The 72,089-nt window shown below is 42.3% G+C and overlaps 2 protein-coding genes across 2 annotated transcripts; one reads left to right on the forward strand and one right to left on the reverse strand.

The window, feature by feature from the left end:
* Nucleotides 1-24,990: 24,990 nt before the first annotated feature.
* Nucleotides 24,991-36,853, reverse strand: LOC143270152 (uncharacterized). The gene is made up of 6 exons (XM_076559025.1): nucleotides 36,662-36,853; nucleotides 32,057-32,123; nucleotides 30,573-30,659; nucleotides 28,503-28,589; nucleotides 25,750-26,343; nucleotides 24,991-25,158 (listed from the first exon to the last, which is right to left on the reverse strand). Exons 1-5 carry the CDS (start codon nucleotides 36,817-36,819, stop codon nucleotides 25,951-25,953), a joined length of 792 nt encoding a protein of 263 aa, XP_076415140.1. The 5' UTR covers nucleotides 36,820-36,853; the 3' UTR covers nucleotides 24,991-25,158; nucleotides 25,750-25,950.
* A 254-nt stretch (nucleotides 36,854-37,107) lies between these two features.
* LOC143270295 (uncharacterized) lies at nucleotides 37,108-56,082 on the forward strand. The gene is made up of 6 exons (XM_076559695.1): nucleotides 37,108-37,209; nucleotides 37,857-37,966; nucleotides 42,027-42,145; nucleotides 44,177-44,275; nucleotides 51,129-51,679; nucleotides 52,123-56,082. Exon 6 carries the CDS (start codon nucleotides 54,913-54,915, stop codon nucleotides 56,080-56,082), a length of 1,170 nt encoding a protein of 389 aa, XP_076415810.1. The 5' UTR covers nucleotides 37,108-37,209; nucleotides 37,857-37,966; nucleotides 42,027-42,145; nucleotides 44,177-44,275; nucleotides 51,129-51,679; nucleotides 52,123-54,912.
* Nucleotides 56,083-72,089: the final 16,007 nt, after the last annotated feature.

Genomic DNA, 72,089 nt, shown 5'->3' on the forward strand with positions numbered 1-72,089 from the left:
CCTTGCTCACATTCCAACCTGTTTTCCATGTGCTAGAGGGGAGCCCTCCTTTGGCCCTTTGCTGCTACTGCCCTCTCCCCATCCTTCAACTCCCTATTCTCAGCCTCCAGAGCTCTCTTCCCCCAGCTCTGCAACCCTGCCTATCACTTTCTGATGCCTGGAGGAGGGCCTGGGTGTGGACTGACCCATCACCAGGTTCCTGCTGCCTGTGGATCCACTGTCAACATGGATGGCACTGTACTCTATGAGGCCTTGGCAGCCATCTTTTTTGCTCAAGTCAACTACTATGAGCTCAACCTGGGCCAGATTACCACAATCAGGTGAGACGATGAATATCAACTGAATAGGACAGGCTGGGTGAACAAGGTCTACTGACAAATTTCCTGTTTATAGTTGCATCTCATTCCTAACTAAGATATAAAATTATGTATATGCAAATATCAAAAAATCTGAAAAACAGCAAAGCAACATGTGCAATATTTCTGATTTCCAGTATTTTGGATGAAGGATGTAGGATGCTCCACAGCATTTGTATCCATGGGGGATTTTTTACTCATCCATGTTGCTTATTGTCTGCCTATCATACAAGAATGAAAATGTAAACTCTGTGAAGGAAAGTATTTTCTTCGTTGGAAATTTCTTCCATAGACACATCCTGACTTAAGATGGTTTGACTAATGATCTTTCTTTCCCTCCCTTCCTCCCTCCCTCCCTCCCTCCCTCTCTCCCTCTCTCCCTTTCTCCCTCCCCCTCTCTCTCTGACCTAGCTAATTGGGACTGTAGGCATGTGCCATCATTCCTGGTAATGGAATAATATTTTGGCTTATAAGGATGTGAGTGTGATACATGGTCAGTAGAAACTACACTTCACATTTTTTTTCTATTTTGTATGTGTCTCCCTGAGTCTGTGTTCACCTCTTGTGTGAAGGTGTTTTCTAAGATGAGAAGAGGGCTTCAAGTTCCCTGGAACTGGAGTTATAGGCAGCTGCCTGATACGGGTTCCAGGAATAGAGCTTGGGTCCTCTGCAAGAGCTGTAAGTGCTCCTAGCTGCTGAACTATCTCCAGCCACTTGGTTTAAAAGAGCTTAAAAATTACATTTGTGCCTGTGCACCTGCACGTGTGTGTGCTCGTGTGTGTGTGTGTGTGTGTGTGTGTGTGTGTGTGTGTGTGTGTGTGTGTGTCACAGTGCACATGTGGAGGTCTGAAGACCACTCACAGGATTCAGTTTTCCTCTTCTGCTATGCGGGTCCTGGGGACTGAACTCAGTTTGTCAGACTTGGCAGCACAGCATCTTTACCCACTGAGCCATTTCTCAGGGCCCTACACTTCTTTTTCGAATGGAATCTTTTCCTCCACTAGTGATGTGGTGGTTTGTTTTAATTGTACATTTGGCAGAATCTGGAATCACATGAGGAGATAATCTCAAGAAGGGCCCATTGTCCTTTGGGTATGTTTGTTGGAGATCAACGTGGGAAGGTTCAGCCTAAAAGTGGGCAGTACTTCTTCCCTTGATTTGGTTCCCGAGTTGTTTAAAAGTTGAGAGAGACCAGACCCATAGGTATGCACACATTTTCTCTGCCCTTGACTGCGGATGTGTTGTGGCTAACGGCTTCAAGTTCCTTCCTTGACTTCTCTACAATGATGGACTATAACCTGGAATTGTGAGCTAAAATAAAACCCTTTCTCCCAAAGTTTCTTCTGGGCACATTTTTTTTAAATCTGAGTAACAGAGGAGAAGCCTAGACAGGCACTGTCCTTGGCTCTTTTCTGTCACAATGAGAAGATAGGCATGTGTCTGCCATTCTCCTGATGAGGCAGGATAGGCTCTGAGTTCATGTCAAGGTATAAAGCTCATGAATGGAGTCTTCTCCCTTGAAGTCCCATTCTTCAATTCCAGTCTGAGTATTTGCTCAACCACCATTCTGATAGAGTTGTCCTCTGTGCTAATCATCTCCCCTTGTTCTGTGTGTATGGCTATAGAAGCTAGAAAGGGGTTTCCTCAACTACTGAGGAGAGAGCTGGCATCTCGAGGGCACTACTGCCTTTGCTGGGAAACTCAGGGGCCTTCACAATACATATTACATTTTTTGGGGGGTAATTGGAGTTAATTCTGGAGTTTTAACATAGGCCACCTGTGACCCCATAGATTCTACTTTCAATTTCATATTAATTTGCGGGACTAGAAGTGGAAACAAGGATTTATACCTGCTAGACAGGTATTCTACCATTGACATAGATCGTTAGCTTTTTAATTTTTAAAAAAGATTACCTGAGCAAGAAATGGTCTTCCGTGAGCCAGAGAGATGGCTCAGGAGTTAAGAGAACTTGCTGCACTTACAGAGGACCTAGTTTTGTTCCCACTACTTACATAACTGATGTTTATCACCCCAATTCCAGGAGACCCAATGCTCTTTTATGGACTCCATGACCACCAGGCACACATGCAGTATACAACATACATGCAGGTAAACATTTATACATATGAGAATAAAAAAACAAAACAAACAACTTAAATCAAGAAAGAAAAAGGCTTCAAAACCAAGAGGGGCCAGAATGTCCTGGCCTTCAACGTAGTGAGCTCTATGTGCCTTTTTTTTCCCTTTTATTTTATTTTACAATACAATTCAGTTCTACATATCAGCCACGGATTCTCTTGTTCTCCCCCTTCCTGCATCCCTCTCCTTCCCCCCAGCCCATCCCCTATTCCCACCTCCTCCAGGGCAAATCCTCCCCAGAGCCCCCAGGACTGAGATCAACCTGGTAGACTCAGTCCAGACAGGTCCAGTCCCCTCCTCCCAGACTGAGCCAAGTGTCCCTGCATAAGCCCTAGGTTTCAAACAGCCAACTCATGCAATGAGCACAGGACCCAGTACCACTGCCTGGATGCCTGCCAAACAGACCAAGCTAATCAACTGTCTCACCTATTCAGAGGGCCTGATCAGTTGGGGGCCCCTCAGCCTTTGGTTCATAGTTCATGTGTTTCCATTCATTTGGCTATTTGTCCCTGTGCTCTATCCAACCTTGGATTCAACAATTCTCACTCATATAAACCCTCCTCTTTCTCACTAATTAGAATCCCGGAACTCCACGAGGGGCCTAGCCATGGATCTCTGCATCCAGATCCGTCAGTCATTGGATGGGGTTTCTGGCACGACTATTAGGGTATTTGGCCATCCCATCACCAGAGTAGGTCAGTTCCGGCTGTCTCTCAACCATTGCCAGCAGTCTATTGTGGGGGTATCTTTGTGGATTTCTTTGGGCCTCTCTAGCACTTTGTTTCTTCCTATTCTCATGTGGTCTTCATTTACCATGGTCTCTTACTCCTTGTTTTCCCTCTCTGTTCTTGATTCAGGTGGGATCTCGCATTCCTACAGGCTCTCTTTCCCTTGACACTTTCCCTTCATCACTCCCACTCATGTCCAGGTTGTTCATTTAGATCTCAGCCATTTCTCTGTCATTGGGTGATTCTCGTGTCTTTCTTAGGGCCCTGTTTTCCAGGTAGCCTCCCTGGTGATGTAAGCAGCAGTCCAGTCATCCTTGTTCCACATTTAGGATCCTCCTATGAGTGAGTACATACCATATTTGTCTTTCTGAGTCTGGGTTACCTCACTCAGGATGATTTTTTCTAGATCCATCAATTTGCCTGCAAACCTCAGGATGTCATTGTTTTTCTCTGCTGAGTAGTATTCCATTGTGTATATGTGCCACAATTTATTTATCCATTCTTTAGTTGAAGTACACCTAGGTTATGTCCAGGTTCTGGCTATTACAAACAATGCTGATATGAAAATAGATGAGCAGGTGCTCTTGTGGTATGATTGAGCATTTCTTGGGTATATGCCCAAGAGTGGTATAGCTGGATCTTGGGGGAGATTGATTCCCAATTTTCTAAGAAAGTGCCATATTGATTTCCAAAGTGGTTGTACAAGCTTGCATTCCCACCAGCAGTGTAGGAGAGTTCCACTAGTTCCACATCCTCTCCAACATAAGGTGTCTTCAGTGTTTTTGATCTTAGCCATTCTGACAGGCGTAAGGTGGTATCTCAGAGTTGTTTTGATTTGCATTTCTCTGATGATTAGGGATGTTGAGCATTTCTTTAAATGTCTTTCAGCCATTTGAGATTCCTCTGTTGAGAATTCTCTGTTTAGTTCTATAGACCATTTCTTAATTGGACTGTTGGTTGTTTGGATGCCTAATTTCTTGAGTTCCTTATATATTCTGGATATCAGTGCTCTGTCAGATGTGGGGTTGGTTAAGACCTTTTCCCATTCTGTAGGCTGTTGCTTTGCTTTGTTGACCGTATCCTTTGCTCTACAAAAGCTTCTCAGTTTCATGAGGTCCCATTGCTTGCTTGTTTCTTTCATTGTCTGTTCTACTGGTGTTATATTTAGGAAGTGATCTCCTATGCCAATGTGTTCAAGACTACTTCCTACTTTGTCTTCTAGCAGTTTCAGAGCAGCTGGATTTATGTTGAGGTCCTTGATCCACTTGGACTTAAGTTTTGTGCACGGTGACAGATATGGATCTATTTGCAGCCTTCTACACGTTGATATCCTGTTATGCCAGCACCATTTGTTGAAGATGCTTTCTTTGTTCCATTGTACACTTTTGGCTTCTTTGTCAAAAATTATATGTTCATAGGTGTGCGGATTAATGTCAGGGTCTTCAATTCGATTCCATTGGTCCACATGTAGGTGTTTGTGCCAATACCAAGCTGTTTTTATTACTGTAGCTCTATAGTAGAGCTCGAAGTCAGGGATCGTGATGCCTCCAGAGGTTCTTTTATTGTACAGGATTATTTTGGCTATCCTGGGTTTTTTGTTTTTCCATATGAAGTTGAGTATTATTTTTTCCAGGTCTGTGAAGAATTGTGTTGATATTTTCATTGGGATTGCATTGAATCTGTAGATTTCTTTTGGTAAAATTGCCATTTTTACTAGGTTGGTCCTGCCTATCCATGAGCATGGGAGATCTTTCCCTTTTCTGACATCTTCTTCAATTTCTTTTTTCAGGGACTTAAAGTTCTTGTCATATAGGTCCTTCACTTGCTTGGTTAGTGTTACCCCAAGGTATTTTATGTCATTTGTGGCTATTGTAAAGGGTGATGTTTCCCTGATTTCCTTCTCATCTTCTTTGTCCATTTTTTATAGGAGGGATATTGATTTTTTTGAGTTGATCTTGTATCTTGCTATGTTGCTGAAGGTGTTTATAAGCTGTATCAGTTCCTTGGTGGAATTTTTGGCGTCACCTAAGTATACTATCATGTCATCTGCAAATAGGGAAAGCTTGACTTCTTCCTTTCCAATTTGTATCCCCTTAATCTCCTTATGTTGTCTTATTGCTCTGGCTAGAACTTCAAGAATTATATTGAATAAGTATGGGGAAAGCAGAGAGACATGACTCGTTCCTGAATTTAGTGGAATTGTGTTGAGTTTCTCTCCATTTGTCTATGGTCATACCACCCTGAATGCACCCTATCTCATCTGTATTTGCCTTCTTAATAAACAACTCTCCTTTTCCAGCCGCAGCTTTCTTGAATGACAGCTGATAAAAGTTGTGTGTATTTGAAGATGTGTTTCATGATGATTTGCTACCTGTGCACTCTGCAGATGATCAAAACAGTCAGGCTGATTATTTTATTTGTCTCCTATGGTTTCCTTCCTTCCCCCACACCCTCTTCTGCTGCCTGTGTATCCTCTCTCCTCTTATTTTCTCATCTCCTCCTTATTTTCCCCTCCCTTCCTCTCTCCTCTCTCCTTTCTTCCCTTCCTTCTCTTTTTCTCTCTCTGTCAGTCCTCCTCTTCTCCTCTCCCTTTCTCGGTTCTCTTTCTCTTTGCTGATAGTGAGAAGAGACTTCAGGTTTATTCTCTTTGAAATACAAACACAGCATCATTAGCCACACCCTCCACACCATACATTAGATTTCCGGAAGCCATTCATGTGGTATCTAGACATCTTGTACCCTTTGAGAGACATTTCCCCAACTCCCAGCCCATCTGCCCAGCATCACGGTTTCTTCTTTTTGCTTCTGTGACTTCAACTTTTTAAATTTAGTTTCACATCCAAAGTGAGTTCATGGAATATTTTTCTTTCTGTGTTGGCTTGGGAATTTAACTTAAGGTGCCCTTCCCTTCCTGATCTTCCAAATTTCTGTTCTCTCTTTCCTCCTGAATTCCCGCAACATCACAGCCACAACTGCTAGTGTAGGAGCACCTGGCATCCCCCAGGCAGGACTGGTCACCATGGTGATTGTGTTCACATCCATCAGCCTGCCCACAGACGACATCATGCTGATCATAGCTGTGGATTGGTTCCTGTGAGTGTGACTTGGCTTTGACCCTGGGCTCTTCTCATAACTTTTATGAAGGATTCTGCAAGGACATGGTTGTAGAATTTGAGGGGTTTAGGGAGGCATTGGGATGGTCTGTTAGTGATGGCTTTGGACTCCAAGCCCATAGATTTATTATCTTTGGGACATAGAGTGAGTAGAATTCTGAAACGGTGGTCTCCATCTATCAGCCCCTCCCCCACTCCTTGTCAGACCATTTCATACAAAAATCATACAAAAGTGTTCAAATATTTTTTAACTCAAAAATTTTAAACGGTTTTTTCCTTAGTGAAATCTTACTTCTGAAGAATTTTAGAAGTGAAAGGAAAACACAAGTTACCTGCTGCGTTAAATAGTGAAGAATTTTGACTTATACGATCACCTGTGATGATGGACAAAAGAATTTTGGTGGATTTTTGCACTGAACCCTATGAATGCATATGTTCTCTCTCATCTCTCCTTCCTGTCTTTCTTCTGTTCTTTTTCACTAATTAAATTTGTTCTTTGACAGGTCAGGCATGTATGCAATGCTTTCTGGTTACTTTGCACACTCTCTAACTCCTTCCCACCCGGTCAGCTTTCCTCCCTACAACTCTGCTCCCCACATTCATGTCTTCTGTTTGTGATCCACTGAACACAGCAGAGCCATTTGTGTGTCTTGCTGTGAGACTGTGCCATGGAGCTTAGTAGGCTTGTGGGAGGGCGCACACCTGAAGACAGTGATTTCTAATCTATAAGCAGGGAGGAGCCACCCCTACCCTGTTCCTCCCCCTCCTCTCTTGCTTTCTTTCCTTCCTCCCTTTGTTTCCTTCCTTCTCCTCCCTCTGTCCTTTTCTTCTCTTCCATTCTCCCTCCCTTTTCTCCACCTGTCTCATTCCCTCCCTTCTTTTCTCCCTCCCTGCCTCCCTCCCTCCCTTCTTTCCTGCCTTCCTTCCTTCCTTCACTCCCTCCCTCCTCCCTCCTCCCCCTCTCCCTCTTTCTTTTTTCCTTCTTTCTTTCTCTCCTCTCTCTTTCTTCCTCTTTATACTTCCTACATCACTACCTCCTTTCACCATTTTTCCCTCTCTCATTTCTTTTCTTATAACATGGAATTTACATAAAATGCTAATTTTCATTCCAATGTAGGTACTGTGAGCAAGACTAAGTCCCATTTGTACAGAAGGACTAAAGTTCCATTTGAACAATCCCAGCCTGCTCCACACCTACATAGATTCATGTCAAACAGTCTGTATCAAACAGTCATATCTAATAGTCTGCACCAGACACTTGTACCTAATAAGCCTACACCAGATGCTCATGTTAAATACTCTGCATCAGATGCTCATGTTTAATACACTGCGTCAGATGCTCATGTTTAATAATCAGTGTCAGATGCTCATGTTTAATAATCTGCAACAGATGCTTATGGTGATATTTTATTTGTACTGAAATGTGATTTTATTTGTATGTTAATAAATAAAGTTGCCCAAGAGTCAGAGCTATTAGAGCCATAGCAAAAGCCGGGCAGTAGTGGCACACACCTTTAATCCCAGCACTTGGTAGGCAGAGCTAGGTAGATCTCTGTGTGTTCAAGGATACAGCCAGCATTGGAGACACATGCCTTTCATCTCAATACCAACCATAGAAGACCTGGATTTCTGTACAGACAGGCAGTGACTAGGAGGTCATGTGGTTGGGTTTACAACCAATGAGAAGGCAGAACAAAAACTCTATAAAAAAAAGACAGACATAGGAAGTAGGTCTCTTTTGGAGAGGTAGGACCACTGCAAGAGGAAGGGTAAGGTTTTTAGCTCTTAGCTCTGACCTCTTGACTTTCTTCTTTGCATTGGTTCTGTGTTTCTTATTTAATAAGACTGTTGGTTACATCTACAGATGCTCATGTTTAATACTTTGCATTAGATGCACATGTATAACAGTCTGAATCAGATCCGAATGTCTAACACTCTAGATCAGATTCTAATCTCTAACCATCTACATCAGGCTCTCATATCTAATCATTTTTAGGTTAGTCATATTTAGAAACAAGAGTCACAAATTAAAGAAGAGTTCTGAGGATATAAGGAATGATGTTGTTAGGAAGGAAATCTGAGGAAGAGCAGGGCCTGTTCTAGATCATGTGGTTGTGAATTAGCCTGGAAGCCCTTCTAGTCTACTCTGGGTTCTTGAAGGAGCCTTTCACCCCCTCCCATTAATCTATTTTTCCTCCACCAGTGACTGGCTGCATACTATGACCAATGTACTGGGAGACTCAATTGAAGTGGCCGTCATTGAGCATTTGTACCAACAGGAGCTGGAGCTGAACAAGGCTGAGCTGACCCTTCCCAGCCTGGGGAAGCCCTACAAGTCACTCATGGCACAAGAAAAGGGGGCATCAAGGGGTCGGGGAGGTAATGAGAGTGTCATGTGAGAAGCTTCCAGCTCCGCCCAGGGAGGAGGGAAGGGACTGGGAGGGGGGTCTTGGGGACAATTTGTTGCCTGACTGTGGGCTGAACATACATGTTCTGAGTGATTTCTCGAGGGGCTGCTGAGATAAAAGAGAAGGAATGAAAGGTCTCCAAGGTGTACTCATCACTGTTGCATTTGTGTGCTTCAAATGCAAGAACAACCTAAGGGAGGGAAGAATTACTTGGGATATGGTTCTAAAGGGCTTTAGTTCTCTATAGTGGGAAGGCATGGAAGAGCAGAGCAGCTCACTTCATGGTGGTCAGTAAACAGAGACATGAGAAATGGGGAGTTACTAGGATGGGACACAGCTCTCCAAGACACACTACTTGTGACTACTTCCTTCAACTATCCCCTGCCTCCTCCTTTTGACCACTTTCCAATACAGCCGTCATAGTAGGAACCGTCAAGGGACTGATGCATTCATTAGGTTAGGGTCCTCATGATGGAATTATCTCTGAAAATGCGCTCACAGACACACAGAGGTGTGCTGTATACATTTTCTAGGCACTTGTTTCAGTCCAGTCAAGTTGACAAAGACAGTCTGTTATCACAAAGGTCTCTCTCTGTCCATTTCTGAGTATGGTGAGAACTTGAAGGATGGTGTGAGGATTTGGAATTAGGGGAAGGGAAATCTTCAAATTCAATAAGAAAGATCAACTGACATTCTTTTGTTGTGTGTTCAAGACAGGGTTTCTCCATGTAGTTCTAGTGCCTGTCCTGGATCTTGCTCTGTGGACCAGGCTTGCCCCGAACTCACAGAGATCTGTCTGGCTCTGCCTCCAGAGTGTTGGGATTAAAGGCGTGAACCACCACCACCTGGCTCAACTCACATTCTTTGTGTTCTCCAGGAGAGGTTGAACTGACAAGAAAAATACCTATTATTTCTTGTGATTAAGTGATTTGTGGCTTTTGTGTTGAGGTCCCAAAGACCACCTTCAGATTTAATGATTCTTAATAAGACACACAAAACTCCAGAAAGCCATTCTCCTCTCAGATATGGTTCATTATGTGAAGGGCACTGATTGAAATGAACAAAGGCAAACTCGTTGGGACTGGGCTGTGCCAGACCAGATGTGCTCTCAGCTTTTGAGCCCTTGCTCCAGCTACTATTTTTTTAAAGATTTAAAAAATTTCATTCTTCAAGAATTTTGTATATTTATTCAATGTATCTTGAACATAACCACTCTCTACTCCCCTTCCAATCCTTCTTAGAACTACCCCTACAAAACCCCTTCTCAAGTTCTTGTCCTCTTTTCGCATCCCACTCTGTCCAATCAATGCTTTCTTGGGTGCATTGATTTGGGATGTTCCACTGGATCATAGTCAACCTGCCAGGTGCCAATTTCCTGAAAAACACTGACCTCCCATGTCAGCAGCCTTCAGATGCTAGGCTTTTCAGCTAGGGATGAGGCCACGAGTCTCTCTTCCATATATGCTGGAATTTGACTGGATTGATGTTGTACAGGTATTGTGCAAACAACCACAATGCCTTTCAGCCATTTGAAATACTTCTATTGAGAATTTCTGTTTAGCTCTGTAGCCCATTTTTAAATTAGATTATTTGATATTTTGCTGGCTAGTTTCTTGAGTTCTGTATATATTTTGGAGATCAGCCCTCTGTCAGATGTGGGGTTGGTATAGATCTTTTCCCATTCTGTAGGTGCCTTTTATCTTATTGTCTATGTCCTTTGCCTTACAGAAGCTTCTCAGTTTCAGGAAGTCCTATTTATTAATTGTTGCTCTCAGTGTCTGTGCTACTGGTGTTATATTTAGGAAGTTGTCTGTAGCAGAATCTTAAAGGGTCTTATTAATAAAAAACAAACTTGAGGCCAGTTATTGGGTGAATGCTGGATGCCAGAGAAGCAGAACAAGTCACAGCTACCTCACTTCACCAATTTCTCAGCTGATCCTGTTTCTTCAGACTGGAAGCCTGTCAGTCCTCATCCCGAATGAATCTCAGCTGAACTGCTGCTAGAAGCCTAAAAGCTAAACCAGCCAAATGTGTATAGTTTCTGGTCCTCGAGCCTTATATATCTTTCTGTTTTCTGCCATCACTCCCTGGAATAAAGATGTGTGTCACCATGCCTGGCTGTGTCCAATGTGGCCTTGAACTCACAGAAATCCAGAGGGATTTCTGATTCTGGAATGTTAGGGGTAAAGGCATGTGCTACCATTGCCTATCCTCTATTTTTAATATTGTTGCTGTCCTGTCCTCTGACCACAGATAAGTTTATTAGCGTGCACAATATTTTGGGGAATACAGTACCACCACATTTGTCTCCGGTGCCAATGCATTCCCACTTTCTCTTCTATCAGGTTCAGAGTAAATGGATTTATGTTGAGGTCTTTGATCTACTTGGACTTGAATTTTGTGTATGGTGACAGATATGGATCTATTTATAATCTTCTATATGTTGATATCCAGTTTTGGGTGGGATTTGATTGTGTGTGGGGGGATTAGTCACTTTTCATCTGATTGGATTTTTTTGTTTGTTTTGATTACTGGTTTTTTGATGTAGGAATTTTAAAGTTTTAAAAAGAAAGAGAAAAACATGACTATGAATGGATAGGGAGGTGGAGATGGCCAAAGAAAAGTAAGAGGATGTGCAAAACATTTCATATGAAAAAGTAATTAATAAAAATATTTAAGTTGTGATTATGTTCTCTCATGATTCACCTTTAAATTTTCCTCCAAATAAACTTCCTCTTCCACTGCATAATGTTAATTTTTTATATATTGTACTAATCTGTCAATTTTTTATTCTCTATATTTCCACTGAGATTCAGTTGTAATGCAATATATTAATTCTTTGAGAATGCCATCTAGTATATTTTCATCATAACCACTCCCAGACCCTACCAAATCCAGCTTCTACCTCTCCTGTCTTCTCCCCAAGTCTGTGTCCTCTGTTTCTTAAATAGGATACAAGGCAACAATTGTACTACCCTTACACTCATAGTTGTAGGGTGTGATGTTTTGAATGAGAATAGCCCCAATTGGCTCATGTATTTACATTCTTGCTCATCAGGAAGTATAACTCTTCAAGAAGGATTAGAAGGCATAGCCATGTTGACATAGTATTGACCTTATTGGAAGAAGTGTGTTATTTCTGGTAGGTCTTGAGACTTCAAATGCTATGCCAGGGCCAGTATTTCTGTCTCTCTGTTTGTCTGTCTCTCTCTGTCTCTGTTTGTCTTTCTTTCTCTCTCTGTCTCTCTCCCCACCCTCCCACACATATATCTATCTCTTTCATCCTCCCCAACTCCCAATGCCTGTGGATCTGGATGTAAAGCTATCCACTACAGTTCCAATGCCATGTCTGTCTGCTTTCTGCCATGATGAACATGGACTAACCCTCTAAAACTCTAAGCAATCTCCTAATTAAATGATTTCTTTTATAAGAATTGCCTTAGTTATAGTGTCTCTTTATTGCAATAGAATAGTAACTAAGGCAGAAGTTGGTACCAGGAGAGGGTATTGCTATGTTAAGTCTCATCATGCTGTGAGGGGACCCTGCAAGCATCATGGCAGACAGAGAAAAGAACTGCAGAGAGATGAGAATGAAAACTTGGCTCAGGTTGACTTAATCAGTTTTGATCAAACTTTGGAGTCTAATGCCAGGTGGTTTATTGCCTGCATGTTTAAACAGCACAATTTGGGGACAAAATATTTTCCCAATGTAATACTATCCCTGGTGTATAATGAGGCATAATTACATTGAAACTCAACTTAAAGTAAATGTCATTTCATCCAAGAAGACGAGTTCCAGAGATAGGCTACCTGTATTAGCTTAAGGTCTAGGGAAGGATCTGGCCTGTTCTTGGTCATAAAGATAATGTTGAAGTCATTTGCGCTATTAGGTATCTCAGGTCCTGGTTGTAGAAGCTTGATATGGATTGGACCAATAGATAATGCAGACCACTAGGCTGTTAATTGCCTCCAATTCCCAGATTTCTGGATGGAAGAACTGGAATCAATCCTGTCTTTTGAGAGGACAATCCTGTGGGCTTAACATTCCTGGTTACCCTAGAGATCTGTGGGTGCAAAAACCTTCAGTGTTACTTGTTGGAAGAATATGAAAGACTTTGGGATTTCAGAGTACAAAAACAGTTCAGTTCTTTAAATGGGGCTTAATGGGCCATTCTAGTAAGAGCATGGAAGACAGAAGTGCTAAGGGCAATTTTGACTGTGGTGTCCAAACTCCAAAGTTTAGGAGGAAAATATTATAGGCTATCCTAGAGACCATTCTTGGGATACTTTGCTAAAGAATGTGGCTGCTTTTTGTCCTTGTCCTAAGTAACAGATTTTCTGCCCCCTCCCCATAATAGGTTTCTCTGCCAACATAGAAAGTCAGATCAAGCCAAATTGGAAAAGTATAACATGTTTACTTGAGCAAAGCAACATCTGGGCAAGTTCTCCAGTTCCAGACATTGAGGCCAGAGGAAGCACATCTACATACAAAAGCAGGGAAACTTTATAGGTTGTAGGCACGGGGTGATGACATGTCTGCCACAAATGGAATTTGTGCCTAAGTGTGGCAGGGACTTTGGGCACTTTATTTGTTAGAGACTCAATGAGGGGGTAGAGTTTGAAGGGGGAGAGAGAGAGACAGAGAGAGGAGGGGCAGAGAGAGACACAGAGAGAGACAGAGAGAGAGATAGAGAGGGAACTTTCCAGATCATATGGTTATTAGTTATCATTCTAATGTAGATCCACAATTAAAAAGTAGCAAACAGGATAAGGAGAAATACAAAATGTACCATTTGAGGAGAAAAGAAGTACCAGAAAATGTAATGTTGGGGCCAATTCTTGTGCTCATGGAGATTAAAAGTTAAAAGTAAAGCACAGTGTTAAATGGATGAAAGGCAGTGGTAACCTCAGGGCAAGACGTTATTCAGCTAATCCTGAAACCTGTGAAAGGAAAAGGACTGAGGGCTTTCCTAGACCTAAACAAGAGAAAGCTTATGCAAATTGAATTCAAGGAAAAGGCAATATTTCAGCCCCAGCAAGCAGAAGAACCTGGAAGCGTTAGCCATGAGGATTTGGCTTTCAAATCGAGAAGGATACAAAAAGGGGGTTATAGACTCTTCTTCTGTGGTTAAGTGATGGGCCAACCTGACTTCATCTTAAGATTAAAAGCCATCTTGTAGCAAGGTCAAAATAAGCTCATTCTTGTGTTGTGGGGTGGTCTTTCTGTATGCTGTGAATATGTGTTGCTACCATTGGTTAACAAAGAAGCTGCTATGTCTTATGGCAAGGCAGCATAGTGCTGTGGATATCCCTCTGTATAAATAAACACTGATTGGCGAGTAGCTAGACAGAACGTATAGGCAGGACTAACAGAGAGGAGAATTGAAGAAACAAGAAGGGAAGGGAGAGACTGCCTGGAACCCCCTCCAGGACAAGAAAAATATCTGGTACTAATAAGCCATGAGCCACGTGGCAAAGGATAGATTAATAGAAATGGCTAAATATAAGAGTAAGGGCTAAAGAATGATAGGCCTAAGCTAATGGCCAAGCAGTTTAAATAATGTAAGAGTCTGTGTGTATATTTTATACGTGGGCTCTGGAACTGGCTGGATTTGATGGGAGCTGGAGAGAAATTCTCAAGCTACAAATGGTGCCCAATGGGTTGGCAAGAGTTTCCACCTAAAACCTGAGTAAAAAGATTCCAAAACAGAGCTAAAAACTGTTTCTAGTTGTCTCTTTCAAGTTAGAGGCAACCTGCGTGTTTGAGCTACTATCTACTATCGCGGGTTCCTGGTGTGCACTCTCCACCTGCAGTATGGTGGGAATGAGGCCTCTGCAAGTGGCACATTAAGCTGCGTGGTAGATTTAGCCTTTGCTAGTACAAAACAAAAAGAGGTTTCTGGGCTACACACTGCTTTGATAGAAGCATAGACCCACTATTTCTGAGAGTTGATGGCTCTCAGAGCTGGTGGAAAATGTACCATCCCCATGTTGGGAAGCTGAATTGGGCAGAGCAAGCAGCAATAATGCTGTTTCAGTCTTAGAATGCTGCAGTTTCAAGCAATAGGTTCACCATAAGACTGATGTAGGTAGGCTTGAAAGAGTGAGAAGAAGGATTATACAGAGTTACATAAACAAATAGTTTAAAAAATAGTCTTTAAAGAAACAGAAAAGGTAATAAGCCACATAAAGCTGACTATCACACAGAGAATCTGGATTATGTTGTCTTTGATATTGGTAACTAAAGAAAAACATTTGATTGTAAAAGCTGTTGATTTATGCCAAAATGTATACTTTAATGGTACCTTGAATTCAAAATTTGGATGTAAGGATATGTTGCATTGGAAAGGAGTATCTGCTTTTGTATCCACAGAAAGCCAGAGGCTATGAATTTGTTTCAGATTAAGATATAACAGCTTTGACCAGCCAAGATTGCCTGAATTTTCTCTGATGACACCATGGCCCAGATGATCCAACATCCAGAACCATTTCAAGGCAACTGGCTCAGATGATACACCCTCATGGACTACCCATAATGCTAAAATTTTCTGCTGTGGGATGTTCTGTATGGCAAATGTGTTGCTCTGATTGGTTAGTAAATAAAACACTGATTGTCCTGTAGTCAGGCAGGAGGAAGTATAGGTGGGACAAGGAGGAGAAGAATTCTGGGAAGTGGAAGGCTGAGTCAGAGACACTGCCAGCCGCCACCATGACAAGCCGCATGTGAAGATGCTGGTAAACCACGAGCCATGTAGCAAGCATAGATTTATAGAAATGGGTTAAGATATAAGAACAGTTAGCAAGAAGCCTGCCACGGCCATACAGTTTGTAAGCAATATAAGTCTCTGTGTTTACTTGGTTGGGTCTGAGCGGCTGTGGGACTGGCGGGTGAGAGAGATTTGTCCTGACTGTGGGCCAGGCAGGAAAACTCTAGCTACAATTTACTACAACTCTAGCAGGAAGTAGTAAGAGAAGCAACGTCCCCATATTCTCAAATATACCATGACCCCTTTGGAGATGGAATTGGCTCATTCCTTCTCTAAACCCAAACATATTTCTAAAATAAAAGGTTAAAAGATTATTTTGTCCCATATCAGAAGAGCCCTCTGGTGTGGGACAGGAAAAAACCAATATTTTTATTTAAATCAGGTTTATTATAAATGTGATCTCTTTCTAAAGAAGAAAAGGAGATATGATATAGATATGATAGGATGAAAGGGTAAATTAATGAACCTAATTTTAAAGAGCAACTTGTTTGAAATGTTTTACATTGGTATAGATTTTAGTTCATTGATAAAATTTTAAAGTTAATTTTGTTATACTGTATATATATTTCTATTCTCGTTTGAGGTATTATGTTTATGTAACTCATTTAGGTAGTAATGGATAGTTTAGACAAACAGATTAATAGTTAGTCATCTATGATAATCATACTTGTAGCCATGTTAGCTAAGTCTTCTAGGTATACATAGATATATTTCAGAGAGACAGGTAATCTTCAAATACGTCAAAGACCTACAGAATATGGTATTTAAATTTTTTTTTTAAATGTTCACTTTCTGGAGAGTGAGACATGTCTGCTCCTGACAGCACAAGATTTACTTCAGAGAGGAGGATGAGGATTGAAAACACTCCATATGGAATTTATATTCACCTTGGCAAAAATAGCCATTTGGGCAAGAAACTGTTCTTGCCTGGACTGCTTGATCGACTGGACCTACAGGACCCATAGAAAGATGACCACTGAACTTTGCTTGACAAAATGGTCCTTCAGGTGCCTGCTTCACAGAGAAAACTCCTAGAAATTTTACAGGACACTGAAAAAAATTACCAAGAGCCTCTAGACCTGTGGACTAAATACAGATGCCCCAACTTAACAAAGGAACATGAGGTGACTGTCCAGGCTGTCAGCTGTCTCTGTCTACCCTGCAAGACTCCTGAAAGTTGCTTGCATCCTCCCATCTCTCAGGTAATATTATATCCTTCTGAGGTCTTTGATATAGTTGAAGCTAGAGAGTTACACATTTCCTTAATTATGATAAAAGATAAGTTAGATATAAAACCTTAACCTCACAAATATATGATAGGTAGAATATTTTCTTTAATATTGTAACTGCAATTCTTGCTTGATAAGTGTTTTGTTATTTGCAATTTTACTATGTTAATGTCAAAAATTTCCTTTTTGAAAATGAAGAAAAGGGGAAGTGCGGTGGATATCACTCTGTATAAATAAAAAGTGATTGGCTAGTAGCCAGACAGAAAGTATAGGCAGGACTAACAGAGAGGAGAATTGAGGAAACAGGAAGGGAAGGAAGAGACTGCCTGGAGCCCCCTCCAGGACCAGAAAAATATATGGTACTAATAAGCCACAAAGCACGCGGCAAAGTATAGATTAATAGAAATGGGCTAAATATAAGAATAAGAGCTAGACAATGATAGGCCTGAGCTAATGGCCAAGCAGTTCAAATAATGAAAGAGTCTGTGTGTTTATTTTATAAGTGGGCTCAGGGACTGACGGGACTTGCTGGGAGCTGGAGAGAAATTCTCCATCTACATCATGGAGCCAGATGGGGAATCCAAGCAGAAAGACAAGGAGAAGAAAAGTGGAGTCAGAGGGATGATGAGCACTGCCAGGGGAGCAAGATGTAATGGAACAGAGGTAATGCCACAAAGACACATGGCAAACAGCTTAATTTGAATGGGTTGAGCTAAGTTGTAAGAGTTAGCTAGCAAGAAGCCTGAGCCATAGGCCATTTGATTTGTAATTAATATTAAGCCTCTGACTGGTTATTTGGGTATTGAGGGGCAGGAAAGATTATTCTGTTTACAAATGGCACCTACTATCTGTCGTGAATTCACACAGACCTGAGAAAGCTTAAAATAGATTCTGAATACACAAAAACAAAGCCACACTGGGCTTCCTAGTCTTACAATCTCATGCCATCAGCAGCTCAGAAATGGACCTGTCCACCAGCTGCCATAGGCTAAGCAGCATGGTGGATTTTTACAGTCTCTCCCACAGGTCATGATAGAGAGAGGATTCTCCTAGCCTCTCCCTGTGGGCTTGAGAGCACAGCTGCAGACTTAAGGACACAGCTCTACACATACTGCTTCCCAGAATTGGGGAGGTAAGCTTAACTCATTGTCGTGCCTTGTTGAAAAGATGAATGGGGCAGAACCAGCAGTCAAAGATGTGCAGCTTAGCAATTTAAAAACTCTTCCAGTAAGGAAAGAATTAAAGGTGCAAAATAAAACAGATTCAGATGGGAAAATCCTCTAAGTAGGTAACAGTGTGTTTAAAAATATAGGTAAGCTTGGGAGAGAAAAAAAAACGGTAGAAAAAGTCCTTTGAAACATTTTTTAAAAAAGCCATGTAAAGATGGAAATTATACAGAGAGTCTGCATACTGTATAATATTGCATTGTCTTTGGGATTTTTTAACTGCAAAGAGTCATTTGATTGTAGAGGTTACAAAGTTAAACCAATAGGTGTATTTTAAAGGTATCTTGACTTAAAAATTTGGGTCTAAGGATATGTTGCTTTGGAAAAGAGCTCTGCTTTTGTTTCCACAGAAGATGAGGAGCTGTGAATTTTTTCCAAGTTAATATGGTTCCATAAGGGAAGACTCCTTGAGAGGTCTTCAGATGATTCAATATCCAGAACAGCTTCAGGGCAACTGGCTGAGATGATGAAGACTCACAGACTATTCCACTCAGGACTTGACTATAATTCTAAATTGTCTCAGGAGCCACATAATGTTACCAGTGGCCCCAATCAGCAGGATGTAGTATAGAAAACTATGGCCAAATTACAAAACTATGCCCAAATATTACAAAAATTGTAAATATTTATTTTCATTTAAGGGGAGTTGGTTACAAACTGTTATTGGTCATAGGTAAAAAAAAAGACTAAACAAAGGAGTTAAATTGAGAGATCTCTTTCTAAAAGGAGAAGAGAGGATATGATAGAGAAATGATAAAAGAGTAGATTATTGAATCTACTTTAATCCAAAAAACCCAGAACTATTCTTAGATATTTTTCATTAGTATGAATTTTGGCTTATTGATGTAAATTTAATGTTAGTTTTGTTATATTATATGTATATTTCTAGTCTTGCTTAAGGTTATGATTTTAGAGTTCATTTAAAAATATAATGTATAGTTAAGAAATATAAATTAATAGTCATATATAATAATCAAACTTATATTCATGTTAGTTAGGTTTGATAGATATGCAAACATATTTCAATCACACAGGTAATCTTCAAATACTTCAAAACTTACAAAACATGGCATTTAAATTATTTTAAGAACTTAGACTTTTGAGGACAGTGAGACATGTCTGTTCTTGGCAGCATCAATTACTTCAAAGAGGATGATGGTCATTGTTAAGAAACTCATTATGGAGTTTGCTTATAATATGGAAAAGATTGGGGCAAGAAACTGCTCTTGCCTGAAGTGCTTGAGAGTATATTGTATAAACTGCACATGCAGGACCCATAGGAAAGTGACCACTGAACTTTGCCAAAACAAGGAGGGATGATCCTCCAGGACCATGCTTTGCAGAAGAAACTGTGAGACATTCTGCAGAACACAGGAAAGTGACTGATGAACTTTGCAATTAGGCAGACAAGTCCTTGAAATTTCCTGCTTCACTGAAAAATATGCCAGAGACTCTTAGGCCTGTGGGCTGAAGATACATTCCCCAATGATACAGAGGAACTTTGGGTGACTGTCCAGACAGCCAGATATCTCTGTTATTTCTAGAATTTTGGAACTTGCTTACAATATACTTCCCATTTACTCAGATAATATTATATTCTTCTGAGGTCTTTGAGGGAGTTTTTAAAGACTAGATAGTTATAATAACAGTTTTCCTTGTTTTGGATAAAAGGAAAATTAGATATGAAACTTTACACTCACAAATATAGGATAAATGATGCCAGGGTAGCAAGATGTAACGGAACACAGGTAATGCCACAATGACACATGGCAAACAGCTCAATTAGAATGGGTTGAGTTAAGTTGTAAGAGTTAGCTAGCAAGAAGCCTGAGCCATAGGCCATTTGGTTTGTAATTAATATAAGCCTCTGTGTGTTTACTTAGGACCTAGTGGATGCAAGACTGGGCAGAACACAGGAAAACTTCAGGCTACATTCCTGTCTTCTGTAAAACTTGAAATTGACCAGGTTTTGACACATTTTCTGAAATGTATCATTTTCCACACCTTGTACCCTGTTCCAGTCAATCCTGGTATACTCCCCCCACTGCCTCTCAGACATTATGAGGCACCCCTCTCTCATTCTCTTTGGACAATCACAGGTCCAAATCTTTCACTTACTGTTTCTAGACACCCCCCCCAGTTATATTGACCTTCATCCTTGCCCTAAACGCTGCAAGCCTCCTTTCTGTCACTTCTTCCTTTGGTACTTCCTCTCACTCCTGCTCAGAGGCTGTAGAGGTCTTATGTTTATCCTGGCCTGGTCTCTTACACCAACCCCTTGCAAACACCCAACTTACCATCTTTGTTGAGGGAAGCTCTCTTATAGACAGATCAAGAAACCACCAGTCAGCATATGCAGTGATCACTTCCACTAAAACATTTGAAGTGACCCACCAAGGGTCAATGGGCTAACATATATACTGACTCTAAATATGCCTTTTTAATAGCCCATGCCCATCTGTCCTTTGGAGGGAAAGTGTCTTCCTCACTACCAAGGGCACTCCCATAGTTAATGGTCCCCTTATTGCCAAGCTAACTGGAGAAGTAGCCATAATTCACTGCAGGGGAAACCAGTCCTCTAAGGACCCAGTGGCCTTAGTCAATGCCAAGGCAAACTCATTAGCCTACCGACAGGCCTCCAGCACCTCTGGATCAACAGAATATATTTTGTTTTTGGTACTCTCCTACCAGCCCTGTTATCAACCAGAGGAGACTGACAAACTCCTGAAAATTGGGGTCATGCAGACAAAGGATGGATGGTTTTACTTCAATAACTGCCTCATCCTCCCTCAGGAGCTGGCATTGTCCATCATTTCAGACATTCACCAGACTTTATATGTAGGCCCAAAACTTTGTTCCATTTCTTAGAGCCCCTCTTTGACCCCACCCATCTTTAAGCTTGTATTTCACAGGTTCATTCCTCCTGCCAGACTTTTGGCACGGCCAACCTGCAGGGGTCTTCCAGACACATCATTGTCTACAGCAACTTTGAGGACACCAATGAAGTGACAACTGGCAGATTGATTTCAGCCAAACGCCATTATCTCCTAACTCTAGTTGAGATCTTCACAGGATGGATAGAAGCCTTCTTCACATCCAGGGAAACAGCTGATGTGGTAGCTCAAGTACTCCTGGAACACATCATCCCTTGAATTGGCGTGCCAAGACCATACAAATGGACAATAGGCCAGCCTTCTCTTCCAGGGTCATGGAGCTCATGTTGTAAGCTCTCAACATTTCCTGGAACATCCGCATCCCCTATTATCCACAATCCTCATGAAATGTGGAGGGGGCCCATGGATTCACCAAATAACCCCTCACCAAGCTCTCCAATGAACTCAGGTTATCTTGGCTTTGACAAGGGCATCTCCTCATTGCCTTTACCTTCCTCTGAGCCACCCCATGCTCTACTACAGGTCTAAGCCCTTCTGAACTCCTTTTATGGAAGATCCATCCTCCCCAATCACCGACCTTCCAGCCCAAACTCCTTCACTGGCTGGGTACCTCCCTTACCTTGTCCTTCTAAGGTCCCTTCCCATTCACATGCTGGTAGCTATCTCCTTGCCCCCATACCAATAGATCTAACTGCCCCTGAGCCTGCCCCATGCACCCTGGGGGAACCAAGTACTCCTCAAACTCCTAGCACTTAAGTCTCTTGAGACCAGGTGGACAAAATCCTACACTGTGATCCTCAGCATCCATTTGATTGCCAGGCTCCTAGGACAACAAAGCTGGTACCATCTCTTCAGGCTCAAGCAGCCACCTATGCAGGATACATGATCTGTTCAGCAGTGGGGACTCTCCACCCTCCAGTTTCCCAAGATGTCCAATTGAAGGGTGTATCTGTTCTTCTGCCTTGTGCATTCTACTTTGTCAGTACAACCAAGATTTTTTCTGGCAGTCACAGTGCAGGTGTTAATAATCTATTTTTTCCTTGCAACTTGCCTTCTCTGCTCCCTCAAGAAACAGATGCCTGGGGGCTCCAGAATGGCAGTAAACCAGATGCTTCTTTCCCCACACCTCCCACTGACTGTGAGCCCTACTGTGTACTCAAACTGATCGCTAAACCCACTTTTAAGAGAACGATGTAACAATCACCTTTACTTTCCTGGGACTTCCCACATAATCAACTTTTACAACCTAAACTAATACTTAACTGCAATCCTATTATGTTCTCTTCTATGGCCCAATCCAGAACAATTCATGTGTGTCATTTGCGGGATATAGCAAACATAGAGGTTGAAAACACTCTTCTTCAATGAATATCCACCCAAACTATTGAACACAGCAGCATTGCTGGGTAAACATTGGAGTTTAAAATACTGTTTGTTGTCTGGGTGATTTGCTGTCAGTTGAAGTTATTGGCTTAATCCCTTGTAAGATCCATGATTTCTGTAAAGTATCCCACTCCTTCCCAATGTGATTCTTCCTGGGAAGTCAATAAAAGAGAGCACAACAAAAGGGGCACTCACATTCACACACAGGGACAGCCACAGGGACAGATGGACACAGACATAGGGCAGGCACAGACTCAGATTAAAAAAAAAAAACAGAGACAGCAACAGACAGATTTCTTCACACAGGCACAGACTGAGAGTCATGCACCAGACAGATGGGAGAAGATAGGGAGCATGAAGTAGAAAATCCAAACCTGGACTTGCTCTTGGTTGAAGGACTCCAAGTAGAAGTGCTTTTATTTCTTTCCTTAATGCAGCCCTGATACAGTATTGTGACTCTGAGTTAATGGCTGATGTGTTGATTCCACACAATAGGCTCCATTGTTTTGTCAAAACTACATGGCATCAAGCTGCCTTCTAAATATTCAGGCTTGTACCTGTCCATTAGGACACCTATCATCCCTCATCAGAGACATTTATTTATGAAATGGGCTGTGGTGAATGCGCAGACTCACACCTGGCCAAACTTTAGAGAATGCATAACTATGAATTGCTCAGACCTCAACAGGATGTCTGAATCACTCCCTCCAAGGCTCAGGGACTACTTTGGAAGACAGAGGCAGAGGTTGTAGATGATTACTGTAAAAGTGTGTCCAGGACACCTACATACACAGTGAGGAACTCATAAGCCCCACCCCTCAGTGAGGGATTTTGTGCAGTTAATGTGTGCTGGGGATGGGATGTCATAAAATTTCTTGTATAACATTAGAGGGACCAGCCTTAATATTATATACCCCAGGGGCTCAGGAGAGAGAACTATGAATGGCAAGGGTTATTTTTGAAAACAGAATCGTAGCACACAGAGCTCTTAGTCCAGTCTTTTATTCTTCCATATCTTCTCCTTGGTCTTCCTGTGCCCTGGGAGTCCCAGTATATATACACTTACAGGCAATAATCTTTTGGCACTGCAAAGCCAGGCTTCCAGGGTCAAATGGAGGGGTGATAAGAATCACATAGAGGGGCAGTAATTGTTAATAATCATTAGCAACCCAAAAAGAAAGTGACTAATGGGGAAATGAATTAACTAAGGGCTTAATTCAGGTAATGTCTAAGAAGAGGGATTTAATGTGCTCAATTATAATCTTAAACATGATTGGTAGAAAATATAAAGAATCTATAAGTTGCTAGGTCAAAGGGAGAAAATAAAACTGTCTTCTTTTTTCCTGTAGCTCCTATCTGTCCAAGCTATCTGCTGTTTTATTTTTTTTCTGCAGGGCAGGGGAAAGTATGCTTGGTTGCTAGGCAACCTGTGATTCCTCTGGTGATAGTTAAAGGGAGATCTGGAATTAGAGGTAAGTTTTGGGAAAGGAGGAAGTTAAGCTTAATTGGCACATCTGCCAGGCCTTCACATATGGGTAGTCTGGATGCTTAAGTCTGTTCTTAGAGAGTACAGAGGTATCTCTGATAAGGTACTTTCCTCCATCTGTGGATGGACCTGGCCAGATGTTGCCAGTGATGATAATTACAGACAGGCTTAAACTGGGGTTCTGGCTGTGCATAGCTGTCAGTGCATGAGGTTATCTAAATATTCCTTTAGGAGAGGGGAAATGGTGCCCAATAAATGATGGAAAAGCTACAATAGCACACAAGAAACTCATAGCAGGAAAAGGCTGATAATCAAAAGCCAAATATTACCATGGCTCCTTGAGCCTCTCGAAGGCCCTTGGCTTCTTCCAGGTATTAGCTTTGTCATCATCAGCTGAAATCCTCCTTTGTATATTTTTGCAGCTTGTAGCATCAAATTAAAGGAAAAGGAAATGCAGGTAAGCAACCACACTTGAACTCTATGGATGTTAAGGACAATATGGCATTTTGGTGGTGTTTACTTGTGTTTGAGCAGTTTGAGTATGTAAACATCAACAAGGCTGATTTGTGACTTGCAAAATCCACTAAAATTCATTGATGCCTGTTATGTCCAAAGAAAACTGCAATTCCCAAAACTCCAAGGGCAGGCTCAGATATCCGGAAATGGGCTCAACCTGGACTTGAGGAGGATTTCTGGAAGGTAGATAGAAGTCAACATTCCTCAAAAACTTGTGAATCTCTACCCAAAGGTGTCATTTCCCTTATGACTGGCAGTAGAGAAAATGGCTGCCTGTGGTGCATATTACCATAATGAGGCCCATGCTAGCCTCCAGGCTGCTTCAGGGTCACAAGTACTTGTTATGCATTTCAAAGTCTATGCTAGTGTCCTAGGTCCTCTCCCCTCCTCCCCACCCTAAACTCCCTCTAGTTCAGAAGCATCCCTTCTCACACCTTCTCAGTCTCTTTATAAATCTCTCTCTTTGTGTCTCTCTCTCCTCCTGTCTCCATGTTCCTCTCCCTCTCTCTGTCTCCTCCTCTGTCTCATTCTCTCTCTCTCTCTGCCTCTCTGGCTGTTTCTGCTTCTATCATTAGCCAGGTCCAGTTGGCTGACTATGTTCAGCCAACATCTCCTTCTGCTTTGAACATTCCAGATCACTCTATCTGTTCAAACTCTGGTATCTATAATAAAAATCCTTCCCCTTAAACATATCACTGAGAGGTCAGGTGATCAGTTTGTACAATACCAAGAAACAGCTTAAAATATTTGCATAATGCATTTTAATGGGAAAATATTTCAAACATATACAGAATTCAATATATTCTATGTCTTCTGCCAGAAAATAGTTAACCATGTCTATTTTTTATAAAATCTTCCTGACAGATTGTCATTTGTTGTGTTCTTTCAGAGAATTATCAGCTTCGGTAGCAACTAAAAAGAAAAGAAAGAACTATCAGTTGCATCATCAAGAACATCACTGGTGACATACATCTCAGGATCAGGAGTAGCAGTGGCATCATCAGTAGAATCTTATGGAGTGACATTAGTATCATTGTGTTTGAGAAGGTGTGAGAATGTGGAGCCTCATTTTGTTGGTTCTATTCTCAGATGTTGCTTCTTCTGAAATATTTGTTTCTAAGAAGATGCTATACTCATAAGTCACAATGTATGCACACAGAAAAATAGAAACTAATATTTAACAGTTATATATCTCTGCTTAGCCATTCAGAAAAACACAAGGTTCACATTAGGAGTGAAAGAAATTCCCTTGTTCCAGAATAGGAGACAACTGTGAACCTACCAGCTTTACTTGGGCACTTTCGTTGGACTAAACTGTTATTTTTATGTGATATATTTTTAATATTATTGGGAAAAAAAGAATCAAATTTTTTCTGGTGCTAGGAAATGCCTAAAAGTTCTATATAAAGCAAGAAATTTATTAATCTTACATACTAGTGCCCAAAAAATTAGATTTCTACTACAAAAATCTTCATCTATTTTAAACCATTTCTGTGGTCTCACCTAGTCCAACGTTTTGGTTCCTGTAATCTCTCAAATTACTTCGTCTGTGGAATATTATATTGCTTATGTGTCTTATCATCATCATAATCGAAACCAGGAACCACATTGCTGGAGTTATCAGGAGCAGCAGCATGTCTTCTGCCAGAGGAGGAATAGATTTAATAGAGGTGTTCATTGTATAGCTGGTGTGGTCAGCTGTATTTACAGAACCAAAAATTTTGTTGCTACCCTGTGTAGGTTCTGGAGTGTCACATGGCACATGAACAAGAGAAGATTCCCGATCAGTAGTGAATCTACTACACTTGTGTTCTGCTCTAAGACACGCTTCAAGAACTGGGTCAGTGTTTGAAAAGGGTCCATGGTGTCATTAGTGTGGTGACCAAGAGCAGGCTCAGGGTCAGTATATGGTCTCCCCCTTGCATGCCCAGTGCAAATACCTAAAGTAATTGTGGGATCCAGAACAGTGTCCTGGGCTGAATGCACACCTTTTTTATTATCAACCGGGTCAACTCCTTCTCCATCCCATGTAGGTGGTAAATGGACCAAATTGTGCCGAACGGTAATATGGGGATCACAAGGTGCCTTCTTTTCAACCTTTAAGGAAAATGTGAGACGTTAGTTTTCATTAACATTTTCACTGATTTTATTCATTTTAAGACTTATCTGTTAATGTCAGGGTCTTGATTTATAGCCCCCAAATGTCTCTTTTCTCAGTCTAATTTTATCACAACAGCCATTGATATTCAGTACTTTCTGCTTCCTTTCTGTTTGAGTAAAAGGCCCAGAGTTTTGAGAAATTTAAAAGGGGACCTGCTCAGCTTTACGCCTTCTTTCCTTCTTTTCTTTACTACCTGACACTGTCATTCTCTGTATAATGGGAAGTTGTAAAAGGAAAAGGACAAAATGTGCCTTTCCTGTCTGTATGACTGGGATTTTGCATTCTGGCCAGATTAAGAAAATGTGACAATGAGGAGCTTTTGGAACAAAAGGAACCTCTCTCTTCTGCACTGCATTAATGCTTTCCCCACAACCTTTCACAATTGCCATTAGGTTCCTTGGACAGTAGAACAGTGAGGGTGATTTTGAAATGCATGAGCAGAGGGGAGCTGTGGAGCTGCATGTTAGGATTCTGGGGGATGCCTTCCAAGTTCTTACTCCTTAACTATGACTATTGTCATACATGGAGGATAGCTATAATGGCCTGCCCCAGCACCTCTCTGGAGGCTTGAGTGAGAACAGCCCCCATGGGCTCATATATTTGAATGCTTGGCCACCAGTTGGTGGAACTATCTGGGGAAGGATTAGGAGGTGTGGCCTTTTCAGAGGAGTTGTGTCATTATTGTTTCACCTTGAGGTTTCAGAAGACTTGTGCTATTTTCAGGGAGCTCTCTGTTTCTTGTGTGAGTCAGTGTAGCTCTCAGCTGCTGCTTCAGCACCATGCCTGCCTGCCTGAATTATGATGGTGATGGAACTGTATGCATCCCATTGGAACCATAAGCCCCACTCCAAACAAACCCTTCCTTCTAGAAGTTACCTTGGGCATGGCAATAGAAAGTAATAGAACTAACATCTAATTACATTATGAGTGACATGAACAAAGCCTGAAGGATACATTGGAGTCACTGAAGGGGTGTTACCCAGAGTAATATGGCAAAAACAGATGAAGTAATTCTATAATGTTAGCTTAGATAGCATACAAAGAAGACCAGATAATTTAATAAGGTACATTTATGAAATATGAGTTTTGAAAATGTATTTGATGATGCTTGGCAGATGGAAAACCTCACTGAATTTTATTCCACAACAAATAATGACTCCAGGTCTGTGTCATTCATGACATGTCAGTGACATGCCTAACTTAGCAGTCTCATTGTTTATACTAAGGACATATTGGTCTTTGCTTATGAACAGGTGCATAAGAAACATATTGATTCTGGGGTCTGGAAAGATGACTCAGCAGGGTTTACGAGCTTTTGCTGGGGCAGAGGCTCTGGCTTTGATTCACAGAACCAATATCTTGGCTGAGAACCTTCTGGAACTGCAGTGCCAGGGGATCCAAAGCGCCCCTGATTGTCTGTGGGCAGACCACAGAGTGCACAGAAAGAATTCATTCAAAACATGTCCACCCCTAATATAAATCCACTGAAATCATACAAGAGTGTTTGGTAGGTTCCTGTTGACATTATCTACTGCATGATTCTCTAACGTTTACTCTCTTTATTTGTGTGTGGTTTCTTTTCTGATTCAAAGAGCTCCCTTTCTGATGTTTGTCTCCATAGTCTAATTTACTATCACATACCCATGAAAAGAGTGGTTCTCAACAGGTGGTTAGTGACCCATTTGGAAAAACCAAGACTGTCTTTCACAGGGTTCACTTAACACCTTCTGAAAACATAGATATAGACATGATAATTCATAAGACGTGAAAAATGACAGTTATTAAATAGCAAGGGAAAAAATTTCCTGTGAAGGATCACCACATCATGAGATAGGTCATCAGATGGCCACAGCCCTAGGAAGGTTGAGAACTAGTGCCTTACAGGGTGATTAGATTGTGGGCTCCCAGAAGGGAGGATATGAAGGAGGTGAAGAAATGGGCCAGGCTGGCTTCCTCTTCTCTGACACTATTTGAAATACTGCAGACATAGGAACACAGAGACATCGTTCCTTACACAAACAAATATATTACATGTCAAATTAGTGGGAATTAAAGGTAAATATATTTCTTTTTCTTTGCAGTTATCAGTTATTACCTCATCTAGCGGAGACAGTTCCAGGTCCCCCAAGATGGTCTTGACCCTGGAGGACCTTATTGCAGAGCCCATATGTTCCTCGCTCTTCTGCAATGGAAAGGTAGAGGATGAACCTTCTCAGTTAAGGAAATCAATTCTTTTGTTTGGTCTGTATGTGAAGTGTGTGTGAGACCCAAAACCGTTATTTGCTTCGTTTTCAAATGAAGCCGTCTTCTGCCACAAAAGAGGCTGTGCTGGGTTCCTTTAAATTATGAATACCAAAATTCAAAACAGAACAGGAGAAAAGTGTTTCACTCTCTTTTGCTCAGTTTCTTTGAGGTCGCCTGAGTTCTGGCATGTGATAGGTGGATCTGAGTTTCATTGCTGGAAGTAAAATGGGAACTATGTCTAATGATCTTTAACCGAGTATTTTCAACACATGGTTCGTAGTCAAGAAGTTTGCTGGTAATTGTGTTTTCTGGGATGGATCCCGGGTCATTATGCCTGCATGCAGAGTGATCTGCTGGCATTGGTGTGCTAGTGTATTGTATCAATTTCTTTTGTATTTTGTGGAGTGTGTGTGAGTGTGTATTAATGCTGATATATGTACATTCAAAGCATATATATTAAGGCCACCAAATGGCTAATGTCATAAAGGCACTTGCCAGCATGACTGACACTTCCAATTGAACCCTGAGATTGAAATGGTGAGAGGATAGAAACAACTCCTAAAAATTATCCTTGCACCTGCACACTTCTGCTGTGGCAAACAGTTTCTTGCCTTTTCCCATTCACCAAATAAATTGAGAACGGGTTATCCTTGAACTCAAAGAGACCAGTGTCCTCTGCATTATGAGTGCACAGATTAGAGGAGTGTAACAACAAGACCACCTCCTATTCATGTTCTTCCTGCCTATAAGTTCTCTGCATTTCAATGTTTCATACCAGCAGGCTGATGAGGCCTAGGGTATAAAATTTTGGCAACCACCCTGAAAGCTGACTCATCGTTTATACTAAGGACATATTCGTCTTTGCTTATGAACAGGTGCATAAGAAACATATTGATTCTGGGGTCTGGAAAGATGACTCAGCAGGGTTTACCACTTTTTGCTGGGGCAGAGGCTCTGGCTTTGATTCACAGAACCAACATCTTGGCTGAGAACCTTCTGGAACTGCAGTGCCAGGGGATCCAAAGCGCCCCTGGATGTCAGTGGGCAGACCACAAACAGAGTGCACAGAAAGAATGCATTCAAAACAATTCCAACCCTAAAATAAATCCACTGAAGTCATACAAGAGTGTTTGGTAGGTTCCTGTTGACATTATCTACTGCATGATTCTCTAACGTTTACTATCTTTATTTGTGTGTGGTTTCTTTTCTGATTCAAAGAGCTCCCTTTCTGATTTTTGTCTCCATAGTCTAATTTACTATCACATACCCATGAAAAGAGTGGTTCTCAACAGGTGGTTAGTGACCCATTTGGAAAACCTAAGACTGTCTTTCACGGGGTTCACCTAACACCTTCTGAAAACATAGATATAGACATGATAATTAATAAGACGTGAAAAATGACAGTTATCAAATAGCAAGGGAAAAAATTTCCTGTGCAGGTTCACCACAACATGAGATAGGTCATCAGATGGCCACATCTTAGGAATGTTGAGAACTAGAGGGTGAAATGCTTGTGTGTTTCCAGAAATGAGGGTATCAAGGTGGTGAAGAACATTTTATTTATTTATTTATTTATTTGTTTGTTTGTTTGTTTGTTTGTTTGGTTTGGTTTTTCGAGACAGGGTTTCTTTGTGTAGCTTTATGCCTTTTCCTGGAAATCACTTGCTATTCCAGGCTGGCCTCGAACTCACAGAGATCTGCCTGGCTCTTCCTCCCAAGTGCTGAGATTAAAGGCTTGGGCCACCACTGCCCGGTGGTGAAGGACATTTTAAAAGCTTGGTTTCTCTCTCTGACACTATTTGCAATACTGCAGACATGGCGATGCAGAGGCATCATTCCTCTCACAAGCAAATATGTTACTTTTCATATTAGGTGCAATTATCAGTTAATAAATTTTTTCTTTGTAATTGTCAGTTATTACCTTTTCCAGTGATGATAGGTTTATTTCAGTCTTCATCTTTTTCAAAGTGCAGATGTTAGTAAAGTAAAATAGTTGTTTTTTGCTTTTCTGTAATAGAAATTTAGAGGTTTCACTTTCTTTGTTTTTTTCTGAATTTAATTCTTTTTTTTTGTGTGTGTGTGTGTCCACACAAATTAAAACTCCTTTATTCCTGAAAGGTTCAGTGTATTGAATCATAAAATGTAGAAACTCTTACTTAAACCTGAAATATCTCAAAATATGCTCATTTATTTACAAATTACTACTTTGTCATCAAGTACTAACCTGTATTTATGCTAGCCAAGTATAAGAGAACATCATGAACTGAGAAACTTGACCTTGCCCTGTGGCTGAGACTACACTGAATTCCCAGTGTTTCAAAATTTCTGATCTTATATGAGATGATTATTAATTTTAATTGACCTCCTTTCATCAGTGTTTCTCTATCCTCGTGGGGAGTCCAAGGTGTGTATTATTTTTCATTTGTAAATAAACACTGATTTAATCACTAATGTGTGTTCTCCATATCATAGTACCCATGAAACAGCTTTTGTCCATTGATTCACATTCAGAAGTCATTAATATGCAACTTATGATTCACTCTAAGGCTCCAGGATACAATTAAACCAGTTTCCTTACCTCCAGCAGCTCACAGTGATAAAGTCGCTTTAATATGAATAGATCAATATCTAATTAAAACCCACCACTATTTTAAATGTTCAAATGTGGCACAGAGAATGTAAGGGTCTATTATTTTAAAACACAAAACAAAAATTCCAGACATTAAAATGTTACTATATGGTAATTGAATCTTCGCTTCTAGAACTGCTGGCTATTTGGGGAATACAAACCTATTATGTAACTAAAGGAAGAGTTTTCCACATACTCCTAGAGAATCAAAGAAAAAACATGCTATAATCTCTTCATAATGAACAATTTGGATGAACAGATTACAAGTGGCTAAATTTCCACAAGTTCCTGCTAGTGTAAATAAGAAGCAAAGACAGAAAAGAGGAGATGCTCTCACATGTGATCCTGAAGTAGGAGTGTCCATAGGAAGATAAAAGCTGCCTGCACTTATGCCAAAGGTAAAGGCACCTGGGCAATTCCTAGAAACTGAAATCACTGGACCTATTAAAATGTATTCAGGTGTATTAACACAGTCATGTTTTAAAATCACTCTAAGGTGTATTTGTATCTGCAAACCATCCTTGGTCAAACATGAAACATGTATTACGTGAGGACTGTTCTCAATCTTCCACTCACTGTGTTTCCAGTCCATTCCTTTATTGGGCCACCACTATCTGCAAGGACTTATTACTCACTTACAATTTATAGAAATGACAATTCACACCAACAGAATGTTTTTCTCTGGCCAAATTTCCATGCAAAACTGTGATAGGTAAACTATTGCTGCATTTTAACAAAATTCATATGAAAATGAATTTCACAAAGGATCACTTTACCGTAACAACATACGTAGTGTCTTCTTTCCCTGGTGTGGATGCAGGGCCGTCAGGTTTTTCAGAGAGCCTTCAGAATAAAAACATGCTATAATGAGTTGGTTTGGTCCTTTGATCAACTCTGTTGAAAGATTGGTTACCTGTATATTAAGTGACATTTTTGCATTTATGTAATGCAACCTTGACCTGTGTTTTAAGGAGTTTTTTTTCTGGTTGCTTTTGGGAGTTTCAACTTAATCTATAAAACATTCAGTTAAGACTTACTTCTTGTAGGGAGCCGCCATTCAAAGATGGCGCTGGCTTCCTGGTAGCCTAGCTGTAAACAACTCCATATTTGGCTATGATGCACGAGTATGGTAATTGGCCTTATGTCCTCAGCCTATCCCGTGGCTCCCCGTGTTAGCATTCTGGCGGGACCCAATCACAGTACGGCACGTGTGCCTGATTCCTCATATAAGCAGCTGCAGTTTAGTCCTCGGGGCCCCTCACCTCCCGCTCTCCCTTAATCAAGAGGCGCTCCAATAAAGTGTGTTCTGAGAAGGATCCTCGCATGGTGGTCGTTCTTCCTCGCTGGCCGAGGAGCGCGCCGCAACTTCTATTTAAAAATAAAAGTTAAAACAGTCGATGGCTTGGGAGATAGCTCAGTCAATAAGAGTGTTTGCTGCCCACACACAACAGCCGGAGTTTGAATCTTCAGCAACCACATAAAAGTCTTGGCATGGACGTATGCACTTGTAACCCCAGTACTGTGGGTGGGATTTACAGGGTATCATTTGGGCTTGGTGGCTGATAGCTGCTCCAGGTTAAGTCACAGACCTTATGTCAAGTAGATAAGCTAGAGAATGACACAAAACACTGATATCCTCCTCTTCCCTTCATGACTGCACAGACACATGCATCACATGCAACATCCACATATTCAGACACACTAGAGGGAGGATGGTGGTTTTTGCACACACTTTGTTCTGATGGTTGCAGTAACTGATGGCTTTGTGTTTGTGTGCTCAAAGCACCTAGTGCTCCTATTTCATTCTTCTTCCTCTACCCCTAAGGCACCATGACCCCTTTCTTGTCAAGAAACTTTTTAGGCAGTTCCTTGAGTCTCATGCTCTCTCCCAAGAAGTTGGTTTGGTAGAACACGAAATATACCCTATCTCTAAGCATCAAGCTGCCAACAATCGCAGAAGTCACTGCATTTGGGGTGCTTTGAAGTTGTTTTTTCACCACCACCACCACCAACACACAGGCATGCACACAGGGACAAGGAAGAGGGCTTCTTCCACATCCTTTGCTTTAATGGCTGCTGTAAGTATATTTTACAGTTGCACATGTATAAGACCAGTTCAATTATTACTCCTGGTTCATCCCTCCTCTCCTGAACCTATAGCACACAGTCTCTTCTCTGTTCTCCCAAGAGATGGACATGGTGGAACAGGAAAGCAACCCTTGTCTTTACTCTCTCCAGCCAACATATTTTTGACAGTCTATAGATGGCATTGTATTTGCTGTTGTTGTAGTTACCTGTTTGCTAGTAGACACCAAACCATCACCAAATATTGCCTTGTAATGTTAAGTCACAGCCTGTTCTAAAACTCATGGGAGGGGAGCACCGTCTCTCCATCTCCTTTCTTTACTGGCTATGGCTAAGCTCTAGGTGCCTGGGGTTTGTAGTTGGTGAATGCTGATGCAATAGCTGTGTTTTTCTTGCTTCTATGTTGGGCTTCATTCAGTTGTGGGAAACTTCTCTACAGAACCATGTTCAAAGGCTACTGCTGATGGGAACCCAGCAAAGCCCAAAAACTTGAGTCTCAGTTCTTTATACTCATTGTGGATAACTGTCTCTAACCATGATAGCTGTTTCAGGAGTGTGGGTGAACAGACTCACATCTGACCAACACAGCATGAAGACATTTCAGACAGGACAGGAAAAAAAAATAAAAGAATAGGGCCGGGCGTTGGTGGCACACGCCTTTAATCCCAGCACTCGGGAGGCAGAGCCAGGCGGATCTCTGTGAGTTCGAGGCCAGCCTGGGCTACCAAGTGAGCTCCAGGAAAGGCGCAAAGCTACACAGAGAAACCCTGTCTCAAAAAATCAAAAAAAAAAAAAAAAAAGAATAGGATCTGGTAATAGAATTCCATTGTCATGATTTCCCAAAAGCCATTTAAAGCAGAATGAGTGATCAAAGAGTCAACATGATTTTCAAAAACTATGCTGAACATAGCATTTTAAAGGAAAACATATAAGAAACAATAAAAATACTGGAATGTTTACCAATTTCACACAGAATTCTACCTACTCTGAAGACACAATTTTTTATTCAAATATGTTTACAATATTTTAAAACTATATTCCCCAAGATGGCCTTGAACTTGGTAATCCTCCCAGTAGGCAGGATTGCAGGTCAGTGTCACTGCCTACCTTACTCTTTATTTCACATTTTAGCATTGCTAAAATCTCTGCCATGATATTTTATGACTATAATTGGCAATATTTTTAACTTTGCCACTATACAAAATAAAAGGTTATCATGCAGTCCACTGTGCCTTACATAAAATGATATATGATACAATCCACAGGCCCATGGCAATTCTACAGGTCACATGTATCTATGTAAATTTTAGCTCTTAAAACTATGAAAGGCAAACAAGATGAAAATAGCAGTAACAAAAATCTAAATCCTCAGTCATTGATACTTTGATTTTTTTCACTTCTCAATGCCCAAAAGTAATATTTCTATATTTGCTGCCAACAGGCACACAGCCTAGTCCTCAGACAATAGACATAGTGTCCCTGATAATCCAGACACCAAATGGTAGCAAAGCAAGCCATAGTGCTTTGCCTTGAACCCCCAATGTGTCCAACACATCAAAATTGAGCAAATATCTCTATAAGGAGATAACCCACTGTATCATAGCTCCCTTGCTTTGATTTTCATAAAGCTTTAAGCCAAAAGAAAAGCAGGATTCAAATGAGCATGGGTCTTTGTATTCACTATTTAAATGTATAGAATGTAAGGAAAGCTGACTGGGCAGATAAACATAAACATTTTAAGAATGAGAGGGTCTTGAGAGATAGTAGAATGTGTATGCTGTATAGGAGATGTCTAAGTTCCATGTGGGGAATAAATGGATTGACAGAATGGATAAATACAGTTGGAAAGTTCAGTGTTTTAAAAGAATGTGTTTGTTAAGCAAAGCATATTTTGAAAATATAATTTATTGTTCTATTATTTGTATAAAGCTCACATTTTGAAGACTAAGTAACCACTCAGAACTACAGAGATTACCAAGAAGCATACGGGCTATGGAAAAATCTACTGTTGAGTGTCCCTGGTTCCCCTTTAGAACATAGTGTGAAATAAGAAATAGAAAACAAGGGCTGGGGATGATTGGAAGAGCTCAGTTGGTAAAGTACTTGCCAGGCAAGCCTGAGGGCCTGAGTTCAGAACTCCCAACAGCTTGAAAATCTAGTGCTGGGGATGTGGATACAGGAGGATCCCCAAAGCTTGTTTGCCTGTAAGTTAAGCTGAATCAGTATACTGCAAGACAATAAATCACACCTAGTAGGGATTTGAGTGAGAGAACCTGCCTCAAAAAATGAGGAGTAGGGACCACAAGGTGGTTCATCAGGTGGTGGGACCTGCCAGCAGATCTGATGGCCTGAGTTCAACCCCCAGAACCCACAATATGGCATAATACAACTCTCAAATATAGCTTTCTTCTGACCTTCACATTCTTAACTGCAGGTGTATGGGATATATGTGCACATACACATACCACTCTGTTAATGAGATGAAAAGCAACTGAGGAAGATGATGTCAACATATAGCCTTCACATATGTACCAACACACATACAACATGTACTCAAAGGAGTGGGGGTCAGAGTCATAGTTCCAACTGAAAATTTCCTTATATGATCCCTCAGCAAACAGGGATCCCACTAATGTAAGATTTCTTAGTGATTCTTTGGGGGGGGGGGCTTAAAGTTGACATTTTATGTAAAAATTTATCTCATGTTACAGTTTTCTGTGTTGTATATAACATAGTATTAAAAAATATCCGTTATGGGCTGGAGAGACGGCTTTGTGTTTACAAACTCTAGTTTTGCTTGTAGAGGACCTGGGTTTGATTTCTAGCACTGACAACTGTCCGTAACTCCCGTTCCAGGGGATCCAACACGTTCTTTTGCACGTGGTGCATTGGAAATACATGCAGGCAAAACACTCATATACATAAATCTAAAAAAAAATTAAGTATACACATAAAAATAAAATGTATGTAGTTTCATTAGCTAAATCACTTTAAAGCACCCAATAAAGTGCTCTAAAAGAGACAATGTAAAAGGATTTGTAAACTAACTGAAGTTCTTTGTTTTGCTTCTCTTAAAAAAGGCCTAGGAGCTGCCCTTCCAAGTTAGGCAGGTCCCAGATGCCTGGAAGCCTAAAGCAGGCACAAACCCCACTGGGCTCAGTGAAAGAAGAGCCTAAGCATGACCTCTCCCCTCCCTCAGGTTACAGTCCTGGAAGGTGTGTTTCTCCTTAGTTGCCTTGACTGTCACCAACAATTCCTGTCCCTCCTGTCCCTCTCCCCTCCCCAGGTCCCATTACCTGCTCCTTGTGTCCTGGCCATTCACGAGGGGAAATTTGCTTCGTCGTTTGCGACAACAGCACCCATGACCCAGGCATGAGGGCCACAGGCAGGTGTACCAGCGAGCCCGCTTTGGGGCTTGAATACTAAGGGCATCTGGGTCAATGTCTTCCTGCATGTTCAGCCCTAAGGCTGTGCAGGCCCTCCCTGCCTCCCCCCCCCCCCCGCCCCGCCCTTTTACCCACCCGCACCCTCACAAACCCTACAGTAAAAAATAGAACACTGGTAGAATACAAATTTAAAACACTGGTAAATTTTCGCCACTGACACACAGGACCGTCCTGCAAGCGCAGATCCTTGGTTCAGTGTGAGCCAAACTCGGCTTTACCCTTAGCAACACAGCTACCCTGGCATTGTGATGCGCTGTGAGCACACAATGTGAACCCCGTGCACGTGCTCTGCGCATGCCCATGTCAGACTCCAGTGACGAAAGCCTACCATGCTCAGAGCATGTGCAAAGCACTGTCAATTGGAATTTTGGAGTAGAGCTACCTGCAGAGCTTCCAAGGCAAAACACTGGGGGAGTTGGTTGGTGGGTCAGGTCCTTATAGTCCTGCAGCCATGAGAAAATACCTCCCTAAGACTGGCCTGATGGAGATAGAAAAAAATCCATCCGGATTGGGCCAAACCAGATCCAAAAAGACAAATACTGGTTTTGATTTTTTTTTCTTTTAAACGTTCTGATATGAGAACTACAATCTGAATAACCACAGAGGTTTGGTATTTGGTAAGGGAGAAGAAGGGCGGAGAGTATCTCTCAAGGAAGGGAATAGTCTATAGTGTTATGAAAATATAAGTGAACACTAGATTAGGAAGGTTTAATTAGAGGAAGATGGGAGAGAAGGATAAAGGAGGGAATATGAGCAGGGACAATCAACACTGCAGACCCTTTGAAAAACTGTATGGAAACTGACTACCCCAGAAGCTTCCTATACATAAGTGAAAGGAATCTAAACGGGCTCAAAACATAATAGGTTTGACAAGGCTCCAATTAGACATCTTATGCCGCTATCTTAAACCTCCTGTGCCAGGAACAATGTACAGCCTGTTGAGTCCTTAACCAAAGGGACCCACAGAACCCTCCAAATAGCACAGGGTATTTCCAAGTCTGTTGGTGTCTCTGCACAACCTGATGTTAAGGTCTTGTTTCTGAAGGTAACACTTCTGTCATTGAACATGGAGAAATTCAGCTAACGTCTAACTAGATTCTTCACCTACTAACCAGAGTTCATGGTACTGGAAGGCAGTCTGTACTGGAGAGAAAGGTAATCCTCAATATCTCTCAGCTACAAACCCTGGGACCCACAACAGCACCCACATGGAGCTCACAACCATCTGTAAATGCAGTTCTAGGGAATCCACCATCCTCTTGTATCTTCACAGGCAGCAGACATACATACAATGTACAATATGCATGCAGGCAAACATAGTACACATGAAATAAATATAATCTTTAAATAATAATGTAATGCACTTATCTAGTAAGTTCACTCTATTGAAGTATACAATCCAGTAGGGTTTTCTTAGTATGTTCTTAAAAGTATGCATTCATCACCCTGTTTGATTTTAAAATATTTTTGTCATTGGAGAAGAAACCATTTATTCACTAGTAGTTACTCTTCACTCCTCCAGACTCTACCCCCTATCAGCTACCAATCTAACTTTCTGCTTCAGGTTTCTCACTCTGGGTGTTTAATAGAAATCAAACCAGCTAATAGGGAACTATCCCATTCTTCTGTCATTTTGCTTCTTTCACTGAGTTTAATGTCTGTGATGTTTATTCATGTTATAGGATGTAGCAGTACTCTATCCCTTTTCAGGGCTAGATACTTGACCATTGTATTAACACAGCACCCTTTGTTTACCCATTCATCAAGCAGTAGTTATCTGGGGTTTCTACCTTTTCTCTATTATAAATGCTGTGCATACTCTGGTGCTAGTGGCTGCATCATTGTATAGCTATACTTCCAGCAGTTATGTAGCAGGTTCCTGTACCTTGGTTCCTCCACTCTCTCTTATGAGCCCCAGCACATGTACATGCTAGACAAGTGCACTACCCCTAACCTCGATCCTCAGCATGCAACATGTACACTTCAAAGTTTCCTTTTTTCCCATAATTTTACAGTGATTACATGTTGAAGAGACAAATTAAATGAAAGCAAAATGCTAGCAACATTAATTTCACTTGCTTAGTTTTACATTTAAGGTAATTTGTAAAGGTATTCAAAATTCAGAATATGCAGCCAGAAGTGGTGATACATTTCCTATAATCCTAGCATTCAGTGGGTGAATGCAAGAGCATCTGTCCAAGGCCATCTTCACTTAAATGAGACCAGCCAGGGACACATGAGATCCTGCCCTAAAAAACAAAATAATAACAACAAAAAACAAAAACAAACAAACAAAAACAAAAAACCCACAAATTAACCCACCAATGAGCATATAGTTGACTTTGTATCTCTAATAATTAGAGGTGGCATGCAGTTTTGTAGTATAGAGAATGCTTAAGATTCCAGCTTAGAGAGATGTTGAGACCATGGTTGGAGGAAGCACAGAAACAAATAGCCAAACTAGTAGAAATGCATGAACGGAGAACCAATGGTGGAGGAACCCCCATGGAACTGGACCAGGCCCTCTGGATAAGTGAGACAGTTGATTAGCTTGATCTGTTTGGGAGGGCCCCAGGCAGTAGAGCCAGGACCTGTCCTTGGTGCATGGGTTGACTTTTTTGAGCCTGGGGCCTATGCTGAGGCACTTTGCTCAGCCTTGGTGTAAGGGGAGGAGGGCCTGGACCTGCCTTGGCTGAGTCTGCCAGGCTGGGCTGACTCACCAGGGGAGACCTTGCCTTGGAGGAGGTGGGAGTGTGGAGTCAATTGGGAGGGGAGGACTGAGAGGTGGGAGGAGGGAAGATGGGGGAATCTGTGGCTGATATGTGAAATTAAGTTAATTATAAAATAAAAATACTATAAAAAAAAGATTCACGCTTACTCTGAGTCACAACAGAACCCACCCTACTTGTTAACCACCCCCTGCATTTATCTATCCAGAGGCTGATTTTTGCCTCTGCTTGGCTTCAAACTGGGGGTGAGAGTATAATGAGATGTCTGAAAGGCCCACCCTATGCAAAAAGTAAATCAGGCAAAGAATTTGTATGTGTGGCAAGCCTATTTTCTGAGGCCCTCACACTGTCTCCCCACCCTCTCACAACCCTTTCCAGGAAAAGATCAAACATCACCATGTATAGCTTCTCAGTGAGTATTTAGTTTGGCGATCTGTATTATCTTGGACATTTTTGATGGATTCACCACAACAGTCCCCCATGGTTGGGCATGTTTACACAAACCTGGCAGACCTAGACACTTCTGCCTAGCCAGTTCCAGGTCAAAATAGCCATTTCCGGGTCAAGGCGTCTCCCGTGACCAGGATCCTGTGACTTTTCATGGTTACATAAGAGCACACAATGCCCATGCATGGAGTAGTTACATTGACCTGAGTACGCACATGAGCCACACAGCCTTTATGAGCCTACGCCATATTCCCAGCTCCTCCTCCTCCTCCTCCTCTTCTTCTTCTTCTTTTCTCCACACAGGTGTCTCTTCCACAAGCCTGAGCACTTGTCTGTCCCTTTTATCTTAATAAAAGTCTTGTTAGTGGATTCTGTCGTGTTTAGTGACATTTCCTCGCAGGGTAGGAGCGCTGCAAAATAAGTAACATCTGGTGCTGAAACCCAGGACTGCTTCACACAAACCAGGGACTCTGCTCTGTTCATGACAGACCACTCTCTATTTTGCCTGGCCGCACTAAACTACATCCAACACTGCTTCTCTGATTGGAGAGTCCCCCTCTTTTTGGCCAGCGTAAATGGTTTCCTGAATCTGTAAGAATGACTGTTGAGCATCCAGCAGCTCACTAAGTATTCTTGAAACCGGGTGAACCCCTGGCCATGGTCTTTATTGGCTACAGTGGGCCCCTATCACAGGCCTAAATTTCTAGCCATCTCCCATGTCTGCAGCCTGAGATATTCCTCACAGTGGGACCACCGCCATTGGGTGCGTCCTGGGGACCGCATGAAGGAGACATGTTCTTCCGGCTTGATGAAGCGGTAGATGCTGTCCAGATTCCTGGGGAATCCTTGCCTCACGTGGTGGTACCCCACTTCTCTGGCTGACCAGCCAATTAGCGGCCTGTGCCTGGTATCCGTCCTTGGCTTTGGGGACACCTGGGGCCTTGGTTCTGGATCACGTTTGTTTATTTATTTTTATTTTTTTTTATTTTCCTGGCTCTCTGCTGCAGACATGGGAAACAAGGCTTTCAACCCTATAAGTCCTTCCTCTCCATTAGGCTGTCTTCTTGAAGCTTTAAAACCTCTCAGGTTAATGCCTTACACAAAGATTCCTAAGCTGATCCGTCTCTGTACTAAGAAATGGCCCAAATATACTTTAAAAAAACAAGAAAAAGTGGCTGCCGAGCAGCTCCTTAGATCCTGATATTTTAAGGGAGTTATCTAATTTCTGTCAGGAAGCAGACAAATGGAAAGAGTTGCTTTCTTCTTTCTCAATGCTAAACCGTCTTTTCTGGATTCCTTCTCTCCTGCTCATATATTCCTAGCTATGCCTAAAACGGTAAGAGCACCACAAAATAACTAACAATTTTTGTTCTCTATTTAATCTCAAGGGCCACAATGAAAAATGGAGAGTGGAGCCCCGGAAGGAGGCAAAAGGCCATATAGGAATTCAAGTTTACAACCCAGACCCAACACCCTGGTTCCATCCCAGATTTTCCCACAAGCCCTGTTTCTGTTTCTGGAAGAACTGACACTGTGTTCCTTTTCCATCTTCTACTTGACTTAGGGTGGAAAAGGTGACCTGGGTGTGATGGGCTTGGCGGGGTCAAGAGGACCAATGGGCACTGAGTTCAGTGTGTGGTCCAGAGGGACATTCCCAGGCCCTCTCACTAAGACTGGGGAGCAGCAGTTGTCCACAAAGATGGGGAGGGCAGGACTGGAGGACTGTCACCCTGTGCTGGGGAGTCAGGCCTTTGGGGGACATCATGCCCTGGGCTACAGGGACAGGGGGATCATGTTCCTGTTGTTCTCTTTGGCTATCAGGGTTTTGCCTCTGGATTAGGCTTTTGAGGGCTGAGAAAAGCTACATTGTTTTTAAGCCTTGTATAAACACAAGCCCCCAGGACTTCTTTATTGCTACATGCCCCTTAAAACTCACAGTAGAGTTCAGAGACCTAAACAGCACATTCAGGAGTCCTTCCATTCTTACTGCACACCCAGCTGTCTTGGAGGCTGATTATAAGCAGTCTGCTTTCTTTTAGGGCTTCCTGCGATTCAGAAGGGAAAAGGTCAGTCCTTGTCTCTCCTGGCAGACCAGATCCTAGAGTTGGTGGTGGATAGCATTCCAGATTTTGGTCTGGGCACATTACTGGAGTTGGAGGTGAGTAGAAGACAGGCCCAGCTCTCTCTTGAGATATCAACTGCAGCCATAATTCCTGGCTATTCCTCTGTCCTTCCAGAGGCTGATTTTTGGGCTGTGAGAGAAGAGCAGGCCTCCTGAGGCAGGGCAATTCTGGTAAAATGGACCTCCCAGTGAGGTTCCTGCTCCTCACTGGGAGTAGGGAAACAAATGAGAGCCAGGTAGGGAGTCATCCTCAGTCATCATAGGGGTGCAGGAAGAGAGGACTTAGCCTAAGGCCAGGTTTCTATCACACAGCCTTCTCTTCTAGCAAAATAAAACAAACACCAACAAGCACCTGCAGACACATGCTCTGTGTGATGAGAGGATCTGAGAGCCACGACTTTCTTTGTTTCCTTTTATTACCTAACTTTAAGAAATCTTAGAGTGCCAGGCAGTGGTGGTGCACACCTTTAATCCCAGCACAAGGGAGGCAGAGCCAGTCAGATTTCTGTGAGTTCCAGGCCAGCCTGGACTACACAGCAAAAGTCAGGACAGGCACCAAAACTACATGGAGAAAACCTGTCTTGAAAAACAAAACAAACAAACAAAACAACAACAAAAATCAAGAGAAAAAAAAAAAGACTTAGTGGGTCTAACCAGAAAGCAAACTACATATTATCTGAGCCCGGAGCTTTGCAAAAATGAGGTTGTTGGCCTAGGAGTATATCAGTTTGACATGCTCCTATCCCTAACCACCCCTCACCACACACAGAGAGAAGTACAATATTAGTGCATTGACCCTCTCTTTTGGTTTTCTCCTAGGGATCCAGAGGTGAAAGGGGTGACTAGGATCACAAAGGAGAAAAGTTAATGGCAAATCTGTACAAGTGATGTGCTGCAATAGAAGTGGGAGCTCCCCCACCTGTGGATTGAGGGATAGTCATCATAAAAATGGCTGACCAAATGTATCCACAGCCAGTTCCAAGTGGCATTTCAAAACAGTCACAGTATTTGTTGTTCTTTCACAGGGTTTCCCTGGATTTCCTAGAATGCTAGGGCAGAAATTAAGTGTCTAGAAGTAGAGATGACAGATCTTAGGTCCTCCAAACAGCAAATGGAGCATCCTTTTGGTCCTTCAGGCAGAATCATTGATTGTAACTAGAAATTAAAGTTTAAGTGGAAACTATTTAATGCTATCCATTTCAAATCCATAGGAGGAAAAATATTCTAATGAATGTGATTTTTTTGAATAATATTAAGATTGTCTTACCTTTGAGGCCACCATTAATGAACAAGAAATTTAAGGAATGTCATGTGATAAATTCAACATATCCATTTTGAAATTGACAAAAATTTCTTTAGAAGTAATATCAGGAACAAATTTATTTTTTCTTTTTATTTATTATTCTGTCATACAACACATCCCAACTTAATTTTCCCTCCCTCCACTCCTCCTACTTACCTGTCTCATGCTCCTATACCTCTGTTCTTCCCACTTCCTCACCACATCGCCCTTTTCTCCCAGATCTGTTACTCCTCTGTTTCCCTTCAGAAAATAGAAGGCTACTCAGGTATATCAACCAAACATTTCATAACAAATGCAATAAGACTAGGCGGAAGCCCTAAATTTCAGACTGGACAAGGCAACTGAGTAGGAGGAAAGGGGGCCCCAAAACAGTTGAAAGAATCAGGCACACTAACATGCACACTGTTAGGAGTTCCACAAAAGTGCCCAAGCCAAAAACTCATAGCATATATGCAGAGGACTTAGCAGAGATCCATGCAGGCTTTGCGATTACTGCTTCAGTTTCTGTGAACCACTATGACTCCTCCTTAGTTGATTTTGTGGGCCATGTTCTCCTGGTGTCCTTGACCCTCTCGTTCCTGGGATCCTTTCTCTACCTGTTCTTCAGGGTTCCATGAGCTCTGCCTAATGATTGGGCATGAAAATCTGCATCTGCATCCATCAGCCGCTGAAAAAGCCACTCCAATGATGAGTGGGATAGGCACTGACCTATGAGTATAGCAGAATGTTGTGAGGAAGAATTTCACATTTTTGTTCTATTCTAGGTCCCTGAGTGACCCAGCTTCTGGTTTCAGGTCATGCCTGCCTGAAGACCAGACAAACACCCCCTGTCCAACCCTAGGCCACACCTGCCAGAAGACCAGGTGGGCCAGCTGCCTGTGGGTCTCCCTCTGTAATTAATTTTGAACTCTAATTTGATAATCTCTTATATACGTTGCTACAATACTACAAAAGGTACAGCACATATTCCAGTAGAAACACAACAAAAACATAAAATATTTTATTATATGCCAGGAAAAGCAATGGAAACAATGGTGGCTGTGTCCTGATTGTTTTTGATTTAATCAACTTGACACAAGTTAGAGATACATATGACAGGAGGATTCCATGACTGAGAAAATCCCCCCAAGTCTGGCCTGTAGTAAAGCATATAAAACATTTCTTTAATTAGTGATTAATGTGCACAAGCCCAGTACACTGTGAGTATTTATAAAATAAAGAATTTCATAAAAACACCATGTTAATAGCAAGGGTTTGAAAAATGTTTTTTTATATTTTATTTATTTTATTTTACAATACCATTCAGTTCTACATATCAGCCACGGGTTCCCCTATTCTCCCCCCTCCCACCCCCTCCCTTTAACCCCAGTACACCCCCCATTCCCACCTCCTCCAGGGCAAATCCTCCCCCGAGGACTGCGATCAACCTGGTAGACTCAGTCCAGGCAGGTCCAGTCCCTTCCTCCCAGACTGAGCCAAGTGTCCCTGCATAAGCTCCAGGTTTCAAACAGCCAACTCATGCAATGAGCACAGGACTTGGTCCCACTGCCTAGTTGCCTCCCAAACTGATCAAGCCAATCAACTGTCACACCTATTCAGAGGGCCTGATCCAGCTGGGGGCCCCTCAGCCTTTGGTTCACAGTTCATGTGTTTCCATTCATTTGGCTAGAAAAATGTCTTTTTTATCACTAGACAACAAGCCCCGTAAATTATCAGGAGAAAACCTACTTGTTCTTTGTATAACCAAACTCTACTACTTGCAGAAATTAACCCAAAGGGTTCTCAAAGAAATGAAATTTGTCAAATGAATGTGTTTCATTTTGCACAGTTTAAAAAATTAAAATAAGTACAACATACCATAGATTTACATATTAGCTTTTTAATGGGCAAACACTTTGAGTTCTGAAAAGTCTGATTCTCTAATTACACATTTATTATAAGTTATGGCTCTCATGGGGATACCTGTACAAATTAAGGGTGACAATGCTCCAGCATGTGTCTCTAGTAGAATGAAACATTTTTTAGATATTACAGTGTAAAGCATATTGCAGGTATACAACACAATCCTCTAGGACTAGCAGTTATAGAAAGATCTCATCACACTTTAAAAGTAATATGCAATTAACAGAAAGGGTTTATAATGATCTCTAGAGATAGAATGCACAATGATTTATTAACTTTAAATTTTTTAAATGCTAATGAAATGGGAGCAACAGCTGCAAAGAGACATTGGATAATAGAAAAAATGCTGAACTAAATAAGACTATATACTTTAAAGATGTGTTGGCCTGAGAATGGAAAACATTTTATGTATTATGTTGAGGAAGAGGTTTTGATGTTGTTTCCACAGGAGATGAAAAGCTATGTATGCCATCAAAATTGATAAAAATTAGAATTGAACATGAGAGATTTCTTGATTAGGAGAACACACAGTTCATCAAACAATATGGCAATTCTACCTGGCCAAAAAAAAGAACTCCCCAAAATTAGGGTCAGCAGGGTTTTGTTCATGATTTTCCAGGAAAATATAAAATCCAGCTGAGTGATGTAAAGATTTTGGACAAATGAAGCATCAAAAAAAGAAGGGAGACACATCTGGAAAACATATACCAAGAAAATGAGTAATTTAGCCTAATGGTATAAAATATATCCAACAGGGTAAAACTTTCAAGATGTCTGTTTATACTGGTTTCTTCTCCTCCTCCTCCTCCTCCTCCTCCTCCTCCTCCTCCTCCTCCTCCTCCTCCTCCTCCTCCTCCTTCTCCTCCTCCTCCTCCTTCTCCTTGTTCTTCTTCTTCTTCTCCTTCTGGACTTTTGAGACAGGGTTTCTCTGTGTAGCATTGTGCTTCTCCTGGAACCCACTCTGTAGCTCAGGATGGCCTTGAACTCACAGAGATCTGCCTGGCTCTGCCTCCTGAGTGCTGGGATTAAAGGCCCGTGTCACCACTGCCCGGCTTATATTGGTTTCTACAGACATGTTAGGCAGGTGGTCTTTATGTAGTTCCAAGTCAATTAAAAACAACAGCTGGCTTTGGAGTTGGAGCAGTGCTCTCTTTGTCTCTAAACCCAAGCATGTCTGTTAAAATTCAGTCTCTGTCTCATATCAGAAGAGCCACGAGGTATGGGACAGAAGAAAAACAAAATTTAGGAACTATGATATTGCCACTAATCTCATATCTCTCAGTTTTATTTTGGCTCTTTAAAACTTTTCTTAATGTCTAAATACTATCTTAATTTTAAACTTTCCATTTTGATATTAATGGTCTCTCTGGTCAAAACTTTCTGTTTTGATACTCATCATTAGGACTAATTTTACACGTAGGTGTTATGTAACTTCCTGTATGTGATTTCAGGCTTGAGGCTGAAACAGGTATTTAGGAAATAAGCCTGTGTGTTCTGCATGTATTTTTATAGATTATGGTCCTTTAATCTGACCAAGATTTGCTGAATGTGACATTTAATATGTTTACACTTTCCATGTTGAATGTTGAACATTCCTAACAGCAACCTCTGAAGTCTCCAAAAGATGATAGGACACCAACAATGACTCCACCTGGATTGTGGGAATGCCACTAAGATGACAAATACCATCTAAAGATCAGCTTTGGATTACAAACTGCTCAGGACAATTTCAAAACAGATATGAAGATGATCTGATCTATTATAGACTACTCCAACCAGGACTTGAGGTAGCCTTACATTTTCCCATCACACCAAGACAGGACAACAGCTGAATTCCCCAGGACTTAACCATTATCTCTGTTTTCTCAGGGTTCCCTAAAGATGCCAGGACCCCATATCAACAGGAACTAGTCTAGAAAGCACAACACCCACATTCTCAAGAAGTGGGGTGGATGGTTTTTAATTGTTCAGTGGATTATAGATGTTTGTTGTTGTTCAGAGTGGGAGGGTTGGTTAAAAATTGTTTCTGGTCATGGTCTAGAAAATACTTTTCAAAGCAGGTTAGATTTGCGGCCTGTCTTCCTAAAAAGAAAAAGAAAGGGGGGATAAAGGACTAATAAGACAGAAGAGTAAAAATCATTGAATTTACTTTAATTCAAAAAGCAATTATTAATCTCAATGAAATTTACATTTGTATGGATTTTTGTATAGTGATACAAATTTAAAGTTATTTTGTAACACTGGATTTAGGTTTCTATTTTTGTTTAAGATATTATATATTGATACAAATTAAATATTGCTTTTGTTATACCATACATATATTTCTATTTTTGTTTAAGGTATTGTACCTATGCAGCTCATATGCAATGTGAAGTATTAGTCCTTGAAAGATATTCAGGATAGTAAAGAAATACGGGTTAATAGTCACCCATAACTATCAAACTTATAGTCAGGTTAGTTATGTTTTTAAGGTGAAACAGAGATATATTTAAATAGATAGGTGATCTTCAAACACTTCAGAGACCTACAGAAGATGACATTTAAAATATTTTAATAACATAGGTTTTTCTTGACAATGAGACACATCTGTTCATGGCAGCACTGACTGATCTACTTCACAAAGGATGATGAGCATTGAAGAAACTCCAAATGGAGTTTGCTTTCTTTTGACAAAAACCATTTGGGCAAGAAACTGCCTTTGCCTTGACTGCTGACAGTATGCTGTCCAAACTGGACAAGAAGGACACAAAGAATAGTGACTGCTGAATTTTGCCAAGATAGGGTAGGATCACCCCTCAAAATATTCTGCTTCACAAAAAAAGTTTCTCAGATATTCTAGGCCTGTAGTCTGAAGCTGGATGCTCCAATGTTGCAGAGGAACTTAGGTGACTGTCCAGGCAGCCAACTGCTTCTGTCATTTCTCTTGGATTTGGAACTCACTTGCTTTGCAATTTCTGCTTGTGCAGGTAATATATCCTTCTCAGCTCTTTGATGAGTTTGAAGACTAGATAGTTATAGTTGCAATCCTTCCAAATCATGATAGAAAGTAAATTGGGTGCTAAATTTTGTACTCTTCAGGAGAGGACAGCTAAAGGAACTACTTGCTCTAATTTTGCTAATTACTCAGAGACTGGATATTGTAAGTGTATTCCTTACTTGATAATTGTTTCTGTTGTATGCAATTTCATTTTTATTAAGGTTGTTACCTTTCCATCCTATCAGACATTACCTGATAATCATTCTAATTTTATATAGTTTTACAATGTTAGAGTTAGAAACTTTTCTTTTTAATTAGACAAAAAGGGGCAAATGTTATGGAGATCTTATCTACATTATGGCCTGTTGTCCAATTAGAGTCAGGCATTGGTTCAAGGGGCAGGGTTTACACTTAGCTGGTTTGCATGGGTCATAGTTTCCCTAGACTTGGGAAAGAGCAACCCCCAGAAAAGATGAGGCAGCGCTGGAAGTTTGTATAAATCTTTTTGAGCCAGGAGCAGATGGAGACTGCATATGTAGTAGTCATTATGTTTGTCTCGGGTTCTTATCTATGTATTTTGTTGTCAAATTTTATTTTATAATAAATGGTATAAGAAATCGCAATACTCTTGTAATAACTGTGAGGAGATGAGTTGTTTGTAGATTGAATGTAATAGAATAATCCAAGACATAGCTGAGACACTGAGTGAAAGGTTCCACCTGTAGTGTGAGGAGTACAAAGATAATCATATATATATATATATATATATATATATATATATATATATTTAGACATATATATAATTCACCTTCCATATTATATATTTGTATGTGTATATATATTTATATTTCAACTTAGATTATTCTCAAAATTTTTATCTTTAATTTTTTTAATTTTTAAGGTTACAATGTAATTCTTAATCATCTTTCTTCTTTTCAAATTGTCCCATGGATTCCTCTTTTCTCTCTTTTAAATTCATATCCTCTATATTAATTAATTGTTGGTACAAGCTTATATCTAACTGCATATGCTTATATATTCCTAAACTGTTCATGTTCTGTCTGTATAATGTTACTTGCATGTGTACATTCAGGGCTGGGAATTTGATATTGGATAAACAATGGGCAAGCTATTTCCAGTGGAGGACTTCTGCTCTCAGCATTTCATGGTCTCCTGTAATTCTTTGTGTAGTGTTGAGGCCTCATATTCTTTTCCCATTCACTTTGCATGTCTATTGTTATTGTCCTCATTCAGTTTATATTTAAGATGCTATTGTGGTGAGCCTCTAATAGTGTAGCTTCTGATATTATTAGGAGACAGAATCTCACCTCAAACTTCTTGATTCTCTGGATCTTAACATTTCCCCATCTTTTCTCCCAGTAGGAACCCTGAAAATGTTCAAGTGTCCCCTAAACTTCCTGTTTTTTTTCTTTCTAGAACTGATACTCTGTTTGAATCTGATCTGACTGTTTCTGAGGTAGCTGTTGTTGCTATTACAGGACAGGGCAATTTCTTTCCTGGATGATTAGACCCTGAATGCCATCTACACTGAGAGTTCACATTTAATGGTTTCATAATTACTTATCTATATTATCCAACCTATTTTTTATTCTTCTGGTTTTTAATCAACTGGCATGTACTTAATAAGGGTTAGAAAGAGACGTGTACCATTCATTCCTTTCTAGCTTTAAGCGTGGATGTGGTCCTTCACTGTTCATATGGTAGCTGGCAGGCATATACAGCCATATAAGATTCAGACTGCATTAAAATAAAATAAAGAGTATCCATCTCCTCATTCATACTTGCCATATTTGAAGTGCTCAACACTTACATATGGCTAATGTTTGCTGTACATCCAGCCACTGACCAGCCCATGCCTCAACATGTCCTTTGTAGCATGTTCAGGCTGTGGAGCTGAAGCCTGTTCCATGGGACCTTCTAGAAGTTCATTGTCCTTTTCCATCACTAAGCTAAGTTCCCTGTGGCCGAAGTGTTGGGCTTAATTTTATCAGTAAATCTTCAGAGCACTTGATAACCCCTGGCAGATATTTACCTTAGAACAAGGGTCTTGAGTCAGCCTCATGGCATATTTCTTGGTGTTACCATGTAGGAGTCTGGTTCAGTTTTAAGTTCTTTGTCAGTTAAAGAATTAAAGAAAACAGGTGTGTAAGTGACAGGTAGCAGTAGAGAAATATCAAACGTCCAAAACTGGAGAAAGACTTTGCACCATAAGAAAAGTTTTCTTGGGGTGGAGAAACGTGTGTGTAGTAGAAACAGAGAAAAATGGAATCTGTTCTATTCAGAGTTGGTGCTCAGGAAGCTGAAAATTCAATCTCTTATCCAGGGCTCTGTGTTTTGGGTTTTTATGTCCATGAGGAGACATCATCACCTAATTTAGTGTTGGGCAGTTTGAGAAAAGATAAGATGTATAATTAGCTCACAATTGTTGTTTATACATGTCCTGATCTGGCCTTGAACCTGCTGAGCCAATCTACCAGTAGTGGCCCTACTGGCCAAAGTCAGACTTCTTAGAAGTTCATCAATTTTGTTATGTAGCCATGGCTCTTATTACTATTTGTTTTCCTACCAGGTAATCTGTCTAACTACTGGTCACTTATTCTTCCCTCTCTGAGGTTACCAAATCTTCTGTTAAATGTATGGGGACACCAACCACTTTTAACTGCTTTGATCTGGAAATTGAGATGATGATGGAGAATCAGTAGTCAAACTGACATAAGGGGGTGTTGTCAATCTAAAGGGCCAATATAAACTTAATTGGTGGTGAAGATTATTGTTACTCCAAGGACTGTCCTTATAGTATGTTTAAATATTTGCAGGATGGGAAAACCCAAGATCAGCTGGATCCTTTCATATCCTAAGGCTCTGGACCCTGCTAACGGAACAAGTTCTAAGGAGGTAGCATTTATCTTCTAGAGCTGTACCAACTCTCTAGACACATTCCCTGCAAGCCAGAAAGTTGAAGATGAAATCTGTCCCTGAATAAAAACTTCTTTGGCTGGCCCACATAGAAGGAGGTCATCCATATATCAGATGTCTCTAAATATGATAATTATAACAGTGTTGTGGAAAGGCCCAAATCAGATAATTGAGGGTTGTCATGAAACCACTGATAGACAACTATCTATATGACTTATCTAATTTTTATAGCAAGATCCTCAAAAAAATAAAGGTGAATACAAAAGAAAGTAACCTTAAGATTATGCATGGCATCGCTTCTCGGCCTTTTGGCTAAGATCAAGTGAAGATTATGCATGGACCTGCCTCCGGGATGCCTGCCCTGAGCAGGGAGGAGAAAGCACAACTCTCTCCAGGAACATTAGGATTGAGCAACAGAAGGATAACCACAACCACAGGCAAATCTGAAGAGGTAAAGGCAATGAGGAATGGACTGAGGTGGGTGGCTTGCTTGCCACCCAGAGACATAGTGTTTTCTGGGCCAAGACTACTTCCATGTCCCATGTGTCTGGGTCTGGGGCCCTGCTGCAGCTGAGGTCTGTGTTGGTGCCCATGCCTCCCATTGTCTCTGAGGGCAGAGAATGTAGGGCTGCACAGAGTTGGTTTTATCCCCTCACTAGCTGCAACACTAGGGAGAACTGGCCCTGCCCCTCACCAGATGCAGCATTCAGGAGAGTGGGTTCTACACCTCACCTGGGCAGCACAACAGACTGAACCTGTTTGCAGAAGCATGTGAAAGCTGGCCCTGAGGGTATGATAATGGGAGAGCTGATTTCACCCCCCTCTTTTGCCATGTGGTGATGATGGGTGAGGTAAGGATGCTCTCTCCCCTTTTATCTCCAACACCTGTGGTAGGCAATGAAGCTTAACTGCTCTATTACCAGCTGCAGAACTTGGGAACTCTGGACCTGCATGTCTCTTGAGCAGCACAGTAGAGCTGGCCCTGTGGATGTAGGCCTGAGTGAGCTGGAATTGAGAAGGTAAGCATGGGAGATCGGGCCCCACCATTAATCGTCCATAAGGTATTGTGCACAAAGGAGAGATGTCTGCCTTCTCACTTTCTGTGGCAGTTGGGAGAGCTGACCCTGAGGTCATGAGAGATGGAGAACCGGCCCTTGCCCCCTTGCTCCTTGGTGCATAGGGTGAACTAACCAGGACAGTGTTGGAGAACTTACCCTAGTGGTGAGGATGGGGGACATCAGCTGGCCAACCCTGCCATCACCAAGGCCCAGAATCAGGGCAATAAGTTGGCCCACTGCAATATCCATGCCATTTATGATCTGATGGAGAATGTGAAGGAGCTTGTTTTACAGATCCAAAGCTGCAGGATCTCCATGACATGAGGCAAGATCAGGATTTCTAAGAGGAATCTCAGTGATGTTCTCAGTATCTACAGTGTAGCAGAAACCAGAGGCTTTAAACCAGACCAATGACTCCTTGCAGTAAACACTTGCAAGTAAAGATACATGGATAAAAGCTTATACTGCATGCCTCACTGTGTCACAGTACATCACCCATGAGATTTCCCTCTCTTTCTTTTCTTTTCTCCTAAATTTTATTTTAATTTGGAGGAGAAGTTGCAATGGCAGAGGGCTGGTATGAGGGGACTGTGAGATGAACGATATAGAGATGCATGTAAAAGACACAAAAAAATGAATAAATTTAAAAAAAAATCACAGAGGGGCAAGTGAGGGGAAAGGAGCAAAGAAGGTAGGCTGGCCACCACTCACAAACTCTAACATTGTCAAAATAAAAATACTTTGTGTCTACAGAAAGACAAAGAGAACACAGACAGATAACACCAAGATGAGGAGTTTGTTTTCGGATTTATGTTGACCTTCTTTCAGTTCACACTGGCCTGAAAGAAGGTCACTAAGGAAGCTGCTTGAATTGTCTTAGGCCTGGATGTCAGAACAGTCAAAACCTTCCTGGATGACAAGCAAAACATCAAGATTGGAGACTCTGGGTTAGCCAGGATATTCAAAGATAATATAAGTTTTGAACAAACATCTGTTGGCATACCTTATTACAAGTCTTCTAAACAAATGAACCCTATAAAAAATAAAAAGAAAGATTATGGATGGAATATTAATTATAATGGCAGATATCTATGTGAGACTACAAGGATGATGAAGAACCAGGCAAAGGGAGACTACTTCCTCCTTGATAAGATGAAGATCTTGAACTAACTTTTATTTGTTGGGGACGTTTCTAACACCAAGATTAGAGAATTAAATAGGCTACAACATTCAAATAGCAATTTTATTCTATTTGTTTGTTTTTAGGTTTTATTTAAATAATCCCTCTGCAACTTCAGGCCTGAGAGGATATTGTTTCAGATGGAGGAAATTAGTAGTGTCTTTAAGATGTATGACGACAGTAGGAGCTTCTGAGTTTATACTTCCTATCATATCATCATTTGTCCAGTCTGAGACATTTATATTGCTGTCTATGAGAGGCCAACAATGATAGTGACCTGGTAAGAGAAGTAGTTAAACAACTAGTCTAGATGAAAGAACTATTCACCATAAGGGGTACAAGGTGTGAGGAACTGTGAAAAAAATTGACAGACATAAAAGTCTATCCTGCCTGGGACCCAGAACTGGCGAGGAATGTCGAGGTTAAGCAGCAATCAGGACACACCGTGGTTCGTCATTCAAAGAGAGCTCTTTATTGACTATCCATCAGCCTTATATACCCTGCTGCTTCTTACTCTCCATGGGGTCAGGGTACAGTCCTCAGGTTCCCATCCTCGTCCCAGCAGATCAGCCAAACAGGAAGACCCCAAGCAGAGAGCTGATTCTTGAAACAATGTTCCACCAATAGCTATATTGTAAACATCCTGTGACTTACTGGCCACAGGAAAAGAAGAACAAAAGTGCACCTTAGGGCAATATAGGGCAAGCAAACAGGCTATGCACAAGGTTTGTTCAGCATCTGCTGCCAACACTACCTTATGAAGAGTTAAAGGGAACTATAAAAAGAAACTATATTCTTGCTAAAAAATGCTTCTGCTTGAGCAAAAACCACAGCTCTTGCAGGTGCAAAGCTTGCCCACAGCCCTACCACCTTGCGCAAATAAGCTGTTCTGCAAAAACCACCCAGACATCCAAGACTCAGCTAGCCGACTGATCCCTGAGTAACCCCTCTACCCCACCCGTATGAAACTGCCCTATAAAAAGCCTACAAGCTGGAGCTTCGGGGTCTTCTGTCCTCAGCTTGACTGTTGACCCGTGTGCACACGTACAATAAACTGCTTCTGAGTGACTCGTTATCAGAGTGAAGCTTCTGTTGTCAGCGCCGACTCTAACATTTTGGAGGTTCCACCGAGATAATCTTCACGTCTGGTGGTGAGTCAGCTTGGGAGGGTCAGCAGCTGTCTGGGCTGCCCGTGAGGACACCCAGACAGTGGGGGACAGACGTGTCCAGAACCCACAGGCTGCAACTCTGGAGGACGCTCTAGAGTGTGGGGATCCTGTAAAAGGGACCCCTTCGGATACCCTCTTGCCTAGGAGACTTTTTAAGAGGCCCGGGCCACTAGATCATCTTTTGGTTTCATTTTCTATACCATTTTGCCGGCTTGTCCTGTCTCTGTGTGTTGTGAGTTTGTTCGTGTCATTCGGTGTTTTGTTTTACCTGTTCGGTATGGGCCAGACTGCCTCTACACCCCTCTCTCTTACCCTCGCCCACTGGTCAGAAGTATCGGCCCGAGCCTCAAACCTGGCGGTTCTAGTGAAGAAAGGAAAGTGGCAGACTTTCTGTTCATCTCAGTGGCCCACCTTTGGTGTTGGGTGGCCCGCTGATGGCACTTTTGATTTGAATGTTGTTAGGGCAGTTAAACAGAAGATCTTTGTTCCAGGCTCCCATGGACACCCGGACCAGCAAGCCCACATCTGGGTCTGGGAGGACTTGGTGTTGGACCCACCTAAGTGGGTCCGGTCGCTCCAGGCCAACCCATCTGCACCACCTACTGACCAAGTCCCCCTCCTTCTAACCAAAACCCCTGAACCGCCTAAGTCTTCTCCGTTAACCCCGGCACCTGCACCCCTGCCAGAGTCACAGGCTGACCTCATTTCTCTTGATCTAGATCCCCCGCTGCCCTACAGACAGCCGCCACAGCCAGCAGGGGCAGACTCCGGACCGGCTCTGGTCTCCCCCTCGGGGCCGGCACAGGGCACCCAGCAAAGGAGGGCACGCCCTCATGATGAGGCCCCACCGGCAGTCACACTGCCCCTGCGCCCCATTGGAAGAACCATTGAGGATGGTGCTGGGGGAGACATGCCTGCCCTCCAATATTGGCCATTCTCTTCCTCAGATTTATATAATTGGAAAAATAATAATCCACCCTTTTCTGAAGATCCCACCCAACTAACCGGGCTCCTAGAGTCCATCATGTATTCCCACCAGCCTATGTGGGACGATTGCCAGCAACTTCTGGGGGTCCTTTTCACCACAGAAGAAAGGGAACGCATCCTCCTGGAGGCTAGGAAGTTAGTCCCTAGACCAGACGGACGGCCAACCCAGCTCCCCAACCTCATTGATGAGTGTTTCCCCCTGAGATGTCCGACCTGGGATCCGAACATTCCAGAAGGTAGGGAGCATCTGTCCCTCTATCGCCAGACTCTAATGGCGGGTCTCTGTGCAGTGGCCAGAAGACCCACTAATTTGGCTAAGGTAGGTGAGGTTCTTCAAGGGCCTGAAGAAACCCCCTCTGCCTTTCTTGAGAGACTCATGGAGGCATATAGAAGTTATACCCCCTTTGACCCAGAGTCAGAGGAATTGAGGGGAGCAGTGAGTATGGCCTTTATAGGATAGTCTGCCACAGATATACGGCGGAAGTTTCAGAGATTAGATGGATTGCAAGGGCTGAGCCTGAGAGATCTGGTTAAAGAGGCAGAAAAGGTCTACTATAAACGAGAGACTGCGGAAGAAAAAGAGATTCGACTGGAAAAAGAAAGAGAAGAAAAAGAAAAACAACGCCAAAAACGCCAAAAGCGGGATTTGACACGGATTCTTTCAGCCGCGGTAAGAGATGGTCCGGGGCCACCAGGGCGAGGAGGAGGAGGAGGAGGAGGAGGAGGAAGAGGAGGAGGAGGAGGAGGAGGAGGAGGAGGAGGAGGAGGAGGAGGAGGAGGAGGCCGGGGAGGCCGCTCTCCTCTGGGACCAAACCAATGTGCCTACTGTAAAGAGGAAGGTCACTGGGCCAGAGAATGCCCAAAGAAGTTAAAAGAGCGAGGTCGACAGGTCCTTGCCCTCGAAGACTGAGGGAGTCAGGGTTCGGATCCCCTCCCCGAGCTCCGGGTAACATTTGAAGTGGAGGGGACCCCAGTGGACTTTGAGGTGGACACAGGGGCAGTCTACTCAGCCATTCAGCATCCACTGGGGCCTCTATCTACCCGAAAGTCACTGGTACAAGGAGCGAATGGAAGCAGAGAGAGACCCTGGACCACCCAGAGAACAGTCAACTTGGGAAAAGGTACTGTACAGCATTCCTTCCTAGTCCTGCCTGACTGCCCGGCGCCGCTTTTGGGCACAGACCTCCTGACAAAATTGGGGGCACAAATCTCCTTTACTGCTCGGGGCCCAGAATTAAAATTTGCACACCCGAAAGTGAGGGACCTCCATCTCCTCACATTAGAACTCCCAGCCGCTGAGGAGTATCGGTTGTATGGAGCAGCAGTTAAAGCCTCTGTAGCTACTGTCTCCCCGAACAACGAGGAATGGATTCACAGGTTTCCTAATGCGTGGGCAGAGACAGGGGGCCTTGGGCTGGCTAAAGAACAACCTCCGGTGGTAGTCACCCTTAAGCCCACTGCGGTTCCCGTGTGTGTAAGACAATACCCGCTCAGTCGAGAAGCCCGGGAAGGCATAAAACCTCACATCAGAAGGTTTCTGGAACTGGGCATTCTGAAACCATGCCAGTCAGACTGGAACACTCCGCTCCTATCAGTAAAAAAGCCAGGAACAAATGACTACAGACCGGTCCAGGATCTGAGAGAAGTAAACTCCTGGGTAATAGACATTCACCCTACAGTGCTCAACCCCTACAATCTCCTGAGTACCTTGCCTCCAGAGCGCAATTGGTACACTGTTCTGGATTTGAAAGATGCCTTCTTGTGCCTACCCCTCCACCCAGATTCCAAAAGCTCTTTGCTTTTGAATGGTCCTGAGGAAGGGAGGACAGGGCAGCTAACATGGACTAGACTTCCACAAGGATTTAAGAACTCCCCAACTATCTTTGATGAGGCCCTACACCGAGATCTTCAGAGGTATCGAGAGACCACCCCTGATGTCACTCTCCTCCAGTATGTAGATGATTTACTCCTGGCAGCTGAAACTCAGGATGCCTGCAAACTTGGGACTGAAAAACTTCTAGATACCCTGGCTAGCCTGGGGTACAGGGCATCTGCCAAAAAGGCGCAGATCTGTAAAAACAAAGTCACCTTCCTCGGTTACTCCTTGGAGGGAGGAAAGAGGTGGCTCACGGATGCCCAAAAGCAAACTGTGGCCAGCATACCAACTCCAACAGATCGACAGCAATTACGCAAATTCCTGGGTGCGGTTGGGTTCTGCAGACTCTGGATTCCAGGGTTCGCTGCCATAACAGAGCCTTTCTCCCCCCGTTAATAGAAAAGACCCCTTTTGTCTGGCAGAAAGAGCACCAGCTCGCATTTGAGAAACTGAAGAAGACACTCCTGTCAGCCCCGGCACTTGCTCTCCCGGATGTGAGTAAACCCTTCACCCTGTACTTACATGAGAAGGATGGGGTGGCAGTCGGTGTCCTAGTACAAGCCATTGGTCCATGGAAAAGACCAACTGCTTATCTATCAAAGCAACTTGATCCTGTAGCCAGGGGATGGCCGACCTGCCTCTGGGCAGTGGCAGCAGCCGCCATGCTAGTGAGGGACGCAAATAAATTAACTCTAGGACAGCATCTGACTATTATAGCTCCCCATGCATTGGAGAGCATTGTCCGCCAGCCGCCGGACCGATGGCTCAGCAATGCTCGAGCCACATACTATCAGACAACTCTCCTGGACCGGGACCGCATCACTTTTGGGCCCCCATCCATCCTTAACCCGGCCACCCTCCTCCCAGTTGACCAACAAGAAGAGGAGGGAGAGCCAGTGCATGACTGTGGTGCCATCCTGGCGGAGGAAACTGGGGTCCGGACAGATTTAACGGACCAACCACTGGCCAACCCGGACCTGATATGGTATACAGATGGCAGCAGTTTCCTAAATGACGGGCAGCAGAAGGCGGGAGCGGCAGTGGTGGACAAGAATAAGGTCATTTGGTCTAGCAGCCTCCCAGAGGGAACCTTGGCTCTAAAAGCCGAATTCATTGCGCTCACCCAAGCCCTCACCATGGCAGCGGGTAAGCAAGCCACCATCTACACAGATAGCCAGTTTGCATTTCCAACCGCGCATGTGCATGGGGCCATATAGAGGGAGAGGGGACTATTAACATCGGCAGGAAAAGAAGTTAAAAATAAAAAAGAAATCGAGGCGCTACTAGATGCCGTCATGCTGCCTCGTGAGCTGGCCATCGTACATTGCCCAGGACACCAGAAGGGCGACTCCCCAGTTGCGGTTGGGAACCGGAGGGCTGACCAGGAAGCAAGGGAAGCAGCTCTCCGAGGCATCAGACACCTGACAGTCCACCTGTCACCCCCTAAAAGCCCAGTCTCTGAAGAGCCTCTGGCCCCTGAGACTCTGAAGGACACTCTGGAACGAATCCACAAGTTGACCCATCTGGGTAGCCAGAAGTTAGTCCAACTCACTGCAGAGAATAAAACCCACTCCCCGTCTGAAAGGAAGCGGATGGCAGAGGAAGTGGTTGGCAGGCTGCCAAGACTGCCAGCAGGTTAATGCATACCCTGGTCGGTTGGCTCCTGGAAAGAGACTCCGAGGGAGTCGACTGGGCCAGCACTGGGAATTGGACTTTACTGAAATACGGCCAGCCGAATATGGCCTAAGGTATTTACTAGTGTTTGTAGACATCTTTACAGGATGGGTGTAAGCCTACCCCTCCAAAAAGGAGACTGCAGCTGTGTTTGCCAAGAAAATTTTGGAGGAAATCTTCCCACGATTTGGACTGCCTCAGGTAATCGGGTCAGATAATGGCCCAGCATTCGTGGCCCAGGTGAGTCAGGGACTGGCCAAGGTACTGGGGATTGATTGGAAACTGCATTGTGCTTACAGACCCCAGAGTTCAGGACAGGTAGAAAGAATGAATAGAACAATTAAGGAGACCCTAACCAAATTGACCATGGAGACTGGATCTAGAGATTGGACGATGCTCCTACCATATGCCCTCTTTAGGGCTAGGAATACCCCTTCCCTTAAAGGCCTAACCCCATTCGAATTACTCTTTGGTTGTGCACCCTCAGTTAAGGACCTAACCTTCCAGCAAGGGGAAATCATGCCTTCCTTCCTATCTGACAGAGTGCAAGTTTTGGCGGTCACCCTGCACACCCTGTGGAGACAGTTGTCTGCCGTGTACCAGCCCAGTGGAGATGTTCCTGCGCACCGCTTCCATGTAGGGGACTTCGTATATGTCCGCCGGCACCAGCATCAGACCCTGGAACCCCGGTGGAAGGGTCCCTATTAAGTCCTGTTGACCACCCCGACGGCGGTTAAGGTGGACGGAATCGCTGCGTGGATTCATGGCTCCCATCTCAAGCCTGCTCCCGCTCCGGACATGGATTCAGACTGGACTGTGGAGCGGACTGATAATCCTCTCAAGCTTCGGATCCGACATAGAGACCGGCCGAACTAACCCGCACCAACCTGTGAGCCAGACGTGGCAAGTAGTGTCAGGGGAAGGGGATGTGATTTGGGAAAAAACCAGTAGGCACCCCCTTTGGACTTGGTGGCCTGCCCTAGACCCTGACCTTTGCCACATGTTGGCCGGGGCAGAAGACTTTGACATTCCCACCACCGATCCGGCCACCCCAGGTGAACCAGAAGTGTGCACCCAGGGTGGACGCTGCCCCTGTTCACGTTACCCAGCAGGGTGCAGAGACCCAAGGGCCCGAGCAGCCCTACGAAAGAGACTGTTCTATGTATGTCCAAGGGACGGGAGGAGCAGGGCACAGGCGTGCACTTGTGGGCAACATGAAAGTTATTATTGTAAAGCCTGGGGATGTGAAACCACGGGGGATGCTTGGTGGAAGCCAAGCTCATCCTGGGATCTGATACAAGTAAAGAGGGAGGCAAGTGGGGATGAACCTCCACTGTCACAAGATTACTGCCAGAGCAAACCTAAGACGGTCACAACCCTATGGTATGGGTCGGGACCGTGTACAGCGTTTGCCTGCAACCCCTTGAACATCACATTCACCCAGACCGGAAAAGCATCAAGGGATTGGATAAAGGGTAGACTATGGGGCCTGAGGGTATATCACCAAACGGCCTATGATCCAGGAGTCCTGTTCAAAATCAGGTTAGTGATAAATGTAGACCCCCAACCAGTAGGCCCTAATAAAGTGTTGTAGGACCAGAGAGCCCCCCTCCCAAGAAAAACAAACGGGTGCCCCTAAGACAGGTCCCCCCACCTAATCCGACCTATCAAAACCCTTCCACTTTCCCACTGACCACTCCGGCTGTTGCAGATCCCACACTACCTGGGTCAAGGGAACGATTGATAGACCTGGTTGAAGGGGGGTATCAAGCCCTTAACTCTATTCAGCCCAATCTCACTGAATCCTGTTGGATTTGTCTCCAAGCAAGCCCCCCATACTATGAAGGTATAGCGGTTAATGGAAGTTTTACCTATACCACCTCTGATAGCTGCAACTGGGGCACAAGGCACATGCTAACTCTGCCCGAGGTGACTGGGTCAGGAACATGCCTGGGGCACTCCCCTGAGCTGGAGAGCCAGCTCTGTGCACACAAGGTGACAATGTCTTTGTCTGACACTTCCAAATACATGGTCCCATCATCAGGTCTATATTGGGCATGCAATACTGGGATCATACCGTGTGTTTCAGTTGCTAGTTTCAGCAGTTCTAAAGATTTTTGTGTATTAGTTCAGATTTACCCAAGATTGGTCTATTATTCAACAGAAGAATTTGAGGGACATTTTCTGGGCAGAGCTCGGTTCAAACGAGAGCCTGTCAGCATCACCCTGGCAGTCCTATTAGGGGCTGGTATATTGGCAGGAGTTGGGACTGGAACTGCAGCTCTGGTGGAGGGTCCTAGACAGCTGGGGATCTTGGAAGCTGCAATACAACAAGATCTGAGGGCAATAGAAACGTCTATAACTGCCTTGGAAAAATCCTTAACTTCCCTGTCAGAGGTAGCCTTGCAGAATAGACGCGGACTAGACTTACTATTTTTAAAAGAAGGAGGACTTTGTGCTGCTCTAAAGGAGAATTGTTGCTTCTATACTGACCACACAGGGGTGGTAAGAGAGTCTATGACAAAACTCAGGGAAAGGCTAGATGCAAGAGATAAGACCCTACAAGGCTCCCAGAGCTGGTTCGAGGACTGGTATGAAAAAGCACCCTGGATGACCACCTTGCTCTCAGCCCTAACAGGGCCTCTAATTATCCTGCTCCTAGTATTAATGATTGGGCCATGCATCCTGAATCGGATTTCAGGCTTTGTTCGGTCCCAGGTAAACGGGGTTAAAATGATGGTCCTGAGACAAAGATACCAGCCTGTACCAGAAACCAACCTTTAGGATTAAAGATCAGTACAAGAAGAGGAGGGAATGAAGAGTTAAAGGGAACTATAAAAAGGGACTATATTCTTGCTAAAAAAAAAATGCTTCTTCTTGAGCAAAAACCAAAGCTCTTGCAGGTGCAAAGCTTGCCCACAGCCCTACCACCTTGCGCAAATAAGCTGTTCTGCAAAAACCACCCAGACCCCCAAGACTCAGCTAGCCGACTGAACCCTGAGTAACCCCTCTACCCCACCCGTATGAAACTGCCCTATAAAAAGCCTACAAGCTGGAGCTTCGGGGTCTGCATTCTTCAGCTTGACTGTTGACCCGTGTGCACACGTACAACAAACTGCTTCTGAGTGACTCGATATCAGAGTGAACCTTCTGTTGTCAGCGCCGACTCTAACACTTAGGACAAGCAAGTGTTGAATTTCATAAGATTTGAGGGTCTGGCCTGTGGGAGCCCAGCTGGGAGAACGGCTCCCACATTTTACGACAGGGTACTCTTAAGGAATGAGGGAGAAGAGATATTAGATAGAAGGATAGAGGGGAAAGAGACAGAATCACAACTAAAAGAAAATTTTTTTGGCCCTGACATAGTTGTCCAGATTTCTCTGGTTCAGCTGCTAGGTTATGCAGGTTTCTGTGAATGTCTGAAGTTGACTATGATAACAGCATGTCCAAGAAGAAAGCTTCCTCCTCCTATTAGTACAACACCACATTGATTTGTTTTCTCTTGCCTTTTATGAATGCTTGAGGAAAAGAACAGGAACCTACTTATCTTCCTTCAACCTGTGGGATATCTGGGGACAAGTTAACCTTAGCTTTAACCTTTGCCTCTCTGTTTGTTTACAATTGAGACATTGTTTCTCTGTGGAACAATCCTGGCTGTTCTGGAATTTGTTTTGTAGACCAGGCTGGCCTTGAACACACAGACATCCACCTGCCTCTGCCTCCCAAGTGCTGAGATTGAAGGTGTGTGACACTACGGCTTCATGCACCTTAGCCTCTTTAGGACTTTCTATAACAGAATACAGAAAAGGTCCCCTCTCCTAAGCTTCATGAGCGTCCTTTGAATTGAGAGTAAGATTTTGAGAGGGAGCTGTCTCTTCCCTGGTAGAGAATTCCTCGTTCTATTTAGCCTTGTGTGCAGTGAGGAAGTAATTAATCATATCCTCATCTAATACTCTATTTTTATTTTCTATTCTTTTTAACTTTTGTTGATTCTTTGTGGATTTCATTTCATACAATCAGAGACTACTTTTTTCCACGTCTCCTCACATCTGCCCTCTGCCTTTGCAACCTCCCTCACAAATCATAACCAAATTTAAAATAAAAAACAAACAAAAAAACCAAACAAACAAAACAGAGAAACAAGACAAAACAAAAGCAAAAGCAGCCAAAAAAAGAAAAATCTGGTGGAAGTTGTAGTGTGGTCCTTTGAGGCACAGTTTACCCTTTAGTCCATTCATGTTTACTTGCAAGTGTTCATTGCCATGAGTCATTGTTCTGGCTCGAGGCCGATGGTTTCTGCTACATCATGGATAATGAGGCTCAGTTGGGCTCCTCATGTATATACTGTTATCCTGTGTCATGGAGATCCTGCTGTTTTGGATCTCTATGTTCATCCTCTTCACATGCTCCAACAGTTCATAAATGATTTGGATGTCAGGTTGGGTTAACTCATAGCCCTGATTCTGGGCCTGGATTGTAGCTGGGCTAATCACTTCCCTAGCTTTCCCTCGTCATCTCTACCTGGAAGAGCTACCCAGCACTGTCTTGCCTAGCTCACCAAAGGCACCTGTAGCAAGGAGCAGGGCCAGTTCTCCTGTTCAAGGCCCTGACATTGAAGTCACCCTCATTCATTTTTCCAGGGACAGCTCTATATTTTTTTCCAGGGCAAGGTGCAGGGCCCTGTTTCCTGATTGCTGTAGGGGGCATGAAAAGGGGTGCTGGTTCCACACTCATGCTCTTATGCTCTCAGGACTGGGTCACCTGTGACGTCAATAACATGGTCACCTCTAGTGTGCTGCCCAAGTGGAGTGTAGGGCCCACTCCCCTGTGTGCTATTTCTGGTGTAGGGCAGGGCTAGTTTTCTCACTCTTGCATTCCCAGGGCCAGCTCTCTCACCTGCCATTGGTAGCAAGGGACAGAGGGGAAGGACATCTTTCCCTTCTCCATGCCAACACATGGAAGATGGGGGTGGGGAAGGGGCCAGCTCTGTTGCTCCCATATTTTAGGCCTGACTCACCTGCATCTACAACAGAGGCAGCTCTATTGTGTTTCACAGATGGGAAGCAGAAGCTGCTTTGTCAAATTCCACATCTGGTGAGGGTTAGGGCAAGCTATCGTACACTTGTGATCTCAGTGCCATTACACTCACCTGTCACAGGTAGTAATGGATGAAGGAGGGAGGACATCTTTCCCGCACCATGGCTGATCAGGGAGCAAGGTGGAGTCTCCTGTTCTCATGCCTTCAGTGTCAGCTTACCTGACAACTGAGTCAGCTGTAGTCTGCTTCTCAGGTGAGGTATATGCCTAGAGTGAGTTGTGGGGCCATCTTTCCCAAGTCTGGTGGCAAGCTCTCCCTTTCATAAGGCCAGCTAACCTGCTACAGTATTCAGCAAGGGGCAGGGCCAGCCATCCCATTGCCAGTGAAAAGTGGGACTGACTCGGTACAAACTATTTCCAATGACCCCCTTGCTAACACAGGCCATAGACATCACCGCAGATCCCAGCTGTAACAGTACTATGAACCCAGACATGATCCTTGGCAGCAGCTTGGGCCCAGGCACCATCACAACTCCAGTGGCAGAACAGGCCACTCAAATTGGTGGCTGACTCGGTCACAGCAATGGCTCCTGGGCACTACCATCTACAGAGCCCTTGGTGGCAACTAGATTCACAGACACCACTACAGACCCCAGCCTGAACATGGACATGGACTTAGACATGACCCTACACAGAGGTCCATGCTAGGACATGTCCTTGGATCTAGGTAGCAGCACCAACCACCCAGATCATCATAGCCTGGGCATAGCATGGTCCTCAGACACCAACATGTTCTGAGGTAGCAGATCATACCCTATGGCACTCAGTGATACTTATATTTTCATTGGCTTGTGAGCTATCATGTTGACTTTAATTTCAGTTTGACTATTCTTTACTGGTTTTGTTTAGTTAAATTCTGTAATTATTATTTCATTCAACTGTTTCTTTTGTTCTTTCTTTAATAAATCATTTATTTGTATCTCTAATGTCCTTGATCATAACTCTACCTAGTATTAGGAACTCCTGGGCTTATGTTTCATCTAAATTGCCTTTCTTGGGGCATATTACAATACAGTTTCTGGCTTCAAGAGGAGGCATATTGTCTTAGTTTTTCATGTTTGTGTATGTTCCCAGTGGTCTGGACAACTAGGGTTTTGAATTGTTTATTAGATGAGATATCTGTTCTCATCTTTGATGTGTGGTATTCCTATCATTAGTTACTCTTGCCCCAGTCTGGTGGCAGACACTGGTTCTCTGAGAGGAAAAAGTTCTGTGGAACAATGGATAGCCCCATGGAATAGAGATGGATTTGAATCCTTACCTGGGACCAAACTGTATTTGGTGACACTAGGTCCCTAGTACACAGTGGTTCTATGGATCAGTGGGAAGTAATAAATATATGGATATTGGATAGAAGGAATGGAATAAAAGTGGGATAAAGAGTGTGATGTTCATTTTTTCCCTGGTTTGAGGTAAGGTCTTCTTCAGTGGTACCAGCTGGCCATGAACTCACTTTGTAGACCAGCCTAGCCTTGAACTCACAGAGATCTGCCTCACTCTGCCTTGAAGTGCTGGGATAAAATGAAGTTTAAATGATTATGACACAACATTTGGCTCTCTTTTTGAGTTTTTACTTAGTTTAATTTCTATATTTGGGATAATAATGCTCTGTCAGATGGACGTCTGGCAAGGATCTTTCCCTACTCTGTCATATTGCTCTCCATGGGTTTTATCATTTCCTTATGTATACGACAGCTTAGTAGTTTCATAAGGGCACAATTATTAGTTGTTGGTCTTGATTTCTGAAAAATTGGAGTCATGTTAGCCATCCTTCCATACACCTACACAATACAGGATACTCTGTTTCCTTCCAGCAGAGTCATAATTTAAGGTTTTATATTAAGGAATTTTATCTATTTGGATTTTACTTTATGAAGAGTAATAGAGATGAGTTTAACTTATTTCCTCTGCATTAGAATAACCACTTTCACACACTATCTTGTGAATAGAGTATCTATTCTCAAGTGTTTGTTCTGGCATCTTTGTTCAATATGAGATGGCTTTACTTGTGGTATCCATCATTGGTTCTATTTCCTGGGGTGTGTCATACTAGACTTACCATTCCTTTCCTATTTCACAGATTCTTGGTGTACCTTATTATTTCTTGGCAAGATCACTAATTTCAATGACAACAATTAGAGGTACAATATTTCCCCATATCACTGCTATTCAAGTGTCCCTGCGGTTTCTGTAGGCTGTGTTCTCATTCGTGTAAGGAAACTTTATTTTCCTCTCTAATTTCTCAAATTCCCTTCTGCTTGTTAGAAAAACACACTGAGGACATGAAGTGAGGTCTTAACTTTTCAGATTGCATAAATTTCTGGCAGAGGACTTCAGTTCCATTTTCAGTATTAACTTTCAGTAACTCATTTTCAATTGTACCTTCAGTGCTGTGGCATCCAATGCTCTCCTCTTCCCGAAACGGGCATGGCATGCATAAATATAAACTCACACAAACACAGACACATAATTTTTAAAAATGGATTTTGAGATATTTTTACATATTTACTCAGTTTCTGATGTTTTACTTATCATTAATTTGTATTTTAATATAATTTTAAATTATGTATGTAGGTGTGTGTGTAGAGCATGTTTTTGTTGGAGTATATTATTATGAACATAGATGCCCTTGGAGGAAAAACAGGCCTGGTCTTTATATAATTAGAGTTGCTGGGTTTGGGAGACACAGGACATTGGAAAGGTACTAGGCTTTTTCTCAGCCTGTTCTATGCTTCTCAGCTTGTCTGAAAGTGCCTGTCAGATATTTTTAGAAGTTATATATGCTTGTGGGTAAAGGGGAATAATGAATCTGCTCAGGTTCAAGAATTCCTGAAACTAATATGAGTGTTTCCTTACTGAGTGAGCTTAAAGAAGTTCTCTGGGTGATAGGATGTTTCCTTTCCCTTTAGAACAAATTGTTTATCTTTCTTTAAACATTCTGTGTCTTTATGGGTCCCATTTACATAGAAGGGTTTAACCTCAGAGGAAATAATTAAATAAAGAATGTTTGAAGATGACATAAAAAATCTACTGCTCTGAAAACGAATTGAAATGTACATAAATTTAGAAAATGTGTGTGAGTGGAGTTTTCCCTAATTCCAATCATTTGAGTATGTGAGCTGAGGGATAAAGTAATAGGTTCATAAATGGAATCATCTCACATTGTTAGTACATGACTAAACACCATATTTTCACCCTTATATATTCATATTGAATACATATATTATTTTGTCAAAAACAAATAAACTGAATTAAAATAAATAAAGCCTTAAAAAATAAAAGATCATGCAAATGTTCAGTAAACCTGTGAGACTAAGGTGGGACCACATTCTGGCTCCATCACAGGAACAAACTGAACTGTCCCAATTCTACTTCCCCAGTTCCACTACATCTGGGTTTACAATTTCTATGAACCACACTATGGATGTTGTGTGTTTCATTTATGTATTAAAATGATGATACCTACCGAATTTCTGGCTGAGAGGTATTCAGTTTTTAATCAAAATTAGTATAAAATTTATTCTGAAAGTCTAATAGTTTCATGTATTTCTATAGTTTCATATATTTACTGCCAATTCTAGTAACCAAGGCCCAGTACTGAGCTGTAATGATGCAAGCCCAGTGGTACAGTAGTGTTCAAGGGTAAAATAAATATCTGGCTAAAAGTATCTATCTTAATTCAACAGACAGTGATTCCTGTAAGTCAGGACAACCTCAGGTTCACTAAGTGACTAATGATATTCTTAAATTGATCATCATTTTATGTGCATTTCCACATCTAGTGTAGCACAGTTTATGCAATGATGGGAAAAAAGCTCATGCCTTGAATATGCCAGGCAGGTGCCCTACTATCTTAGCTATAATCTCACTCATGTCACTATCACCATAAAGGAAATCAACCATATAATAAGAGTGTACTATGTAATTTATAGAATAGATTTTAATAACAACTGTAGTGGCCACCTGGAAAACTAGAATCATATTAAAGGACCCATATTTCAACTGAACAAGAGCAAATTCAATGGACCTGTGAACGTGGACAGGAAAAATCCCATGAAGCATAAATCCTACACATTGAAGTATAGAGAACTGAAGAAAATGGGTGCAGGAGAGGTCTTCCTCACCAAGGAAGAGCACATCAATTGGTTTCCCAATGTTAAATGATAAGGAACAAAAGCATACATACAGGTATTAGTAGACAGAGTGAATATGTTATATTCGTGAATATATATGTATTTACATATGTAAATGCAATAACAATTAGTGAAAAAGAGGTCACAGATATGAAGGAGAGCAGGAGGGTTTAAGGAAAATTTAGAGAAAACTGAACAGAGAAAGAAATGTTTTAATTGTATTAAAATCTCAGAAATATAAATAAAAGCATCAAAATATGTTATACCATGTATATATGCATATTTGCCATTTTGATTGTAAGATTAATATTACTTAAATGATTTCCATGATTTCCCATAGTATTTAGAAATTCAGTACAAATGAAAGAAAATATCAAGGCACTTTAAAGAGATAGAAGCTGAATATTTAATCATTAGATCATGAAGCATTCAAACAATCATATAATTTCTTTACTTTTAAATTTGGTGCTGGGCAATGAAAGAGATACCATGATAGAGGGAGACTTCATGTGGATAGGGAGAAACCTGGTGCTAGGGAAGTTCCCAGGAATCTACAGGTTGACCCCAGCTTAGACTACTAGCAATAGTGGAGAGGGCACCTGAACTGAACTGGCTTACCCAAGTAATCAGATTGGTGAATACCCTAACTGTCGTCATAGAACCTTTCTTCAGTAATTGATGGAGGAAGATGCAGAGATCCACAGCCAAACACCAGGCTGAGCTCCCGGAGTTCAGTCTGAGAGAGAGAGAGAGAGAGAGAGAGAGAGAGAGAGAGAGAGAGAGAGAGAGAGAGAGAGAAGATTCAATGAGCAAAGAGCATCAAGATCATGATGAGCAACCCTACAGACAACCAAACCAAACTAGTGGGAACTCATGACATTTAGACCAACACCTGTGGAACCTCCATGGTACTGAGCTAGGCCCTCTGCATAATTCAGACAGTTGTATAGCTTGATTTGCTTAAGGGGACCCCTGGCAGTAGGATCAAGATCCATCGCTGGTAAATGAACTGGCTTTTTGGAGCCCACTCCTTGTGTTGGGACACTTTGCACAACCTTTAGCCAGGGAGAAGGGCTTGGACCTGCCTCTACTGAATGCACCAGGCTCTGCTGATGCTGCATGGGGGGCCTTACCTTATTGTAGGAGAGAATGGAGGGGGAAGGAGGAGGGAAGAGAGAGATCTGTAATTGGTATGTAAAATGAATAAAACATTTCTTAAGAAAAGAAAGTAAATAAAAAACAAATTTGGTGCTGTGTAAATGTACCAAAACATTTGCAAATATAATTAGTAATTTATGAAAATAAAGGAATACTTGAAACACTAAAAATAAATCTACTATATGACCCAGCTGCACCCCAACTGGCATATGTTCAAATGAATCAACATCCTACTTCAGAGATACTGGTTCCAAAGTCTTCATAGACTCCCTTTTCACAAGAACTAGGATATTGAAATAACCTAAATATCCATTGAAAATATTATAGATCTGAGTTCAGAGGCTTCAGCAAAGTGTTATAAATCTGAAAATCAAGGAATGCTGGCAGTCAGGAGGCAGGGAATACCAGAAAATCGTACTATGCAATGCTCATACAAGAGATTTATTTGAAGGGGAAAATCTAGAAGGGTGTCAGCCTCTGCTCTTATGAGAAGCAGCAGAGAACTGAGCAGAATATAGGGCTTACATAATGTTTCCTGCGAGTCAGAGTGTTACATAGTAGGGACTGGTGGGAATTCATGTTCAGATCTTGGGGTGAACTCAGGGATTGGTGGTATTCAAGTTCTGAGCATTGGAACTTTATTCTTTAGAGTAGAGACTGGACCCAACCTTCAGAGCACTTAGAGTGTTCTGTGTGTGGACCCTGGTGGTTAGAGGTCCTCAGGGGAGGGGCCTGACCACTCATTTGCCTCAAGGGGCTTGCATCATTGAGCAGATCAATGTACCAATGATAATGTGGCACATAAACATTATACAACACTATCAAGCCATAAAGAGTAATGAAACATTATAGCAGGCAACTGGATGGGTATTTTTTTAGAAAAAAATCATATTAAGTGGAAAAACCCAGGCACAGAGAATGCAAACATTGAATGTTCTCTTACACCTGGCCCTCTGATTCAAAATCTTCTTTTATGATTACATATCCAGAAGTAACTGCAGAAACCAATAAAGTGAAAAAGGGTTTGGTGTGTATACCACTGTGAAAATGATCTATTCAGGGAAATAACTCTGTAAACTTCACTCTACTGGTTGGTTTAATTGTGTCTCTTAGGTTTGATTATCCTGGTTTTCATCTTCAACACATTCTAGAAGTTTTACAATATCCTTTTCATTTCTTCCTTCACTCAATTTTGTTTGAATTGTATGCTATTTAGCTTCTATGAATTTGAGTATTTTGATATGGTATATACTTTTAATAAATAGTGGTCATATATAATGCAGAATGTAATTTCATTCTTTCTGTCTTTGTTGGCATTTGCTTTGTCATAATAAGATTCACGTTTTGCCGGGCAGCGGTGGTGCACGCCTGTAATCCCAGCACTCGGGAGGCAGAGCCAGGCGGATCTCTGTGAGTTCGAGGCCAGCCTGGGCTACCAAGTGAGTTCCAGGAAAGGTGCAAAGCTACACAGAGAAACCCTGTCTCGAAAAACCAAAAAAAAAAAAAAAAAAAAAAGAATTCACGTTTCAAGAATGCCCCATGTTCTGTCAAGAAAAGTCATGTATTCTTTAATGTTTTCTTGGAATATTCTGTACATTTCTGTAAAATCCATTTGTTTGGACAGAATTTAAAAAAAAACACGTCATAAAATAATCATAACTGTTAATAGTAAATATACATAAACATGAAAGTATATGCAAATTTTCAAAAGAGATATTCAAATGCCTTTCAATGGGAGGCTCCTCTAAATAAGAGAACAACTTCAATAAAAATTATGAAAACTAGAAAGGATTTGAGTGATGTTCTACAAGTTGTGAAAGAGAATAGATAGTATCCCCAACCTCACAAAAGTTACCATTCTTACTTGTAGGGAAAAGGGGCTGGTTAGAGAAATCCACCCAGAACCTAGATCGCAGAATTAGGGAAGGATGGCTCAGATAAAGCCAGTGAGAGAAACACAGTTTAGCTCAAATCAGAACCATTTCTGCTGCTGTCCAACTGACTTGTGAAATCAACCAATCACAGAGCAGAACAGTAGAATCCTGGCCCTAGGGCCCAGGACCAGGGAAAGAAACACAGCCTGTGTTTGGGACCTGAGCCAGAGAAGTGAACACTTTATCCGCAAACCCAGAACCCAGGAAATATGTCCTGACTCTGAGACCAGTACCAAAATAACACTCTTGGCCCATAGAATCAGAGTAAATGAAAGAAATGTGCCCTGGCCTTAGAGGTAGTGTCAAAAAGCCAAGAAAGGACAGTGAAGGAAATACAGTTTAGCCTTGAAATCAGGGCCATCTCTGCCCCTTTCTCACAAAACTGGCCAATCCCTGGGCAGAAAATAAACTAACCAATCACAGTTGACTCTGACCACTAGACATCCTATATAAACCACCCTGCCTGGTCAGTTGTGAGCTGTTCACTCCATCCAGGTAGAGGCAGCTACTCTCCTGGACTCCTCCTTCCCAAATAAACCTCTTTCTCAAAAGAGTATTGGGTGAAGACCTTCAATGACTGGTGAACAGAGGAGCC

This window comes from Peromyscus maniculatus, chromosome 22 (assembly GCF_049852395.1).
Source record: "Peromyscus maniculatus bairdii isolate BWxNUB_F1_BW_parent chromosome 22, HU_Pman_BW_mat_3.1, whole genome shotgun sequence".
In the NCBI taxonomy this organism is placed as follows: domain Eukaryota; kingdom Metazoa; phylum Chordata; class Mammalia; order Rodentia; family Cricetidae; genus Peromyscus; species Peromyscus maniculatus.

Bases quoted from the DNA above. Each gene is read 5' to 3' on its own strand.
- LOC143270152 (XM_076559025.1), bottom strand. From the start codon at position 36,819: ATGCAGGAAGACATTGACCCAGATGCCCTTAGTATTCAAGCCCCAAAG. The intron at 32,124-36,661 runs GTAATGGGACCT...TTTATTCTGAAG, and splicing joins GGCCAGGACACAAGGAGCAG to GCTCTCTGAAAAACCTGACG. The intron at 28,590-30,572 runs GTAATAACTGAC...TTTCCATTGCAG, and splicing joins ACCTATCATCACTGGAAAAG to AAGAGCGAGGAACATATGGG.
- LOC143270295 (XM_076559695.1), top strand. From the start codon at position 54,913: ATGGGCCAGACTGCCTCTACACCCCTCTCTCTTACCCTCGCCCACTGG.